General features: G+C 36.3%; 3 protein-coding genes and 1 pseudogene across 4 annotated transcripts; 2 read left to right on the forward strand and 2 right to left on the reverse strand.

Annotated features, from left to right (window-relative positions):
- The first annotated feature begins 9,353 nt into the window (after positions 1–9,353).
- Positions 9,354–12,925, forward strand: LOC143564193 (trifunctional UDP-glucose 4,6-dehydratase/UDP-4-keto-6-deoxy-D-glucose 3,5-epimerase/UDP-4-keto-L-rhamnose-reductase RHM1). The gene is made up of 3 exons (XM_077051545.1): positions 9,354–9,372; positions 10,334–11,915; positions 12,286–12,925. Exons 2-3 carry the CDS (start codon positions 10,341–10,343, stop codon positions 12,727–12,729), a joined length of 2,019 nt encoding a protein of 672 aa, XP_076907660.1. The 5' UTR covers positions 9,354–9,372; positions 10,334–10,340; the 3' UTR covers positions 12,730–12,925.
- Positions 12,926–23,753: 10,828 nt separating this feature from the next.
- Positions 23,754–34,288, reverse strand: LOC143564195 (alpha,alpha-trehalose-phosphate synthase [UDP-forming] 1-like). 2 transcript variants are annotated; one of them, XM_077051547.1, is made up of 18 exons: positions 34,220–34,288; positions 29,774–30,150; positions 29,596–29,693; positions 28,867–29,255; positions 28,671–28,785; positions 28,486–28,587; positions 28,264–28,414; positions 28,089–28,177; positions 27,943–27,991; positions 27,752–27,852; positions 26,807–26,994; positions 26,604–26,721; positions 26,321–26,500; positions 26,098–26,220; positions 25,527–25,614; positions 25,287–25,417; positions 24,298–24,396; positions 23,754–24,222 (listed from the first exon to the last, which is right to left on the reverse strand). In XM_077051547.1, the coding sequence occupies exons 2-18, from the start codon at positions 30,114–30,116 to the stop codon at positions 23,860–23,862; spliced, it is 2,727 nt and encodes a 908-aa protein (XP_076907662.1). In that variant the 5' UTR covers positions 30,117–30,150; positions 34,220–34,288; the 3' UTR covers positions 23,754–23,859. The 2 variants fall into 2 exon arrangements, with proteins under 2 accessions (XP_076907662.1, XP_076907661.1); XM_077051546.1 differs by lacking the exon at positions 34,220–34,288 and adding an exon at positions 30,565–30,787.
- A 7,743-nt stretch (positions 34,289–42,031) lies between these two features.
- Positions 42,032–42,409, reverse strand: LOC143564197 (uncharacterized). Its single transcript, XM_077051548.1, has one exon. It carries the CDS (start codon positions 42,407–42,409, stop codon positions 42,032–42,034), a length of 378 nt encoding a protein of 125 aa, XP_076907663.1.
- Positions 42,410–51,615: 9,206 nt separating this feature from the next.
- LOC143564190 (NADH kinase-like) lies at positions 51,616–55,492 on the forward strand (annotated as a pseudogene).
- Positions 55,493–67,980: the final 12,488 nt, after the last annotated feature.

Consider the following 67,980-nt stretch of genomic DNA (forward strand, 5'->3'; position numbering starts at 1 on the left):
TTTTTTCTCATTCCCTCTATGTTTTTTCGTTTTGCGTCTAGGCCTAGGCGAGGTTTATGTGCCCTTGATAACTATGGCCCTAAACCTATTGCTAGTTATCATCCTAATTAAATAGGCGACATAAAAAGAGTGTACCTTGTTAAAAAAGGCTTGTCAACCACGAGGCCATGACTTTAAATGGACAAAATATTCTAGCGGTTAGAGACGTTTTAATGTAAAATAATTTGCTAAATATGATTGGCTAGAGCACGGACGCTAACAAGAAAAAGCATATTGCTTATGTTGTTAATTGTTTAATGAAAGTATTGGTAATCAAGTTAGAAGAGTGGTTTTTATAAGTGGAGGCTTTTGTAATTGGAGTAAATTGGGTGCTTTAAAAGATTATGTTGGATCACTTAACCGTTTTCACAATAGAGTTGGGTATAAATGTGACAATTGAACAAAAAAAACTTTCGAAAACCAAAGATAAATCTATTAGCCTATTAGGTATGTGTTTAAATTTATTTATTATCGTGTTTCTATTTTTTTTCGTTTACATTGCATAAATTTTTTTCGTTTACGGCAAAAAAAAAATTAACGTTTCCCTAAAATTTTGGTCTAGATCCGCCACTGGTTGTAACTGTTAACCATAGTAGGAGAAATGATAAAATAGATGAAAAAAAATGCAGAAATTTATGACAAATCTTATTTTCCATTATATTATATCAAATTGTGAAGTAGACGAGCCTCACATTTGATATTTATAGTCACTCTAAATTGTATGGTCAATTCCAAACTTTATATATTATATATTAAAAACACTAAAAAATAAAATAGAAAGTTGAGGTTCAAAGTTCAAACTTATTAGGGTTTTGTTGACTCCATGGTCAAAGATGGTTAAATTAGTTTTCGGGTAGAAAAGGAATGGTTCGGTTTAAAGCCAGTTTTAATCGGTTGGTTTTTTACTTGTTCCTGGTTCAACAAAGAAGTTTCCAAGCCAATATCAAACTAGTGGTTCGATTTAGAACCTGCACCGGTTTGACCAGACATGTTTCATGATCGGTTGCAGTTCGGGTCAAAAGCCAGTTCTGATTCACAACAGTTTATACGTACGTTCACCTCTAGAATATTATTTATGAACATGGATTGTTTGATTATCTCCAAACTCCAAGTTTTCATACCTATTCATTACTGCCTTAAATACCTCTCTTTTACTGTTGACGAAACCCTTATTCTTGTTCACACGTTAGATTTTAGTCACAAGGCCAACGGTCTTCGGTTTCGCAAATCACAAACAGGCAGGAGAAGCTCTAGATGGAAACATCATAGCAGTCTTCTTCCCATAGCAACAGTTTTTGTTAAAATTGGTTATCCTTTGATGTTAATATTTGAACGTGCATAACCATTTTTCATTATGTTGCGTAGTAAATCAATTACTATATTTTTTTTGGAGCGAATTAGACTTAAATATGACAGCTAAGGGGCCAACAAATTGATTATCGCAATTTTCAAATTAGACTTGACTTGCAAGTCTTGGCAATTTGTACTTATTAGATTTTTCCTACTTTGTGACATTTTTGTCCTAAAATATATGATGGCGGTCTAAAGAATCCACTCCATTTATTTGAATAATAATTGGCTATTACTTGATATAGACAACCTATATGATAAATATAATTCTGAAAATGATATTAAATATATCTATCTATTAACTCAATTATAAGAACATAAACATGAAATATAACTGTGAGCCAAAATTAAGCAACTGATTTAAAATAAAATGCAAATTTAAACGTACGTAATCTGTAATATAATAATTAAAATCTCTTGACTTTAAGAAATCAGTTTGAGGTGCACAAATTGATCTCTGTGCGCAGATCAATTTGGGTTGAAACCGGTTTGGGTTTAGTAAAGATGGTTAAAACTGGTTTTTGATCTAGTGAAAAAGGATGCGTTTGGGTTGAAGCTGTTTTTAACTGATTATGTTAAGTTTTAACATGTGTCAAGCCGGTTTCAATGAGAAGTTCTCAAACCAACATTAAAAAATGTTGCAAGGCCCATGGATAAAATGTAAGATTTTGACTATGAGAACATGGAACCATTAAATAGGAAACAAACTAAGAAGAGTTGAATCCTAGCTAAGTCACAAACAATTGAAAATAAACAAATAAGGAATATCTAAATCTTTATTAGATAACCATATACTTTCTTGCAACAATTTTAATCCAAATCTGATATTGTGTGTGGGTCTTTCAAACGGGCGCATTGCGGTTCAGCTCATTTGATGATTGATTAGTATCAATACCGGATCGTATACGTTTCCATGTTATAGCGTAAATATTATTGTCAAAAAGTTTAACTACTATCAAAGCATTTTCGGTCTACTGGTATCAAAGTGTGTAAAATATTGCTTTTCCACATAATGTTAAGGGTTAATGATATAGATTATATAGTTGGATTAGAGTGTTTGTTAGTCGTTAAAAAGATACACATAAAAACTCAATTCTAAGAAACTGGATACTATGTTCTATAGTAGGGCTAGGCTGCTGACGTTTGGGTCATATGGGTTGTTGATGATGCTGTTAGTTACCGTGTTGCTAATGGGCGGATACATAAGGCTCTGGAGTCTGGATGTTTAAACGTGGCCGCTAATAATTATGGGCTTCAAGAGAGTTCATAAAATCATAATGTATAAGAAAACGAGTTTTTTACCAAAATAGGGTAGAGGGGAAAAGTATTTACCAATATAGGTGATTTGAAAACTATTTACCAAAATAGGTTTTTCTTAATAAATTTATCTTTTCTCCCACTTATTAAATAAATTAATTTCTATTAAAAACTTTATATAAAAATCATAGATAAAAAAATGATTTAAGTAAAATACAACTTTTTTTTTCATTTCGTTTAAAACAAAACTACTCAAAACAAAATGTTTCTGGAATTTTCCAGCATTTACGTTATTTGTATTAAAAACGATTTAGAAGAAAAAAGTATTTTTTTTTTTATTCTCTTTGCTTTTAATTTCTTTATTATTGTTATTTTTATGATTTTCTTTAAGTTATTTTATATAGGAGTCTTTAATAACTAGTTTGAACATACTATCGATATTGGTAATGATATTTACTCGGAATCGGTTTGGTTCGATTTTTTATCGTACAGATAAATTACTGACAATCGTGTAGCGTATGATACAAAAAATGCTCTAGTTCGAATACATTTTTCATTCAACAAAATTTAAATGGAGATGTAAGTTATTTTTTCATGTATGTTATTTATAGAAAAAGATGAAAATGAAATTTCAAAAGAAAAAAATAAAACATAAAATATTGAAACATCGGTCTAGACCACAAAACAACTCCAAACTCATTTTTTTTAAACTCATTTGATAACAAATAAACAAACATGTGAATACAAAAAAAAGTTTACAAGAACATCTTTTCAACAAAATGAAAAAAAAACTCATTTGATAATAAATAAGTGAAAATATGAAACATTTTATAAGAATATTTCTAAATCGAAATGAAAAACAACAATATAAAAGTTGAATTTTATTTTAACCCATGTTTTTTAACATTTTCCAAACTCATATATATATTTTTTATATATAAATTTTTAATAGAAATTAATTATTCAATAAGAATGAAAATGAGAAAAGATAAATTTATAAAGGAAAACCTATTTTGGTAAATAGTTTTCAAATCACCCATATTGGTAAATACTTTTCCCCTCTCCCCCATTTTGGTAAAAAACTCTAAGAAAATGAAGGTATCTTAGTAACATCGTATAAAAGTCCAAAATCTCTACCTTTCTGTTAGAGGTGCATAAAAAACCCGAATCCGGAATCGATTTTTTTTACCCAGGTTTTTACTACCCGAATCTACCCATAGGGTACGAATTAGGTATGCATGTAAGTACCAAAACCTGTACCTAGAGTCGGACCTGATTTGAACCTTGTAATACGCGAAAACCGGAACCGGTTCCATACCCAGAACCGGGTTCTTCAATACCTGAAATCGGGTTTTTCAAATACCCGATCTATACCTAAAATGACCCAAAAATACCCCTAAAGTGCAACCCCTTAAAAAACTCAATCAATGCCCGAAAAATACCTAGAATAAAGCTTAAAAACCCGAAAATGGGTGTTTGCTATACCCGGAAATAAGGTATTCAAATACCCGATTTTAGAATAGATGGTTTTAGAGGGTTTGGTTTCTTAGAGGCAATACCCGGACCTGAATCTGATTTCATACCAGAACCGCGTATTAGAAAAACTCAATTTATGCACCTCTATTCTCTATTATAGATAAGATCTCTTTGAATAATTCTAGATTGAAAGACTTAGGAGTCGGTTGAAACAAATGGTGTAATTTGATATTGTAAACTTATAAGTATGGTTGCTCTATGTAATACTCGATTACTCAGGGTCTAGTGAATTGCTAGTCTCGGTTGTGAATATAATATTGCCTTTCAAAAAAAAAACAAGAACTCTTTGAATCATTAGGGTACGTAATTTGTTAGGATTAAAATCTTAAATTTAATCTTAATGTATTTGGCTGGCAAATATATATATTAGGATAAATAAAGTAAGTTCGATTTGTAATTTTGCTTCTATTATTGGGTTTTGTTGTTGTTTTGTCGTGCCTCCCTCGCTAGCTTCATGTTAGCGGGTTAGTGGCTTTTTTAGTTAATGAGATTTGTCGTTTGAAAAAATATATATATAAAAAAAGCCTCATCCAAGTTCTATAATTTATCAAAAGAACAACTTTGTAGATTTCAATATGAATAAATAGATCGATATACTGTATGTTTGTCCTATTGTTTCAATCAGTTCACGCGTCCAGCCCACTAAAGTGATCAATAGTGACCCCCTTGGCCCTCACTAGCATTTATGTGGCTTCTGCAAATTTCCAGGAGGACTAACTAATTTTCTTTTAAAACGGCCAGAATTCTATTAAAAAGGGAGAATAGCAAGTAAACATACCCCAACAAACACCAAACACCACTTACAAGCACACCAAACTATATTGTCTCACAACAAGAACGAGCACCATGTGTCCCATTTTACCCCTGTTTTTACCCATAAAAGAACGAGAGCCGTTTTATATCTTCCTTTATCATATTCACTTATACTTTTTAAGGCTAGTTTATTAACTTTGAGTGTTCACTATCAGTGTCACACATGATGTTTTTTTTTTTTTTTGAAAGGCAAACAGAAAGCAAATATATAAAACAACAAAGAAACCAAAACACCACAACACTTGGACTAGCCTAGCAAGCTGCTAAACCAGCACAGGAAACACCAAAAAAATACAATACAACACCCAACCATTACAAAACAAACTGACTCCAACTTGCCCACGACATCTTTTAATCTATGTATTTGTAAGACTTGAATACAAGACATCATTCTCTCAAATTCAATTTTTATTAGTTTGTTTCATTTTAGATATTTTACTACTTTCAACATATATATATATATATATAACATAAAAACTTTGTTTCGATGGTGTGTTGCAACAATTTGGGAGGTGTTTATCGCAATGGTTTTGGATGTAAACAAAGGGATTAAGTAATTATATGCTTGAAACACGTAGAGAGGCTAATAAAATGTAAGATTCTAGGGTTTGGTTTATAAGATAATTTATAATTAGAAAAGTCTATTTTTCCTGCTATACATCGTACTTTATAAACACCTTTCTATTTCCTCCACAACCCATCTTTTAATTCTTCTGCCCCGACATCCTTTAGCACGAACGCGCAAACCACAGATGAGCCACAAAAGGTGCTGCATAGCCAAGGCATCGAGAACGGATCGTACTTGGCCGGTTCTCACCTTCTCATAGGGCGTCATTTAGATACGCACTAACATGTTTAGTTTATCAATTATATTGGAAGGGATGAGACCGTCGACGAATCTGAGAGATTTGTTGTAGTGCCTAGATATTGAAAATGATTGAAGTCTGGTGGTTGAGCATCATAATTCAAATATTTTATATTTATCTTATATAACTTTTTTTAAAAAACTCAGCAAAACTTTAATTTAACATCCAAATCTTTTTATATTTATCTTCTTTATTTATGTTTTTCTTTCATAATCTTCATCAGTCTCCATCATAGCCTCTTCTTTTATTCTTTATTCTCTTCAACTTCTATTCATCATCAACTTACGCATCTTTATCATGTTCAACATCAATCTATTCGGTGTAACTAGTTCTTTAGTGTTAACTAAGTTTTCTAGATAAATGTACTTTCCCCCTTTTGTTTTCTTTAGCAACATCACGTTCAAATTTTTGAAAGTAAAAAAAAAAGTGAATATAATGTAAAATTAGTGGGTGTATACAATATTAAATTTAGCAAAATTAACTGCATAGTTTTAAATAACTAGTATAAAACCCGCGCAGTGTTGCGGCGACAAGAATTTGCAATTTGATATTTGTTTATGTTAGTATATCAATCCTCTTATGATATAATGTATAGTATTTATCCATACATGTTCAAGTTATTCTACAAAAAGGTGATAGCATTAAGAAAGATGTAAATGATTTGTGCTAAAAAAAACCCTCAAAACGGTAATAAAAATTAGAGAAAGAAAGAAAAAGAATAAAGAATATAATAAAAAATAAGTCATCACTCAAAATTTAATTAAAAGCAAAAAAAAGTAAACAAAAAAACAAAAATGCTCCTCCCGTTTTCCTCATTCTCAAAAAAAATGTTAAAAAAAATATCATTGTGTTTTTTTGTTTATTTTCGTCATTGATTGTGTCTTATTTATTGATAGTGTCTTTTTTCTTAATATTGTTATGTTAAGCAACATTAAGTTATATTTTTCTTGGCATTATGTTATATTAGGTTTTTTTTTGTTTTTTATTTATATTTTGAGTTATTATTTTTTTAATATTTTTCTTGAAATTTTTTAGGAGTTTCTTTCGAGGTCACAAATACTTTTCACACTATTATTTTTTGCCTCCCTTGATAGATTAACAGTTTTCCTATACTTATGATAGTTTTCTTAATTGTTTAATGTTTTACAAAAGTTTATTACGTTAATTGTTGAATTGGTTCGGTTGATACATGTATGTTGGGTTGTCAATAAGCCGAGTTGAGCGAAGCTCGACTCGAATACATGTCGAGCTAGCTCAGCTCGAGCTCGAAACTTTTAGCGAACTGAACATGGAAGCTTAAGTTTGGCTCATTCATAAATTAAGCCAGCTTGGGTCAACTCGAAATGGCTCGAACCCTTTTTTATTGAGCTATTTTTGGTTTTTCATTAGTTTGAACCTAGCCATAATATCTTACATTGAATTAGTTGTTATGACCATTATTTTTAGAGACCATTCAAGAATGCAAAGTTTTAGAGTATATCTGAGAGCCAGCTGATGTGGGATGCAATCATGCAAAGAAAATGTGAAAAATAATTTGGGAGAAACATGTTTTGAACTCGGGAGGGAAGCGAATTGCGTGTACCAGTGTTGAGAAGTAGCAAGCTAAATTAGCTTGAACACTTTTGATATTAAAAGGTTGAATATATAAACAAAATACTCTACATATGCATATTAATCTATCTACCGAGCCGAGCCACCTGGACTCGATTACAAAACGAGCCGGCTCGACTCAATTTCTAATCAACTTTTTTCGAGTGATTTTTTTCGAGCGTTGGGCGAGTCGCGGGGTTTTTGGACACCCATAAATGTATATGCCACCAAAAGAATTACAACTCATATCCAAAATAATATTAATTGGAGTTGATTTATTTATTTTTATTTTGTAATTTGAGTTATATAAATGGGAAGACTGGGTTTTTGTAAATGCTAATTTGATAAAGTCAAACAGAGGGCATCTTTATGCGTTTAAACATTTTATAGGTTCATAATGCATATCTAAGTTGTACTTTAATGTTTCATTGACTTGTAAATTATAATCTACACACTGGTGTTGAATTTTTTTTATATCTAAACGTCAACAAAAACATGCACGCCGTAATATAGGTTTTGGTTCTTTTATAAACATAATATATTTAAAGATATTGAGGAAAAAAAATAAATATATAAATTTGCCAAATTATTAAAGATGATGGGTAAATGCAACAATTCCTAAATATTACAAAAGCCATATAAAGTTTAAGGGTAGTTATTGTAAATATAGTTAGAGAATGTAAATTTATTTATAGGTTTATAGTTGCATATCTAACTTGTACATTAATGTTTTATTAACTTGTACAGTATAATATACATATTGGTTTGGATGAGTTTTTTATATCTAAACGTCGACAAAAACTAGCACGTCGTAATGGTATGTTCAGTTTTTTGTAAAACATAATATATTTAAAGATATAGACGGAAACAAAAACATAAACAAATTTGTCAGGTTTTTGGATAAAGATGAGGGTTAGATGTGTAACTATTCTTATAAATTACAAATGTTATCTAAAGTTCAAGGGTAATTATTGTAATTATAGAAAGGTAATTATTGTAATTATTGAATTAAAATGAAAAGCTACGGTTATTGAATGTTGGTTAAATACATAAATACCCTCAAAATTTAAAAAATATAAGCATTTACAATTATACATGTTGCATACTTGATTGTACCTCTTAAAATTTAAGAGGTCATTCACTCTCTCTTTATATATAGTAGAGATAATTATTGTAATTATTAAATTAAAATGAAAAGCTACGGTTATTGAATGTTGGTTAAATATATAAATACCCTCAAATTTTTAAAAATATAAGCATTTACAATTGTACATGTTGCATACTTGATTGTACCTCTTAAAATTTAAAAGGTTCTTCACTCTCTCTTAATATATAGTAGAGATTAACCATCTAATATAAACACCAAAAACTAATTAGTTTAGGAAATAAGGAATTGATAAATTTATAAATATTAAGATTATGTTATTAATAGTAGAGAATTAAAAGGATGAAGTATTTAAAGATTGAAAATAAATACTATTAATAAGTTACCATATTTAATCAAATGAATTAAAAGTCAAATAATTTGTTATAATTAGTATTAGAATTAAAAGTGACATACATGTAGGTTTATATAAGCTTCATATCTCATATAATATGTAGAAAAAAAGTTATACGACCCTTAAAAGTTAAAACTTTGTATAAGTATGAAATATTGTCGCGGTTATCAACATATATATTATTGGTTAGGAAATAAAAAAAGAAATAATTTGTACAATCATGAACCAATGACACGTACATGTATATGTATGTATATATATATATATACCTGTGTGAATGTATCGATGAGGGCGTCGGTTACCGTTCCGTGAGTCTTGCGTGATCTCATTCTTCTTCTTCATCAACTTTCTGGTCGAGATCTGCTTCTTGCTGTTCACACCAATCAATCAATCAATCATTAAACATTTATTATTATCATCATGTAAGCTCACATTCACAATATTATTATTATTATATATTAGTATTTGTAAATATAGCGAAACTTCTTCTTCTATAGTGAACGATTTGGTTAGATCTGGTTTAGTGTGTTCATCTGCTGAATCCAACTCACTCGTTTAAACCTCAATTCGATACGAGTTAATGCGTAATTTGATCTAGATCTGGTTCCTATTTAGGTTTAATGTGTATTAGTTCATCGTCATTTTGGATCTGATTAGTGTTTGGTTAGTTCAACATTTGATGCTGATGTTGATCATGATCTTGTTAGATTATTAGTTGATTATGATTTATAAACCCTATCTGATTTTAGGATGTTATTTTCTAGGGTTAATGAGATTGGTGATCAATTAGATTTGCATTTTTCCTAGTTTGTTAGTCATCCTGCATTTAGGAGTGTAAACGAGCCGACCCCGAGATCATCTCGTTTTGGCCCGTTTTAGCTCTTTTTCTAAAGTTGAGCTCAGCTCGTGAATTATGCATTAATTATTTATATATGTTTTTTTTATTATTTTTATATATTTTGAGAAAAAACCTTAAAATGAGCCTAAGCTCGGATCGAGCTCGTGTGGTATACCTACCTTAAACGAGCCAAAGCTCGGCCGTGTAGTGTGAAATTAATACATAGAAGTCCAAAACAAGTCAGACTTAGAAAAATGTAAGGCTTGATGAGCCTAAACGAGCTTCCCATACAAAGCTCGAGCTCGGGCTCGATAACTAAATGAGCATTATTTGAGGCTCAGGTTCGGGTGGAAATATAAAAAGGATCGGCTCATTTTGAGCCTTTTGTTGATCTGATCTCGAGTAGCTTGCGAGCGGCTTGGGTCGTTTGCACCTTACCTGTATATTTCTTTAAAATGATGTCTAGATTTGGCAATTATGCTTTCATAAAGGTTTTACATCATGTGAGGTTTTACTTAAATTTTGATTTGTTTACGTATGGACAGATCCGGTATGGCTAGTTACACACCAAAGAACATCCTGATCACAGGGGCTGCCGGCTTCATTGCCTCTCATGTTGCTAACCGGTTAATCAGAAACTATCCTGATTACAAGGTTGTTGTGCTTGACAAGCTTGATTACTGTTCAAATCTCAAGAACCTCAACCCTTCCAGATCATCTCCCAATTTCAAGTTTGTGAAGGGTGATATCGGTAGTGCTGATCTGGTCAACTACCTGCTGATCACCGAGTCTATTGATACCATAATGCATTTTGCTGCACAGACTCATGTTGACAACTCATTTGGCAACAGCTTTGAGTTCACAAAGAATAACATCTATGGCACTCATGTGCTTCTAGAAGCCTGCAAAGTCACAGGGCAGATCAGAAGGTTTATTCATGTGAGCACAGATGAGGTGTATGGTGAAACAGACGAGGATGCTGTTGTTGGTAACCATGAAGCTTCACAACTTCTTCCTACAAACCCGTATTCGGCAACAAAAGCCGGTGCAGAAATGCTTGTTATGGCTTATGCCAGGTCATACGGGTTGCCTGTAATCACCACAAGAGGAAACAACGTTTATGGCCCAAACCAGTTTCCAGAAAAACTTATCCCTAAGTTCATTCTGTTAGCTATGAGAGGTCAGCCGCTTCCGATTCATGGTGATGGTTCTAATGTAAGGAGTTATCTCTACTGTGAAGATGTTGCTGAAGCTTTTGAAGTGATTCTTCACAAAGGTGAAGTTGGTCATGTTTACAACATCGGGACCAAAAGAGAAAGAAGAGTTATCGATGTTGCAAAAGATATGTGCAAGCTGTTTAATATGGATCCTGATTCAAGCATCAAGTTTGTTGAAAACCGACCGTTTAATGATCAAAGATACTTTTTAGATGATGAGAAATTGAAAAGCTTGGGTTGGTCTGAAAGGACAATTTGGGAAGAGGGTTTGAAAAAGACTATTGAATGGTACACGAGTAACCCTAATTGGTGGGGCGATGTGTCGGGTGCACTTTTACCTCATCCAAGAATGTTAATGATGCCAGGTGGCGTTGATCGGGTCGTTGACGGGCCTGAAAATGCTGAGTTTGATTCGGCTAATTTGGCGATCAATACTTCTCAGATCGGTGTTCAGGTCCCAAGTTCAAAAACTAGCTTAATTTCCAAGAAACCAACTTTGAAATTCTTGATTTATGGGAAAACGGGTTGGATCGGTGGGTTACTCGGGAAATTATGCGAAAAGCAACAAATTCAATACGAGTATGGAAAAGGTCGGCTGGAGGACCGTTCACAGCTTTTGGCTGATATTCAAGCAATTAAACCGACTCATGTTTTCAATGCTGCTGGTGTTACTGGTAGACCGAATGTTGACTGGTGTGAATCACATAAAACCGAGACCATTCGGACCAACGTTTCAGGCACGCTTACTTTAGCAGATGTTTGTAGGGAACATGGGCTGTTGATGATCAATTTTGCTACTGGATGCATTTTTGAGTATGATGCTAAACATCCAGAAGGTTCTGGAATCGGGTTTAAGGAAGAAGACAAACCCAATTTTATCGGGTCATTTTATTCAAAGACCAAAGCCATGGTAATTAGTGTTTAATGTTTACTTATTAGTTATTTGTCGTAGTATTTAATTCATATGTTACAATTAAGGGTGCGAATGAGCCGAGCGGAGCCTGAGCTCGTTTAGGCTCGAACTCGGTTCGTTTAACTTAACAGATCTCGGGCTCAGGTTTATGGAGCTTTATTTCTGAAGCTCGAGCTTGGCTCGTTTGTTTTTTTTTTATCATATTACGCTATTTTATAATTATTTACATGAGTATATGCTACTTATTATTTTTTGTTATAATGTATTAATTAATGTTATAAATAAGAAGTTCATTTAGGCTCGTGAGTAGGCTCGACCCGTTTATGTAATATGATATATATATAACCATCTATTCATTTGTTCACAGGTTGAGGAGCTTTTGAAAGAATATGATAATGTTTGCACGCTTCGGGTCCGAATGCCGATATCATCCGACCTTAACAACCCACGCAATTTTATCACTAAAATAGCCCGTTATGATAAGGTCGTGAACATACCAAACAGCATGTCTGTTTTGGATGAACTTCTACCGATTTCAATCGAGATGGCTAAACGGAATCTAAGGGGAATCTGGAACTTTACGAATCCCGGGGTTGTGAGTCACAATGAGATTCTTGAAATGTACAAGAAGTACATAAACCCGGGATTCAAGTGGGTGAATTTCACATTGGAAGAGCAGGCGAAAGTGATAGTGGCCCCACGAAGCAATAACGAGTTGGATGCATCAAAGTTGAAGAAGGAGTTCCCGGAGTTGTTGTCGATCAAGGAGTCGTTGATCAAGTACGTGTTCGAACCGAACAAGAAATATTAATAATAGTATTTGATTCTTTCTTAGAGACTGAAGGTTCACTTGTGTTTGGTTACTTACTACTACTACTGCTACTGTATGATTCGGATTATACATTTGTAATGTTTACTACTGAGGTTATATTTTAGATTCATCATCGTTTGTGTCAACTACATTGATTAGTTGAGTATTTCCTTCTTTACTATTTGTTCAAAACCGCACGCAGGCTTGTACGATTGAATTTTCTATAAATTTTATTATTTCTTGGTATAAGTTTCTATGTTGTGTGTGAAATCTTGATATTTTCATGTCATGTAGAGAACTAGTAGCTTCCTCATGTGGTCCTTTAACAGACAATTAAATCTCCTTTAAAGGCTATATGTGTCATGGTTAATGATATGTGGTTGAATGACCAGACCAGGGCTTGGTCCCCAATGGTCTCAAAATTGGTTAGGACCGGTTGGACATTTAGGGGTAGGTACACAAAAGTAAGTATTTGGTTGTACTGTTTTGAGATTTAATGCTGTGCTAGTTTAGATAATAATGATAATGACAATGACAATAAAAGGTTATTAAAACACTAGAAATTGATGACTGCAACATCAAGTCATAATAACTAGATAGTGACTTTGAAAACGCTTATCCGGGGGGCGATTAGTTAAAAAATTGTTTTTATTTATTTTTTGGTTTATCAATCATTGATAAAAGCTGGTTGCTATATTGAATTTTGAGAGATTATTGATTATATGGAAGTATGGAATGTGTTTAATTTTTTTTGGTTTACTTAGTTTTATCCATTTAGTGATGGTTAAAATACTAAATTATAATAAAGATTTAAATAGATTTGCAGACCAATTTGTGTTGCCTAACTTGTGAATAACTTCAACTTGCAAATTTCATAAATACAATTGCTTTCAAAATTAGTCATAGACAAGCTTTGTTGTTAATCAAACATTAAATTACCAAAACAATAAAACCAATTAATAGAATATTTATGCTGATGGACTTATAATTCTTTGTGTCTCTGGAGGTGTAATGACAAACCGAGAGGCTTGACTAGAAAGAATAGGTGAAGAAATTTGCTAAATGGATGATCAATGTCCATAAATGCTAAATCATAGATCGAACCACCAAATTGGAAAAACTCGATGCTAAGATATATGTTAATCCATAATCTTTTATTTATTGCAGTAGCATAAATATAATGTTTAGTAACGTCTATAAAACTTAACTGTAGATTAAACTACAACATACTTTCAAAACCATTTTTTATAAGAACCATATAAACTTTGTATGGTTAAATTATAAAAAAAAAAAAAGAAAGAAAAAAAAGAAGATTATATAGTTTATACAACTTCCTAGCCCCTTTTAAGGGGGGCGGCCACCCACCTTAAAAAAATAATTCTATTGTTATATGTACATAAAATTCCCGATAGCCCCCCTTAAAAATCCAGATCGCCCCTCACAAAAAAAAAATTCTTTGGTCCGCTGCATCTTGCCACATCTAATACAACCAGTTCATGTTAACTTCATAACCATCTTTAAAACATGTTATGCCATTATTCTAAGGAAAAAAAACTAATCTAAAGTAGCTTTTAGCACTAAAGAACATGTACTATGATTCCCTAACGTGGGATGAAATTTGGTCACTAAATCTAATATCGACACGAAGCCAAAAACAGATCACATTAATCATACACACCTACCACCACCACCATGAGTCTTTCACATTCATTTTCTTTCTTTTCAAAACATAGCTGGCATTACTGAAGAAACACTAACCGTACCCCGGGCAGATTACGGGTAACCTGGGGGTTAGATAGATGTTTCCCACGAGGGGTTAGACCCGGTAAAGATGGTTCTTCTGATAACCTGCAAAACAGACACCGTGAGCTTGTCACTGAGAAGGGGGGGGTTCCTCCTTGTGACCATCCTCCGGCGTGAGAATCAGACTAGATTGCTCTTTAAATATAAATGTATATTAAGAGATTGCTAGAGCAGATATCAGGTATAATATGATAAGATATGTTGAGATGAGATGGTCATACCATTTGTGGTATTTATAGCCGAATGTAGGTTTCCAAGGAGGTGTGGCCGGCTGCAATAGTATTCCTGTTCAACCAACAGTGGCCTACGCACGTGCCCTGCTGGTAGTTGGTGGGTAGGCAGCGGCTGATAGTGACCAGGCCTGCTGTGTACTATTCATTTTCCACCAACTGCCGGCTATGCACGTGGTATGACAGGAGTTGGTGAGTAGGCAGCGGCTAATAGTGACATACAGTACAGGAGCATGCTGCTCGCCATACTGTTGTCAATAAGCTGTCGTATCTTTAGTCAGATCTTTTGCCCATACCTCGTCAGGTACGGTACATAAGATCTTCCCGTATCGTACAGACTGGCTTATGGGCGGGAGTATTCCCCCTCCCGCCTTTGTGCGGGATTGTCCCCGGCTTTGCTCATTCCTTCAGGTGACACTGAGTGATTGAGAGCTAAGTGCCTTGTGCGTATAGCCATGCTGGGCGGGTGGCCTTCCCTGATGGCTTGTATCCGAAGCTGCGGGAACAGGCGGAGTCCTTCACCATTGGGAGGCATTTCCTGCGGGAACAGCTTGCGTACTGCGCGTAAGGACGTCACGTCTCTGAGCATGGTGGGTCCTGCGGATTCAGTTGTTTTCTGCGCAGACGTCCCTCTTCAAGGTGAGTCTTGCGGGTCCAACTGGGCTCTGTTGGGACCTACCTCTTCAAGTCCCCCCAGTCCAATGTTCTTCTCATGAGTGTTTAATAAAGTGAGGTGAACTTTTGGACTTAAGCAAAGGGTTTTGAAAAGGGGTTTTTAAGGTTTTCCATGGGGATTCTTCCCGCGGAGGTCCTTGTCACTTGCAGAAATTCCCGAGTTTCCTGCTTGATCTTTGGGTATGATGCGGGTAGGTCTGTAACCTCCTCGCAAGTCAGGAGCGTTGAGTCCCACTTGTGTGGATTCTCCATGGGGTTTTGGTAGTTTTGAACATAGTGATCAATTATGTTAAAACCACCAATTCCATCCTGGAGCTTCAAACAATGTAGTTCTCGACGTTCCCGCTATGCGGGGATGTTATTTCCGTTTCCGCAAGCATTGCCCAGAAGATCCTTCTTGGTTTCAATTCCCAGCGGAGCGCTAGGTATGTGAAGGGTTTTGCCTTGACACTCTACCCGCGCTCGTCTTACGGTTACTTTACTTCCAAGGTATTCCTGGCGTCAATTCCCTGTGGGTGCTAGGTATGTGAAGGGTTTTGCCTTAACACTGTACCCGCACCCGTCTTATAGTTACTTGGTTGCCGAGGTATTCTTGGCTTTAATTCCCTGCGGGTGCTAGGTATGTGAAGGGTTTTGCCTTAACACTGTACCCGCATCCGTCTTACGGTTACTTGGTTGCCAAGTTATTCTTGGCTTCAATTCCCTGCGGGTGCTAGGTATGTGAAGGGTTTTGCCTTTACACTGTACCCGCATCCGTCTTACGGTTACTTGTTTGCCAAGCTATTCTTGGCTTCAATTCCCCGCGGGTGCTAGGTATGTGAAGGGTTTTGCCTTAACACTGTACCCGCATCCGTCTTACGGTTACTTGGTTGCCAAGGTAAGGGGTATTTTCCCGCTTACTTTTGAATCTTTTTGAATTTTTTTGAAATTCGAAGAGTTGGTGAAAGGATAAGAACAGTCCAAACCTCTGAAACGTCGTGCGACGGTTTCTTCTGACTGTGTCAGGACGTGCAGGAAGTTATGGTGACGTGACAGTACATGGTCATTCCAGACGCTTTTTTAGGCGCGTGGGCACGATTTTTCGGGCGCGTGGCCGCGAAATTAATGGTATGCGTCCTGTCAACAGCTGTTGCCAGCTTGCTCTTTGCCACGTGTCATAGTTTCATTGCACCTTCGATTTCTCTCTCTTCCGCATTAAATGCATCGCATTAATTGCGATTAGTATATAAAGGGGGAGAGGGTTCTTTGTAATCCACACTTTCACTCTTCTCTTCATCTTAAGAACGATTTCCGGCGAATACTCATCTTTCAGTCGAGCATTCTCTTGAAATCGTTTTCTTTTCTTTTTGCAAGATGTCGTCTCGTGATCTCGAATCTACAGCCGATGACAAAAGTACTGCTGGCGAGTGCCAGTGTGCTCTGCCTGGCGATCTGTATCAGTACATCGTCAGGAAGTTCATGCTCGAGTCTCTCGAGCCTGAGTTTCCTGAACCCCACCAGACGCTGTATGATGCCCCCAGAGGCAAGATCGGGGTTTATGCTGCATTCTTTGTTTATGGGAATCTTAGGTTCCCATTGACAAAGTTTGTTTACCGTGTCCTTGAGAGGCACGGTGTGCACCTGACAGAGGTGCACCCGATGGCGATTGCCAAGATTCGGCACTTCGAGTGGGTGTGCCGGATTCTGGGCATTGAGCCCTATGTTGACCGCCTGATGACCTTCTACACTTGGAGGTGCATCCAGGGGTGGTACACGTTGATAACCCGGATTAAGGGTTTGAAGATTTGCGCAACCGAGCGCAGTCTTCGCTCGTGGAAGCGAGAGTTCTTCTACATCTCCGCTCGCGCCATCCCCCTTGCCATGAAATTTAAGAACGGGCAAGCACTTCCCAGCCTTCACGCCTCCAACTACGAGGAGGCGGAATGGTTTTCGAAGATATCCCGAGTCCAATCTCCGGTTTACCGGTTTGCGGAGTCCGGGATGGTGATGCTGGGGATGAGCCGGGTGTGGAAGGATGCGGATGCGCATAAGATCCCAATCGTCCTCGAATACGGTTCGAACTCTGTTCCTTACGGTATGCTTTGTTTCTTTTTGTTGATTTAGAATCTCTTCTAACTTTTTTCCTGTTTATTTCAGAGGGGAACAACTTGCAGTCGCTCCTGAACCCGTGGGAGCTGACGGTCCCGCTCGGATGGGTACTCGCGCTCTAGACGAGAACGAGTTGCCCATCCTAGAACAAACGGCGGATCGGTTCGTGGAGGTCTATCCGCTAGGCCACGAGATCTTTAGCGCCAGGCGGCCAGGTAAGGCGCTATTCGACTCTCAACCCCTCAATGTTGAAACCTCTGCTGGAATTCCTTTAATCGTATGTTCTGATGAGGAATCCGCAGATGGTCCTCCGTTGGTGCGGAAGAAGAAGGCTGCCGGCGGGAAGGGGAAGGAGAAGGTGGCCTCCACTGCCGATCCGGCGCCTCGGTCTGATTCGGAGACCGAGAGCGAAGAGGTGGCGGGGAATCCCGGTGGTGATAAGACCACCGCTCCGGAGGCTGCGGCTATCACCTCCGGAGAGCCCAAGAAGACGACGGTGAGCGGCGCAAAGAGGCCGGCTCCATCGGGTTCGTCCCCGCCTCTCCGTACCTTTAGGCTCAAGAAAACCCGTAAGTACAAACTTCCTTTATCTTTTAACTTCATAGTTTTCCATCATTAATACTTATCTTCTTTACGCAGGCGTGGATGTTGACGCATTCCAGGGTGGAGCGCAGAGGAGTACCTCTCCGCCAATGACGGTAGGCTTGGTCAGCCTACCTGAGGCGACGACCCAGGCGCCTGCGCCTGCTTCCGCTGGTTCAGTTGCTCACTCATTTGAGCCGACTGTTCCAGCTGTGATGACGTCACCGCCGGCTGTGAGTGCTATTTTTACCGCATCTTTCACCGAGCAGGCGGTTACATTTGCTGCGGATTCCGCGGCGGCGACCGCGGCGGCTTCTACCATGCCTCCGTCATCGGCAACGACGCCCGAACCTTAAGGTATGCATGGGGCTTCTCGCCAATCTCTGCATCCTTCCCATCTGCCTGACCTTTTGGATGGATTTCCCTTGGGTTCAGGTGATGGGTTTGGCGGCTATCGGCCTGTTATTGACCCTACAGGTGCGTAGGGTTCTTTTGGCCCATTTATATATATATTTTTTTATCATCTTTTCCTAACTGCTTTATGTTTTTTGCAGTGTCGGATTCCAATGAAGTGTATGTTCCACGATGGAACATTCGCCGAGGAACAACCCTTCGCACCCCTGTGGAGTGCGTGGAGTGGGCTCGTCACGCTGCTCCCAGTGGTGCGTTGGGGGAAGCCACGGCTAGCTACCATGAGGGTAGGCTAACCAATGAGCTTCGGGTTCTCCTGGCCCGGATGCAGCCGCGCGTCGAGCTGCTTTGTCGTGAAAACGACAAGTTAAAAGCAGCTCGCATTAAAGAAGTGGCTCAGGCGCGGGCTGTCCGGGAGGAGAACCAAAGGCTTTCCGCAGTAGCTGCGGAAAAGGAGAAGGCCTTCAAGGCCCTTGAGGTTGAAGTTCAGGCCCGGCTCGAGGCCCGTTCCAAGGCTGCCCAAGCTGTTAATGAACAGCTTCGGCTGGCTAAGGAAACTGCAAGGAACGCAACCGAGAGGGCCACCAAGGCTGAAGCTGTTGCTGAGCCTCTACGCGTGGAGAATAAAGAGCTTAAAGCCAAATTAGAGGCTCTCCAGCAGGCTCATGATGCCTTGGCGATGGAAGACGCCAAAAAGCTCCAGGAGATCTTGGACCAGAGGGGGGTGCTTGACCATACTGAGCGGAAGCTAAAGGGCGTCGAAGAGGCTGCGGCTAAAGAAGTGTTGCTTGCCAACCTCAACAAGAGTGAAGCCGAACGCGCCCGTAACGAAGCTCAAGCTGCCCTCCAAGAAGCTCTGGTTGCCAAGGAATGGCTTCTTCGATAAGCGTTGTCTCAGGTATGCTTTTCATGTCTTTACGCTTTTCTGTGTAAATAGAAAAGGTTCTGATACTTGTATATTTTCTTGTAGGTTGTGCATCGGGTCTTCTCAGAGACGTCTTATGATGATGCTATGAGCGCAGCCCTCAACGCTTCTCATGAGGATGGGGAAAAGGCCGGCTTCCTGCTTGGTCTAGGGTTCGTTGAGAAGGGCATCCCGCCTTCCAACTTCCCTTTGTACAATGTTGATACTGAAGCTGTTTACGACCAAGCAGTGAATCAGTACGCCGCCTTCCCGCATCCGGTGGTGGAGAAGGTGAATCAAGTTGCTGCTGCTGATGATGGGTTAGCTATCCTTAAAGCTTTCCTTGAACTGCCACGATCTACTGATGGTGCTGGTCCAAGTGGAAGTGGCCCTGAAGCCTGATCCCGAAGATCCCTTCCCACTGCTAGGATAGACTTAGCTTGTATAGATTTATTTTCTTGTAGGCGGGTAGTTACCCGGCCATTCTTGTAATGAATCATTGTGAAATATAAATCTTTTTGCGGGTAAGACCGCTACTTTCATTGGATTCCTTGCTTTGTAAACGTTATATGACTTGCATACTTTAGTTTAAATTAGCAATTTTCCAAGTGTTTAGAATAAGTTAACCTTTGAACGTGGTAGATAATAGGTTGAAGTTTTGCTTCCTCTTTCGTGATTGTGCGGGTAGGACCGTCACTTGCACTTAGTAGGATGGCTAAACTTTACCTACATCTGACCTGCGTGGAGGTTTTCCTCATCTTTTTTTGAAATTTCTAAGTATTTAGGATAAGTTAACCTTTGAACGTGGTAGATAATAGGTTGAAGTTTTGCTTCTTCTTTCGTGATTGTGCGGGTAGGACCGTCACTTGCACTTAGTAGGATGGCTAAACTTTAACCTACATCTGACCTGCGTGTAGGTTTTCCTCATCCTTTTGTTAGAAATTCTGTGTTTTGAATAACCGTTCGACGCGCGGTTGTTAATAGGTTAGTGTTCAGTTTCCTCTCATGATTCATGCGGATAGACCGGCACTTTCATTTAACGGGATAACTGAACTTTTCCCCTTCAACTGACCTGCGTGAAGGTTTGCCGTTTTTTGGGTTTATGCGGGTTTTGCCGCCTTCCCCACGCAACGACTTTCCACGTATTTATGCGGTGAAAACCGGCATATCCGTGTTGAATAAATAAACCGTTCGACGCTCGGTTGTTAATGGGTTAGTGTTCAGTTTCCTCTCATGATTCATGCGGATAGACCGGCACTTTCATTTAGTAGAATCTGAACTTTTCCCCTTCAACTGACCTGCGTGAAGGTTTGCCGTTTTTTGGGTTTATGCGGGTTTTGCCGCCTTCCCCATGCAACGACTCACACTTATGTATGCGGTGAAAACCGGCATCAGTGTTGATAGTTCATAAAGTATATAAATGTAAAATCATCAGCGTCGATGTTCTAAGGAGAATCATTTCCATTAGAAGTGGCTCTTGGCCTTTTCTTTACAAATTTGGAATTGATCTACATGCAAACTGTGTAATTGAGCTCCCTTCCATGTTGTTGGGATGGGAGTGCCATCGAGCCGATACGCACCTGGTTCGGGATCTCGTTCTTTACGCAGCATGTAGTCTCCACATTGAAGCTGGAATTTTATTCGTGTTTTCCCCAGCTGGGGTTCTACACGCATCAGCCTGCTCAGCGTTCATTGCGCCACGAGGTGTGCGAGCGTCCCATTTCTGACAAATGCTTCGACCATGTCTTTTACGTCTATGCATTCTTCAGTGTTGTGGCCTTTTGTCCTGTGAAAGTCACAGTATTTGCTCCGATCGGCATTGTGACGATGTCGGATTATTGGAGGCTTTGGCCATGGGAGCTCCTCAGTGGCGAATATCTCGGTGACGCTTTTGGTGAGCGGCGTCCGTCTGGAGTTCTGGTTTGACTGTACATTATCCCTTCCGCCTAACCGATGTTGTAAGCCGGATGAGGTGTCAAAGTTTATCCTTGACTGCCAAATGCCTAGCTTCCGCTTTTTGTTTAATCGGGCGGTAAGGACGTTGTCTTCTCTTGTTTTCTGGGTGTAGAGGTTTGTGCTCTGTGGGAGATCTCTACCCAGTTGCTTCTCCGTTTCCGCAAAGCGTTTAGCTGCTGTCATGATGGCATCCCATGTGGATGGCATGCCATCTTTACCCGTTAAGGTGCGGATGAGCTCTGGGTCGTTCGCGCCCTGGATAAAGGCAGCGCGAACAAGATCTTCGCTAATGTTACCCAGACTTAGCTTCTTCGAGTTGAAGCGAGTGATTAAGTCTAGCAAAGATTCATCTTCCTCTCGAATGCATTTGAGGATTGTCCATTGCTCCTCGGTATACTTTCTTTGCTGGCTGAAGTGTTGGCTAAACTTCTGTTGGAAGTCTGCCCAGTCGTAGATGTGGTTGACCGGTAGACGATCGAACCACGCTCTAGCAGCCCCAACAAGCGTCATTTGGAACATGTAACACCACGTAGGTTCCGTCCAACTACTGACGGTTGCCCCCGCTATGAATCTGTTCAAATGATCATCTGGGTCAGATATACCATCATACGTGCCTATGCTGGACATTTGTTTGGCACTTTTTGGGGCAATTGCTTCCGCAATGTCCCTTGCAAATTTGGACGTTCCCGCATTTGCAACGTTTGGTCTGAATGTTTTGGAGAAGTCACGTGGACTTCCACCTGTGTTTTTTGGTTTGAAGGCTTCTCCAAAATGCCTTCTCGGTTGGGAGTCCGTCTCCTTACGCTTCCCTTTTGCCCTATGGCGAGGGTTCGCGTCGGAGTCGGATTCTTCCGAGTCACCGTCCAAGTATTCTTCGAATTCGTCAGCCTGTTAGACGGAACGCAAGCGTTCGTCCAACTCAGCTTGGAATTCCTTCTGACGTGCCTCCGCCCATGCCTTAACTTCATCGAGTGTTTGGCGGGGGAGTCTGGTTCGTTTCTCTAACTGGGTATCGGTGAATCCCAGTGAGCGATTATTTACTGCACTTGCCCCAGCTGGGGTAGTGTTCGTAAAATTTACTTCACTTGCCCCGGCTTGGGTAACCGGGGTAGTGTTTGTAAAGACTGTGTAGCCGGTATTCCCCCCAGTAGCTGGGGTTGTGGTTACCGGAATTTCTTTTACCATCTTTCCAGTAGTTTGAAAAAACTGGAGAAAAATGAAGTTCTAGCTTTATGCACGGATGGCGCCAATGAAGAAACACTAACCGTACCCCGGGCAGATTACGGGTAACCTGGGGGTTAGATAGATGTTTCCCACGAGGGGTTAGACCCGGTAAAGATGGTTCTTCTGATAACCTGCAAAACAGACACCGTGAGCTTGTCACTGAGAAGGGGGGGGGGGGTTCCTCCTTGTGACCACCCTCCGGCGTGAGAATCAGACTAGATTGCTCTTTAAATATAAATGTATATTAAGAGATTGCTAGAGCAGATATCAGGTATAATATGATAAGATATGTTGAGATGAGATGGTCATACCATTTGTGGTATTTATAGCCGAAGGTAGGTTTCCAAGGAGGTGTGGCCGGCTGCAATAGTATTCCTGTTCAACCAACAGTGGCCTACGCACGTGCCCTGCTGGTAGTTGGTGGGTAGGCAGCGGCTGATAGTGACCAGGCCTGCTGTGTACTATTCCTTTTCCACCAACTGCCGGCTATGCACGTGGTATGACAGGAGTTGGTGAGTAGGCAACGGCTAATAGTGACATACAGTACAGGAGCATGCTGCTCGCCATACTGTTGTCAATAAGCTGTCGTATCTTTAGTCAGATCTTTTGCCCATACCTCGTCAGGTACGGTACATAAGATCTTCCCGTATCGTACGGACTGGCTTATGGGCGGGAGTATTCCCCATCCCGCCTTTGTGCGGGATTGTCCCCGGCTTTGCTCATTCCTTCAGGTGACACTGAGTGATTGAGAGCTAAGTGCCTTGTGCGTGTAGGCCATGCTGGGCGGGTGGCCTTCCCTGATGGCTTGTATCCGAAGCTGCGGGAACAGGCGGAGTCCTTCACCATTGGGAGGCATTTCCTGCGGGAACAGCTTGCGTACTGCGCGTAAGGACGTCACGTCTCTGAGCATGGTGGGTCCTGCGGATCCAGTTGGTTTCTGCGCAGACGTCCCTCTTCAAGGTGAGTCTTGCTGGTCACTAAATCTAATATCGACACGAAGCCAAAAACAGATCACATTAATCATACACACCTACCACCACCACCACCACCACCATGAGTCTTTCATATTCATTTTCTTTCTTTTCAAAACATAGCTGGCATTACACATGAATCTTAATTCTTAGTAACGTGACAATTTATACCATTGAAGCTAACAAAAAGCTTTATGACATTATAAAAATAAAAATGTTGTAAAAGTACTAATCCCCACATTAATTAAACCACTTCATACCAAAACTATATTCCTACAACATGTATTCAAGTAGCTTGAGTAAGATCTCGCAAAAACGAAACGACGTCATCCGACGACTGTAAAAGGTACCTCGCGTGTGTACGCGTGCGTCCGACAGCACACGAAAAATAATTATCCGCTTTCAAATCTAGAACATTCCACGACACCTTGTCTGCTGACACGGATGACCGTTTTCCACCATTCTCAAAACCGTTACTTCTGTTAAAATTAGTTGTCCGCTTGTTATCGGGCTTTTGAGATGATTTTGGCCCGCTTTTACCGGGCCTTTTGTCTCCCGGGCCCTTTGCAGCATCATTTAGTTTGGGTCGTGGAATACCCATGCTGTTATAAGGAAGCTCAGGCTCAAAAAAGGTGTAAATATCTTCGTCCTGAAAAAATATAAAATTTAAATCAAATGAAACATTTTGTTATAAATATTAATATTAAATATTTAGAGTACATACCTTTCCTAGAAAATGGCCGACACATAGGACGTAATCGATTGGAGATGAAATGGATTTGCTATGAACTATTTCCCCTAATATACGAACGATTGTGATACCCTGTAAAACATTGTGCAAATATATTATATTTCGTCCAGTTTACCTTTCGATAGGTCAGCTTGAGTTATGTTCTATCTTTCACGGATCAAATAGATAAAATCAAAGAACTAACTTCGTCAAAAGGTTTCCGTCATATGATTAATGCAAAAACCTTCTAAATCATTTTATTGAAAATCTTTTTTTGTTATTATTGAAATGGTATAAGTTTTGTGAGCATATGTGATATACTAATTGATTATAAAAATGGTCAATATCATACAAAACCAACATATTTTGTCATTCTTATATGAAAAGGTTACTTCACATAGATTTTGGTGTATAAAAGTTCTAGCACACGTCAAGCAAACACGAAAAAGACCCTCAACACTCGTCTAAAGTTCATGTACTTGTGAAAAAATATATTTAAAATAATGGCTCATTACCACAAAAAAAATTTAATTTGAGGAAGTGATATCCAACTATTTTGTAGAAAAAAAATTATATAATCTTATTTTTACGAACTTAAGCGGAAACGAGCTATTATTCTAAATATTTGTTTCACAAGCACATGCATTCTAGACAAGTGTAGAAACTGGGTTAGGATATTGTTTCATGTTTTGTTATATTTGCATGAATAGTAAGCCAAATTATGTTGAGACATTTTTGTGAAAAACGAGAAAGTATGACATTAACCCTTACAAAAATTAAATCTTTTTGGACAAATGTGTTGTGGGTAGCAAAAAATTGTCTTTATTAACCCGTTATCCAACCCACCAGACCCAGCAACTTAGCCATCGTGACCAAAACTATATTTTGGTCGTGGTTTTCTTATATTACTAACTAATAACTACTATCATTATAAGCTATATAAAATCATAATCATAAGGTATTTAACAAAGTGAGGCATTAACCTTAGTTACACCAGCCGCTCGAACCTCAACAGACCGGCTACCTTGTACAACATCAACAGATGCATTAGATATTGGGCCTGTCCACAAATGTTGCAGCATGTCTCTGGCTTGAAGCCTCCCAAATTCAACATCTGCATTTGAGTTTTAGACTTTAATGACCCAACAAAAAGCCCAAAAAAACAACATAATAAATTAATAACAAAGGATCATAAAACTCAAATAAAGAAAGTTGAAAATTACCCGCATATTTGTAATTCCAAACAAGTGATGTCTCACGAAGCTCAAAATGTGATCGAGGTGTTCGTTCAGTAAAGTACTCAAAGACATGCTGTTGTGAAAATTACAAAATTAATATTATAAAATAGGGTTCACATGTTTCGTCCTTTATTTTTGGGGTAACTTGCAGATCGTGTCGTTTAACTTTAATAAGTACAAAAAACGTCCCTAGAGTTCATGGGTTGTCACATCATTCGTGAACATTTTCTGCTAGTCATTTTAAAAATGACTATTTTACCCCGCCCTGTGTAATATTCACAAATTTAAAAAATGATTTATTAAATAATTAAAAAAATTTATAAAATATAACATGATTAAAAGAATATAACAAAAGGTAAGAAAAGAATAAATTAAAAGGGCAAAATGGTTATTTAAAAAAAACTAACTATAAAGGCTAACCCCAGTTAGTAGAAAGGATAAAAAGTGCGAGAATATATGAACTTCAGGGATGTTTTTCACTTTTTTGTACTTAGTTGAAGTTAAAAGACGATCTGCAAGTTAATACATAATATAAATTACTGAATAAGAATACAACCTTAACGCTATCAACCCATTCCATATTTTGATGTTCAGGCATAGTTGTCATCCATGTTCCTTTAGTGGACCGCAGAAACATTCCATTTTCAGCCGCCAACCACATGTTAAACTCGCCAAAGTTCTGGGAAATTAATGAAAATATACCTTAACATTCTCAAAACAAATTCAACAAAATATTAAAAGTTAAATAGAAGTAGATTAAGATTTAAGATAATAAATACATCATCCAATACAGTTCGGTCACTTCCACTGAGGACTACAACGGTTGTATGTGGATCATTGCAAAGATTATGCAGTGATTCTTTTAGTTCTGGGTGCAATTTAAGATCCATTTCTCGAATCTGATCACCACCACGCCTATCGGGAGTATCAACTGGTTCAGTTAATGTAGCACTGAATCCCTGCAGTTTTTCAATAGTTTGAAACATCAGAAAATAATCAAAACAAGATAATGAAAGGATTTAATTAGTTTTACTTATGGATGGTTGGATACGGATGTATTACCAGTATGATTAACCGATTACTTGACTGCAAATAACGCTCGATAGCCTCTTCAACTGGCAGTGGTGGTGGAACTTGCCGTATCCTTTGTTGTGCTTCAACTACAGTATCGTTCAGTTCACTACAACAGCCAACATAATAATAGTTCATAAAAAGTCAACTCTTACATAAAGAATGCTGGCGAGTCAGACAGATTCAACATGTACCTTACAAAAGTTTCAGCCCACTCTTGAGCAGTATGGGTTGTGACATGTAAGAAGTTGTGGCGATGGCGTTTTTCTCTCTCTTCGGCACTCATATTTAAAGCTTGGCCTATTGAAGCTGCAACTTCGGTGATGTTCCATGGGTTAACAAGAATAGCCCCTGCACCAAGGGATTGTGCAGCACCCGCAAACTGCACGTACACAAAAACGTAGGTAAGAACTGTAAGTACCATTATGGACACATGTTTTAACTTTTAAATGCATGGGTGGCACTTAAATGCATTTGAATTCAGATTAGTTCTTACAATTCCTATTTATATGTAAGTTCTTTTGATTCCATTTTTTATATCTACATATATGTAGTAAATGTGTGAAGGTATATATTAGAGGTGAAAATCATAACCCATTCTGCAAAATGTGGGTTGATATGGGAAAATTTTTTACATGTGTTCATTTGGGTTAAAATTTAAATCAAACCAGACAACGGGTCAACATGGACCAACTTAAACTATACAGCGTGTCAAAACGGGTACTCTTATAAATCATGTTAATTTGAAACAGTCTTGAATGGGTTAACACCACCCACAACTATTGTTTGTCTCCATCGACCAGTCCTCATCGTCTGTTGGGAGGTCTCCACCGACGCATAAACCATGGAATCCAGATGTATATATAAATGTTCCTTAACATCACAAAAAGTAAATTTAAAGAACTCCAGACGAATATTTTTTATAGCATCAAATCAAAATTCAAATGTTTTAAAAAATATTTAAACCAAAATATTTCATAACAGCAAATCAAAATTACAATTTCAACAAGAGTCCAGTTGGGTTAGAGCCTGTTTGACCCAACGAACATTTGAATTGTGATGTTAAACCCTAAGTTTGCACTATATGACACATACAAATAATATAAGCTAATACAAAGTTTATGATACCAATTAGTTACCTCACTTAAAATCAGCACCCCTCTTTTAGCATCTTGGCATGCCACAAACTCATAACTGACAAGATTCATTCCATCCCTCAAAGATGTGACAATTGCTATATCTGCCAATCACACATTTATGTAATCCAGATTCACAAACTTGGTTATATGAATTATAAAAAAATACAAACAAGAGAGCTATGGGTTAGTACCAGTGACAGCATATAGTGCACATAAAGCAGAAAAATCCAATGATCGGTCCTGCATACATAACAGAGTGATGGTAAAATTTGATATTAAGTATAGTGTGTGTAAATACACACACCAAAAACTGAATAACAAAAGGCAAAAGGCTAACCAGATGATGAATTGGAACAGTTGTAAGTGTCCCGAATCTTCCATTTATTCGGCCCACGATTTCATGGACTTGACTTGTGAGTTTCTGATCTGCAATATTACATTATTGTAAACCATAAGTAAAACAACAAAATAAAAAACTGAAAAGTTGACTATCTTGTAACTTATAAGCTTACATTCAGGAACATCTGTTCTTGTTGGTACTGCAATCTGTAACAAAACCACTTTATCGCGCCAATATGGATTCTCTTCTAAGAATTTCTCAAATGCAAGTATCTTTTGAGGAATCCCTTTGATCATATCTAATCGATCAACACCTAACATTACCTGTAACACGAACAATCTTGTAACAAATTTACATGTTATAAAAAAGCACATTTTAATAAAAGTGATGTCACCTTTCTCCCAGAAAATCTCTCTCTCAATTCTTTCATATGTTCTTGAACTTGTGGGTTCTCAAGTGCACGAATGAAGCGATCCGAATCTATACCAATTGGAAACTATACACAAATAAAAAAACTTACATTAGAAAAAATGATAATAATTAACACTAAAGTATGTAACAAATTTAATTTAAAATTACCGCAGCAACACGAGTGAGTCTCCCTTGATCCTCTACACCTTCAGGAGTACCTTCAAGTCCAAGTATACGAGTACAAGCACTAACAAAGTGTCTCGCATAATCATACGTGTGAAAACTGAAAAATACTCAACAAATTAGCATATGCCATCATGCATGAAAAACAGTTAACATATGTTATAGCATATCATAAACATACCCAACCAAATCAGCAGCAAGAACCGCACGTAAAATCTCAGAACGAGAAGGTAAAGTCCTATGAATTTCAGAAGATGGAAACGGTGTATGAAGAAACCAACCGACTTTCATGTTACTGTTGTGATCTTTAAGACATTTTGGCAAAAACATAAGATGGTAATCATGGCACCAAACAACATCACCTTCCTCATAATGTTCGTTTACCACATCAGCAAACATTTGATTCGCTTTCTTGTATGCTGCAAATTGTGATTGGAAGCTTCTAGTTGTTGCCAATCGGTCTTCTTGTGGAAGACCAAGGTAATGAAAAAGTGGCCACAGTATGTTGTTACAATAACCGTTATAATATTGATGCACGACTTCTTCATCAAGAAACACCGGTATACACCTCTACAACAACAACAACAATAATAATTATAATAATAACTATAACCAATGCCCTTTATAACAGTAACCAAGTTTCTCAGTGTCCCACTAAAGTCGGTCAAAGTTTTTTTTGTTTTTCTAAAGTCACTCAATTTCAGTAGGTGTTCCAATTCTATATTTCTAAAAATCTTAAAGAAAATTAAGATTAAGAGGCGAATGAAACGTATATGAGTCTTTGGTTACCATTTAGTGATTTTTCTTTTCCAGTTTAACTTCAGTTTTAACAATTATGAAACCTGTTGTCTTCACTATTACCTCCTACTTCAAGTTAGCTGGACAAAAATTGTCACTCAGAAAGTAGTACCTTTTCAGCCAATGCTTTGGTCAGTGCCCGCTGCCCGGGCTCATCGGGCACATTTACACCTGCCCATCCAATCCATTTTGCTTCAACCTCCTTAACACCTATAACACAATGAAATGAAACACATTGTATTGGTTTTTAGATTAACTTTTATAAGAACAAAGTAGATTTGAAAACTAACCGAGGAGAGCGCTGACTAGACCGCCAGCACTAACTTCAAGGGACCAACTTTCTTCACCTCTTCTAACAGCAGAAACCGGGAGTCTGTTAGCAACAACCAACAACCGTTGAGTAAAAAGTCCACCATCCGGTTTTTCCCAACCGTCACGTGCAGCAGATGCGCCCTCTAGATATTGTTCCAACAAATTATCACTAAACTCAGTCCCATCATTACTGTTTAAGTCATTGGAATATGAAGCCCTGCTGTTCTTTCTTAGCTCTCTTTCTCTTAATAGTCTCTCTATTCGACTTGATGGAACCGACGAGGAGTTGCCATTGTTGTTATTGTACTTATTTCCCGGCATAACTGTTTTCTAACCAACCTCAAAGCAGTTGTATCTACATTATGGTTAAAACAAAGAAACATAAAAATATTTAATTCATTAACCCCTAAGTTGAGGCATGGAATGAATATTAATTAGATAAACAAAAGGGCATAAAATGAGATAATAAGGAGAATAAATGGGATCCACATAACAAGAATAATAATAGCAATCAGAGTACTACAAATGGGTCCATATTATTTCAGTCCAAGATTCCAGAACCCCACATTTAAAATTCATCCTAATTTAATAATACTATGAATCCATAACAAGAAACTTACAAAAAAGTTTCGAGATTAATGAAAAATAAAGACATTGCATGTAAAGAAACCCTATAAAGTGAATAAAGATGCAAACTTTAACAAAATCAAGAAGGACCCAGTTGGCATATGGATTCAAGAAAGATGAAATCAAACACAGCTAGACTCACCAAAGTTGACTCATTTTGATGGTGGGATGGAAGATTTGGATCAATTGAATTGAGGGTTTGATATTGAGATTGAGAGAGATGAATAATAATAAGAAGAAGAATTAAAGATGGAGAAGGAGCGTTGGGGTGACATAGTGGGAGAAAGAAAAGAAGAGGGAACAGTTGGATCCTCGTGTACGCTTTACAAGGTCTATGTCTCTCACACAGCCATGCAGGCTAACACATCAATGATTGGTGATAGATATCATCAACCTTATAATTATTATAATTCATCTGTTGTAGTTAGGGTGTGTGACTGTGTACATCATCACACGTCATCATGTGGGTCCGTGAGAAACAAGTCGAGCTATCTGTCACTCTAACACATCATACATGGCGTATAATTTGATCAAACAGAGTCTTATATGCTCGTATAAACATTACATCCAATAATATGCACACGACCCCTGTAGACTAGACGTTGTGGCTTCACGTCCCTAACCACATACGTTGTTAACAAGGCACAACACCGCATCATGCTTGTCAAATTGGGGCGCCAAAAGTGGGGAGCGCTACCTCGTTAATGGTTGATTGAGAGAAAAAGAGACGGGGCCGACCCAAACCAACCACTCACACTTTTCTTAATTCACTTTTTTAGTTAAACCGCAACGAGCTTGTTACATGATAGGTTAGTTAAAGCTCACTACATACCTTTTAGTTAAACCACAACGCATAACCTTAGATTGGCTCAATTGTTGCTTGGCTAAGTAACAGACCCAACCCGAGAGTTAGGGGGTTATAATGACCAACTAATGGTTTATTAAAATTTAATTGTTAGCTAAGAAAAAGTGTGTGTTTAGTTATGACCCTTATTTTGAAATTAAACAATAAACATAAGTATTTAAAGAAAAATCAAAAGAAATGTATTTTATGAATGCTTACATAAGTAGAAGTACACATCACCAAAAGAGGGGACACGTAGATACTTTTGCTAAAAGATGATAACAACCCCTCCTAATTTTTCCGGTTAACCGCCGGCGTTGCTGAACGAACGATTTTCATTTTTCAATCAAAGTGGAAAGTGGTGTGCTCTGGTGTCAAATATTAAGATCTTGACCTATTTTTTTTGTTCAAAATATTTTTTTGTTGTTTTGCGGATGAAAGACAAGCAATACTTTTTAAAGGGTCATGATTAGATCCCTAAAGAAGGAAAAATAATCAGTCCATGTTATATAACTTTTTGGGTATCAAAATATCTAATTAATTATGTCAACAATAAAACAAACCAGCTGTTGTTATTTTAAGAAAAATGTTTAATCACGTGCTTTAAAGAAAAGTGACTTTGCTAAAAATATATGTTTTCCTGTTTCATTCAACAAAGATGGAACTTACGTACATAAATGGAATTGGCAACCTTTTCTACTATATATTGAGCCCTTATCAAGAGAGTGGATAATGTTTAGAAAAGAGTGAGGATGGATGTTTTTATGTAAAAAATATTAAAAATGGGCTATATGTGAGAATGAGAAGGAAAAGAGAGGGGATGTCTTTTCAAAACGGGTCGGTTTTGATTGTAAAAGAAGCGAAGTTTTGACATAAATGATCTAAATCTGTTTTATAAAGCCTATGATAACTTTCTTTTATTTTGTATGATAAAAAGTTATTTGTTTTTGCATATGTTATCTTTGGTATTTAGGGTATGCGTTATCAGAGGTGTGAGTTGGGCTATGTAAAAAACAACATTTTACGACACATAATCACTGACTTAGCAAAAAGGCTATCACATTTCACACCCACTAGGGCCACCTTCCTCACGTAGGCCCGTTACATGCCGTGTGTGCTACTTCTTCATGCCACCGTTGTAGCAATGTTCTACGCACATTTACATCCACCACACGGCCACACCCCCTCGTGCCCCTCTCTTATATAACACATACCCCTTAAAAGTCACTTTCAATTCTGTAAAATCATAACTTACAATGGTATGTATATGAAGTTATATTTGGTTTAATAAGTATACGAATTTACAAGTAATAATGTAATATGTCTTTAAAACCTAAATAACATCTAAGGTTGTAAGCAGACCGAACTGAACCGGACGATACCTTGTTCGTATTCGTCCATTAAGCTTTTGTCGGACAAACGGGCGGTTCACAGACACCTTACCGAACAAATATTTGTGTCCGTCCGTTCATTAAGGAATTGAGTTTGCCCGTGCTCGTTTGTGTGCTTTCAATAGTATTGTAAACGGACGCTAACAGTCACTAATGGACAAACAAACACCAATTGACACTAATAAACGTTAATGGACAAACAAACATAAACATATAAAAGTATTTAACATACATACTAATGAACATTACACCACATGATATCTAAAACACTTAATACTTAACATAGTAATCAAATACATAATCATATCAAAATAATTTTTTGGTTTGAAAATCCGCAAACTTTAGTGTTTCAAGGGAAACAAGCTTCAACTTCATCTTTCTTCAAGGAATTTCAACATACACAACACTATTAAACAGACGTTACTGGACGCAATCGGACGTACGTTCACAAACACTATTGAATGAACGCGGCCTTTGTCCGTGTTCGTCCGTTAAGCTTACCGAACAAAATACTTTTGTTCTTGTCCGGTTAGCTAACTAAACGGACGAACATAAACGAACTTCATATCGAATGGAAGCCAGAAGTTCGGTTCGCTTAATGCTATCATATTCATTCAACTAAAAGAATTAAAATAAAAGATATTCAAACATTTGGAAGTTCAGATTTACACATTTTCATAATTACATTAAGTTCGGTTGGATTCAAATAATTCTAATTATTAACTACCGTCACCTGTTCTAACTAACAAAATATTTGTTGGTGGTTTCATCTTTTAACATATTTTCTATCAAAGGATCTTGATCAACAGAATCCTAACATTATTAAGAGCCTCTTCATAACTTTAGATTGGACATTTAAGAGCCTTTTTTTAGTAAAAACGCTAGTTATTGAGGTCGCCGGACCCTAGAACCACAGTCGGAGTTAGTTGGTGGTGTTCAAGTGGTGGGTGTCATCGGTGGTGGTGGTCAGCAGTGTTGTTCAAGTGGTGGTGGTTGGTTGGTGGTTTGGTAGTATAAGCCTATACGAGTCATATAGGCTGCTAAAAGCCGAAAATCTAGTTTCTCCATGCATATGATAGGCACACAATATTTATACGGGTGGTATAAGCCTATAAAAACAAATTGTATTTGTATATATCACCCCTTTTTAAGTTGGTTTAATCACTTTATACAGTTTATGAAAACAAGAAAGCGAATATGTCCAAGCTCTATGACATCATTATATCAAAATAGCATAATTATTGTTTATGACAAATAACTTTTTGATATTCTTTTTTAAAAAGTAGATCACCTTCGAAAACTACAAAAGCAAGCACAAATATTATTGCGAGAAAATACTCAAAAAAAATATAATATTAACAGCTTATTATATATCTTCCTAATATTTATCGATTTAAGCCCTAATTCCTACATAAAATCACTCTAGGTAGCTAATAACCGTGGTAACTATATATGAACACATAGTCGGTAATCGTTAACGAAATCCAATTCTTGGAGCAATTAGAACCAAACGAATAATCTTAGATCTGATGAATACAGAATAGAGTTAATAGAAAGCAAACCTGTACGTCTAAGTATTGATTAGGACCTTGTAGAAGTTTGGTAGCTTCTGGTGGTGGATGCAGAATGAATCTGAGACTGAGAGAGAAATGAATGAAAGGACGATTACAGCTTATAGCATGTGTGAATGGAAGGTGTTCATAATATATATATAATAATATTATAGGAATAGGAATAGGAATAGGAGGAATCGTGAAAGCATATATGATTCGATTGAAATGAGAGTAGGTTCGGTCGAGTGGTGTTTGAATTCATTCCATTCCATTTGATACGTAAGTTTTTGGTGGAAGAGCAAAGCGAAGGATCGGCTTTTCGAGAAAAAAGCTGATTTTGGTGGCTCTGGTGGATTATCATTTGGAGGGAATTTGTTCTTCCGCCTTTTGTTTTTCGGATTTTTAAATTGTTTTTAAATTGGGATACAGTTATGCTCTAATTTACAGTGATTGCAGGGGTGGTTAAAAGTTGTAACTTGATTTTTAAGTGGTTTAGAGTAGAAACCATTGATATGAATAAACATGAGGCACGGATGAGATCATCATCGTACTAAAATTATCGTTAGCGAAAACATGCGAGTCCTGGTGTTTGGGTGGGCATGGGCGAAACACGCCTGTGTGGATCTTATATGAGTGTCCCTTCTTGTTGGGTTATAGATAATGGGTTTGCTGCAGGCAAGCAGTGTACGTTAACAGACAAAGTTTTTAAACACGAGAAAGCTTGTTTAGAGAATTCACATGTGTTTATCCCTTTCGCTTTTGATACATACGGGTTCCAGGGGCGTCTCCGAAAATTTAAATACCTCGGCCGAACCGAAATAAAAAGGCCCATAGGCCTTAACGAATAACGAAATATATAAGCAAATTTTTATAAATGGCGATTAGTGTTATAACAATAAACATATGCTGGATTAGTAGGTGTACGGATGTGTTAGTAATGGAAACTAGGTATTCTGCCATCTCAGATGACAGAATATGACAATTAATCACGTTTTAATGTTTTCAAACTAATTAAGTTAGTAAAACATTATATATGAATCAACATCATCTCTTAATTTGTGAAGACACAATAACTAGTTATGCGTAACCAGTTTCAAATGTCATCCATTTTAGCTTGGATTTATATGTATATATATATTTTTTTTTTTGAAACTTAACTTTCATTGGATTTATATGTATATACACACCATAAATCTATACTATTAGTTCCTTATAAAGCAAGTATAAGGATTAGTTATATTAGTTTGTAAAACTTAAAGGTTAAGAGTGTTTTTGTTTAAATTAATATTGAAATAATTAAGGGACCATTCTTGCCATAAGTTAAAACTTAGATTTGAAAATCAGCACCTGCGTGAGCTGCGTTTCCTTCCGACTCCAACTTTATTCCGGCTGATGAACTTATTTTTCCGGCAGGTGTAAAACACCAAAATTAAAGACCAAATCGACCAATTGATGGTGTCGTTTGACTCAGGATCTTTTACCGATAAATATATATACATAAAAAAGTTTTGGCCCTCGAAAATTACGTGACCCGGCCGAAGGTGCGGCTCGCACACCCCTCGGGCCGGCCCTGACGGGTTCCTACCCCCGGAGTTGTAATATTTTAACCAGGTCCGGCAGGTCATGGCTTCTTTGGTCCCTAAGACCTAAAACTTTGTTTTTAGTATAATCGGATTTGTTATCCAGAAGGGAGTCAAAACGCAGCTTGTTGTCCGTTACCCGCAACTTTATTGTAATCAGTTTGATTTTATTTACTTTTTACTTTAATACAAAAATAAAAAAGAATTCTGTACCGGCTTTTTCGGTTTGGTACCGAAACCAAAAAATTAAAAATGAATACTGGTAAATGATGACGTTAGATCAGTATCAATTTGGTATAATATTGAAATAGTATCGGTGCTTGGCAAAAGCATGTCAGTCCCTAAACGACTGAAACAGGTTGCTAGGTTGTGAACGAATTAACAGTAGAAAAAAGGTAACGTTACTATAATTTATGACCAGCCATATGAATATTAAAATCAAAGTCACAAACTACGAAATGCAAATTAAACTCAAACCCAACAAATCAGTAACAGTTTTCCAAATCATAAGATTAAATACTAAAATTACTAAGAAAAAGTAATTAAATTCTTCAATTTTTCCTTTCACGTGCCTTTATATTTTCACCTATCTAAAGTCTATTCAAATTGCAATCTTTGATATCTTTCTCCATGTTCAAAGCTATCATTATGTCTTGTGTTACCTCTAGGTCATCATGTGACGTTACTGCATAAGAATAGAGAAATAAAATTGAAGATGAATATGAACTTGAAAATGAGTTCAATAAATAAGTAAACAAAAACCTATAAAGACTACCTTTACGACAAATAAATCCCCGATATGATACGTATCAAAGCTTTGGATTTTAAACATTGAGAATAGTCTTACTAGTGTTTTCACCTTTATCGATAACTTGTCGAGCGAGGGTTTATCTCAGTACTAACATCACATGAAGTCGAGCTGATTATTTGTTTGAAGATTGAAGTTTGGTGACCAGAATCGATAAACACAAAAACCGAATTTAGATCATAAGTTCAATCATTGTAATTCTCATTAGCTCGAAAATTACAATACCTAAACTCTCAATGATATAACCCACAAGCTCGGGTATATATACTAGTTTAAACATGAAAACTTAATTAGACTAAAATACAAACTCCTTATCATACTCAGATACTAATTAGTAAAAACATATTTAAACAATAATTAATAAATAAATTCCTTGTTGTCCAAGTCATTGGTTTGACTTGTTCACCAAGTAATTTATTCCATGTAAACCAAGTCACCTGCTCAACTTGATTAACAAGACACCAATCCATCATAGGCTCGATTAGAGCTGGCAATTTATACACGAGACACGAATACACGACACGTACCTACACGACTTTAACAGGTAACATGTAAGGCCTTAACAGGTTTCGTGTACTAAACATGTAGGCACGAAATTACCTGTTAATTTTCAAGTCTAAACAGGTATAATACCTATTTACATGTTAGGTACCTGTTAATACCTGGTTATTTTTAAAATTATATATATATATATATATATATATAGGATTAAGATCATGAGAGAACTTTTTTGAAATTGAGAACTATGAGAACCATTTTGAACCACAAAAAACCCAAAAATAAAAAAAAAATCATAAAATTAAAAAAAAACACAAAAATCAAAAAAGTAAAAAAACCAAAATTCTTATTTTACCATCCTGGTTTCATAAAAAAACTCGGTTTAGCTAAATTATATACACATATGTATAATATATGCATATATGTACATTTACATGTTTTTTTGTACACATGTGTATAATTTAAGATAAATGATATTGTACATATGTGTATATTACATAACTAAAGATTATATAAAATTATACATATGTGTATAATACGGCGTTTTTTTTTTATTTTTTTTATTATGTTAATGAAACCGGAATGAAATATAAGAATTTTGGTTTATTACTTTTTTAAAATTTTTATTATTTTTTGTTTTATGTTTTTTTAAATATTTTTTTAAAGGTGTTTTTAGTGGCCCAAAATGGGTTTTCAAAGTTCTCAATTTGCAAAAGGTTCTCTTAGGATCCTTACCCTAGGTAGTAACAGGTTCGTGTTCGTGTTTGGGTTACAGATACACGATAAGTTTTCATGTCGTGTACAGGTATACACATTTCGTGTTCGTGTCTTATCGTGTATGGGTATACACGATATGCCAACCCTAGGCTCGATAGGTCAATCCAACCCGCCTCATTGACTCGAGGACGGAAATTAAGTCCAACAATCACCCCCCCAATTTCATACTCGAAAATTGGTGGATTTTTACTCCGAGCATCTTTCTTTTGCTCGATTCTCCCATTCTTTTACTCCGGATGTCTCGACATAACTCGCCAGTTCACCATCTTGAGTTAAAAGTAATTTCGGGTCATTAATGTCGTTTTCGCTTCCTCGCTCGGAACGAACCTTTCTATCCAACATAAAATCATTAATTTTCTTTGGAAAAGTGGTGGTTTGAGTCAACCGTCTCAGAGTGGATGGACTCAGTTTAGCCCGTGAAACATTATGTGGACCAAAAGAAACAGTTTCGGGGCAATAGAATGAGATAAACCATGCTGATGACTTGAACAAGCATGCTGATTTTCTACAGTTGGGCTCATACAGTCTTGTTGATTAGTTGCTAATGAGCAGTGTTGTTGAGATCGCACCGGATCGACCGGTCGGACCGGGATTCGGACCACCCACCGATCCGATTATGTACAGTTCGCTTGGCTCCCAATGAACCGGCTGGTCCGAACCGATTCAATGGTCCGACCAGAAAGTCGGACGGTTGAACCGGTTTTCTATAGAAAAAAATATTTTTTTTCCTAAAAACATTTTCTCGGCCTTTCCCGTCATTTTTCCCCGAAATTATTCGACCGGTTCGACTGGTTGAACCGGTGACCCGGTAGCCTGTCCGGTTCGAAGTCCAATCCGGTTATGAAAACATTGCTAATGAGCCATCCTTTTGGTCAACATTCTGGCCAATAGCGGTGGAACCAAAATTGTTTACATGTTCACAGTGGACATTTTGGTCACACACATTTATAACTTGATCAACTTGCTCAAAGTTTATTATCAAATTTTCAGCTAGGATTTCAACATTTTTAGACCAACTCCAACTATGTTCCCATTAAAAATTACATCCCGGGAAACATGAATTTGGTGTCGAACCGGGTCGTTCATCTGGTACGCCTTCGTCCCGAATTCGGTACCGAGATAAATCATAGATGTGCTTCGGTCATCAAGCTTTTTAACCGAATTAATTGATAACGAACACATCGGTGTTTCAACTCGGATCGGTGTTTCAACCCGAATCAGTGTTTCAACCCAAAGCCTAACCTTGTACAACCGATTTCTTGATCTAACCGACTTCATAATCACCTTTCTCGTTTTATCAAGAACTAAAAGTTGGTCATCCTCCATAATCACCTTACACCTGTCACACCCCGATCAAATGGGGCGAAACATGCCGGGGTGCAATGTGATTGGACAAATACACAAGACACTATTAAAATGACAATATTTAATCAACTCATTTTATTTCATAAAATCAATAAACAACACATCTCGTTCATACAAACAAATTGAATACAAGTAAACAATTATGTTGTTCGTTTTACTAATATCCTAATAGTCTTGGTAACGTTTTTTGTCAAGTCCTCGAGTCAACAAAAGTCAAACCTGTAACATTGCATAAAATAAAGTTTGTCAACATAAAGGTTGGTGAGCAATTTCATGGTTTTTGAACAATATGTATATAATAAAAAATGCCACAATCTTGTATACAAAACAATAAATAAAAGCAACAATTTGGATAATAATGAGATCGCTAACACATTAGCGACAACTGCCATAAGAGAATACCAGATGGTTCAGGATTTTTATATGAGGTCGTTAATAAGAATACATTAACGGCACCGTCTATAAGAGAATACCAAATAGATTCAGATTTCATAAGGTCGTTAATAAGAATACATTAACGGCACCGTGCTATAAGAGAAAACCATATAGTTCACGGATTTATGAATCAACCAACCAAAAGCGGTAAACACATAAGCATATAAGCATGTAAGCATAGAACACCAAATCGAGCATTTATTTAAGTAAAGTATACAATAAAGTTTGTGGTTTACGACTCAAGTATAAAACATTTAGATTGAAATAAGTATGCAATATCACCCCCAAAACGAAATATGGAAAATGGGGAAATGAAAGTACTCACATTCAAGTATAAAACTTGGTCGGTAAAAGACGGGAAAACGGAAGGATGAGTCTAATGAGCAAAGCCTAAATAAAGGTAAAAGCCTTGAATTAGTAAGGTTGTTTTAGTAAACTTTTAAATAAAATAATTGTTGCGAAAAGGTAAATAATTAAAGTTCAAGGTTTAAAATGTAACTATTTAAGAATTTATAATAATAACCCTTTTAAATATGTAAGTTTGCTCGAAAACGGGTTAAAGTATCTAACCTTAATATTTACTTAACCTATGTTAAGTAAAAAGGTGGAAAAAATGCAAAGATGCAAGTTCCTTTGGGATAAAGATACTAAAACGGGTCTTTACGAGCGTTCGTGTTGTTGGTTCGGGTCTTGATAATTGGTCAAACCCAAAGTCAATTTTTCAAAATAATGAATGTTATGAGATAACTCAATAAAACTTATTAAAACTTAACCAAGTATGTAGTTCTATTGTTTTAGAACTAACACGCACGTTAAGCGAGTGTTCGGTTTTGTCGGTCCAAACTTTGTTATGAGATCAACTTGGATCCAACATTTCCAAGTACTTAAGAAAATAATTAAAATCAGTTTGTAAACTATTTTTTAAAGAAATATGCAAGTCTTGATAGCTAAAAACACACTTGTGTGTCTTAAGTGAGGGAAAATCGATTTAGTTCGGTTTGGTTCGGTTTCCATCTCACAATAAGTTCCTGGATGGTTTCCACATGCCCAAATATCAAAGAACTTGTATAATAATTTATAAATGATGATACTTAAGTTTTACAACCAAAAAGTTAACAACAAAGTCTTTAAACGAAAGTTTGGTTTGGTTCGGTTTCCATCTCACAATAAGTTCCACATGATTTTAGAAACTTGTAAAATGATTTTAGAAACTTAAATTTAACATAAAGCATGTTTAAAACAAGTATTTAACAAAAACTAGTAAACAAAGTTTGGTTTACGGTCTAGAGCTATTTACGTTTAAACCAAGGCTAGACTCTTAGAACCCATAACCATGAGAACTTGTAAAATGGCAAACAAACTAAAATGAGTAGAATTTAAGCAAGATTAATATGTATAATCAAGTTATATATATATAAAGGACACGAAGTCCTCCATGAAGCCTTGCCTTACAAGGTCCGAAACCTCACCGACCAGAATCGGAGAAGTAACTACCAAAGGTAACAAGGGGTATTATATTATATATATGTTGTACCACCATAATCAAGTGTTAGTAATACTATATGAACAAGTAGAATGAAAGATTAAGGTTAGTTTGACTTGAGAAGTCAACTACTTAGAATATGAAGAACAACCTTTGAATCTTAAAAATTGAGAGAGAATTTGGAGTAAAGATGAAGTGAGAGCAAGGATGAATGAAGGAAAGGGTCTTGATAATAGGGGATAAGGTTGAGAGGATAAGTAAGAGGTATAATGGGTAGAAAATTCGGATTGGGTAAAGTGATATAAATCACACACAACAACAAACAAATATACTTGCAGTCCTGAGGCCGCCACGCGCGACCCCTGCCCCTTGGTGGCCACGCGGCGTGGCGCCCCCTAGGGGTGGGGTTGGTCAGCTCGTCTTGCGTGGTTCGTTACGCGTCCCGGAAGTTCGTTTTTGATGCAATTTGCTCGTTTTAAAAGCGTTTTCGAATCCGTAAAAAGGGTTTTTCATATTGAACATGTGGGAATGATTTAGTGACATGAAATCCAAGATTTTATATATTTGAAATGTTCAGAATATAAATCGGGTCGGTTTACGTGATAAACGAATACACAAACGAATACAAATAGAACCCGAAATTGACGAATGTCACAGCACCCATATTCGGGTGCTTGTCCCAAACTTAAAATATTGCTCGTTAAGTTCGGGATAAAATAAACATTTGAGATAATTCTTTCGACATCATCAACACAAATAATTGTAATGAAACATTTTCCCTTGATTTTGACACACGAACTATCACCAAAACGAACTTGCCCAACAACAGTTTCACCAAAACGAAAGCATTGAACCCCTGAGTAATCCCTTTTCTTTCACGAATTACCTTCTTTGTTTCGGTCACCTTTTGAGTCATCATGCGATTTTTCAGATTCTCCTTTGCCCTTCCCTTTAAACTTTCCGTCCTTAGCCCTATTGAACAATAAATATCCATGGCTATCGGGTTCATCTTCAACACTATTCACACGATCTTCAAAAGCTTTAAGACGTCCAACTATTTCTTCAAACTTGAGTGTATTGAGATCTACCATCTGCTCGATAGAAGCTATAATATTTATGAATCTTTTTGGCATACCATTTAAAAACTTTCTTACCAATCTTGTTTCATCTATGGAGGAACCAAGTGTTGCAAATTTAGTCGCTAAACCGGATAATCTCCTGGAATAATCATCTATAGACTCGGAATCCTTCATCTTCGTTCCTTCGAATTCAACTATAAGGGTATGTAGACGTTTTCTATAACCCTCTTTGCTTGTCAAACCCCAGACCACGGCCTAGGCGTGTGACGCATATGTTGGTATCACATTTGTAAATAAATCAGAGTTACGGTATTAAAAGCGGAAGTCTTATATTTATGTGGATTAAAATATTATATTTACATTACAAAAGACGGGGTTATAAAATACCCGTTTTAACTTTACAAAATATTACTTGTTTAATTACAAACCACCATTTATATTTTTAATATTTAACAAAATGATCCGAGCCATCAGATATCTTAAGCACTTCGTCATCGCAAGCTCCTACTCTTGATTACCTGCAAAATGTTTAGAAAATATGTCAGCAACACATGCTGGTGAATTTGCTGACGCGAAAATATTTTCTTTTACTTGATTACCCCTCGAGACATAACTTAGGTCCGGCCCATCGTGGCTTAGGAATAATCAAGCTTTAAAAACAAACACAATTATAAACTAAGTCTCACACAAGACACCCCAGCAAACACCGCAGCGTTCGACATTACTTAGGTACCATACGTATACACATGGTCAGTCTCACACGGACATAACTTAGGTCCGACCCATCGTGGCGGAGGTCATGACCAAGTGTGGTGCGATGTGCCCACCGACTTTTTACCACATATGTAAGGATCCAAACAAACCTACACGACAGTCTGAAGGCTAGCGATTACTTTTGTTTATAATGTTTTAGAGACACATAGTCCCATGCAATTCTTTTTCAATAATTTGACTCGATTAAACAAGTTTGTAAAGTTGGGGTGTATTCATCCTTTTCTTTTGGATCAGCTTCAATACACTGTCCGAGGTTCTTTCCCTTTTTCTTTGCTATCTCGCACCTATAGTACGAGTATAACTTTTTGTTAGTCGGATATTCAATCCGGCTTAAGACCTCTAGTCTCTTTTTATAATCTTTACCTCGATTATATTTTCTTTATGAACCTTTAGTTCAAATCATTCTTTCTTTACTTTAAACCTTTAGTTTAAAAATATTATTTCTTTTATAAGTTAAAACTCTTTCTTTTAACTTATTTACTTTTCATTTTCTTTTATAAGATAAACCTTTCGTTAATCTTATTTTACTTTTCTTTAAAACCCTACGTTTCTTCTTCTCTAATACACGTATACTAGTCTTTTCTTTATTATTTAAGAATAATCATAATAACTTAAATAATATTTTATAACAAAGAATTATATAATAATCACATTGATATCATATTCATATTCATTTCTTTTCTTTTCTTTATTATGTTTTCTTTTATTTATCGAGGTATCGAGTATATCCTTGACTTAGGGTATTAAGCCTTTTTAATATATTATTATTATTTTATTCGGGCATTATGCCTACATTGGTTGGCTTATAGAAACCCTACACAATCGAGTAGCACTTCGACGCCGCTTCGTTTTCTTTATCTTCTTGATCAACACCTTTCATTGCACGCAAAACGAGACACACCAATACTTCTCCACACGTTGGCACGCTTTACGAGGTGAGTCGTCGGGATGTCTCTTAGCAGTACCTTCTTTGAGATAACGTTGTTGGAACGTCGGGATGTCGTTGGTTTAGTGGCACGAATTACGAGGAATGTCGGATTTTGGGCACGTTTTACAAGGCAATCGATGGTACATTTCACAAGGTTTTGAGAGATGTTAGAGAGAGAAAGTATTGTGAATTTTGGTGTGAGAGATGCAATGGCCGAGCTTGCTATTTATAGGCAAATCAGGGGACCCATCGCGATACGCAATGGTCACTTGATTGACCTGTCGCGCATCGTGACGTAGGTCTGCTTGGTCACCATTAGGCTTGCCACGTGGTGACACATGGCGATACATCATGCCACCGTTTGACACGTGGCAACACGTGTCACACATGTCAGACCACGTCATCGCGATATGCGATGACGTTGGTTCTTTGGTGATCGCGTATCGCTATGTTGCTATTTCTTGGATTCTGAAATAAGCCCTTCGTGATACGCGATGGGCTTTGTCCCTTGTCCCGTCGCGTATCGCTATGGGACAATAAGACAGATTTTCATTTTAAACCTTGAAGTTTAGAATTTGACATTTCTGGTCCTTTATCTTTTGAAACTTGGTATTTTAAACCCGAAACTTTCACGATGTTACACCGCCCCAACATACCGGGATTTTATGGCATTCCAAATCTCTTTAGCCAACTCGTGTTGGGCTACTTGCATGATTTGATCTTCCAGTATGGATTGAAAGAAAAGAGCGATGGCGGCACCATTCTTTTTCTCGTCCGTACTTCCGGCTCAATAACATCCTATATTCCATGGTACCGGAACACCGCTTTGATCCGGACAACCCACATGGTGTAATTCGTTTTGGTTAGCATCGAACATTGTAGAGAAATAGTGGTCTGATTACTTGGCTGACGTGTCATGGTTCGTCTCCAGCTGTAGGTTTGCAGGAACCTTGAATCGATCTTAAAACGAATTATGCAAAGATGACTCGCCTCGTCTTCTGATTAAAACCCAAAAACACCGATTGACCGCCGTAAACAATTGAATGAATAAAATTAGATGAGTGGTAGAATAAAACTTAATTCCACTTAGAAATTAAATCGTAAAGTAGAAAAATAATTCCCAAAAGTTGTTGAATTGGTTTGCGCCGATCTTGAAAGCAAAACAACCCCACTGTCCAGATGAATTGGGGGGTGTTTGGGATTGCTTATTGATGTATATAAAAATATACATCTTTTTAGCATCAAATAATCTCTAAAAACTGCAACTTCTTTCGTATAATATAGTTAAAATAACTACTTATCATGTTAAAATGTATTTTCAGGTGAATCCAAGCCTAAAACGAAGAAACGAATGAAAAGCCAAAGAAAACAACAAAACATGGGGTTGTGCTTCAGGAAACATGGGGCTGTGCTTCAGGAAACATGGGGCTGTACTTTCAGGAAACATGGGGCTGTGCTTTTGGAAACACGGGGTTGTGCTTTTGGAAGCACGGGGCCATGCTTCTCACTCCAGATTGCCTATAAATAGTGGCTCATGTTGCACTCATTTGGTGTGCCTTGAAAAGATTTCTATCCGATTCTCTCTTATAAAAACACACACTAACACTCACATAGAAGGTTTAGTGAAGAGTTTGAAGGCTTGGAGGTCATCACTATCAACCATCATCAACATCATTAAGAAGGAAGATTCATCTACATTTTGTTAGATCATTCCAAGTTTAATCATGTATTTGTTATCATCATTCATCTTAATGTTTATCATCATGCTCAATATGAGCTAAACTCCTTTTACCATCTAAAATCTATGAAGAAGCTTTGTTTTACTTGATAATTATATAAAACATGTGGTGTAGTCTAATAAAGTACATGGTTATATTACAATTATCTTTTGATGAGAAATGTTTCACCATCTTAAATTACTAATTCAAAGTTGGTGGTTGTCAATTTTATTGGCAATCGTTCATGATCGATTCATGTTCTTGAAAGATAGAAATACTTTGATACATTATCGAAACACGGATCCTTATATTGTACTTAGAAATGATGAGATATAAGTTATGATGTATTTCTCTAAGTCTTGGTAATCCAAAAATGGCTTTGCCTAGGATATCATGCTAGTTAAAGAAATCATATGTTAATGGAATGTGTAATTATAACCTACATAAATCAACCAAGGGGAGGTTGTGTGAGTTAACTACAACCACCCGAAGTTGTTAGAATTGGTATTTGAGAAATCGAAGTCAATCATAATCTTTCTACTTTACGAAACTACTTGCCAACTTAAATTGACATCATTGAGATGGCATGACATTAGGAAATGATGGACTTTAAAATGCGCATGTTATCTCCTTAGTGCCAAAGATGCTCACTTAATGTTTAAGGAGCTATTTATCATATATTGCTACGACAAGTTTACCACATGTTTAAATATTAATTATCAATGCTAAAATGGAGTGGATTCTTGATCTTAGATGGTAACCTTCGCATAATTGAACAACTTTTTTTAGAATTTCTTATCTTGGTCACCTATATATTATATATAAGTTTTTACATTTTATAAAAAGTTCAAAAATTAACCCTAAAATGATTAAAACCTCTGATTAAAGTAAAACAACGATTTATTATTAGAAACCTTTGTGTCCACGGATCGATACTTGGTTCTTACCAATACTATTCTACATATACGATAGGTACACTTGCCTATTCTGTGTGTGTTTAGTCTTTGTAGAAATCACTTTATAAATTTAAAACACGATCTTGTGTAAAAGCAAATCATTCCATCCTTTTATATTTTACTACTACACGCGCACACGCATCACTTATTTTTACCAACTTATAACTTATAAACTTTTTGAAAAGTAATAAGGTGTTTGGAATTGTTTATATTGTGAGAGGAAAAGTTCCATAAGTTACACATTTATAAGGAGATAAAATAAGGAATCCCAAACACCCCCTTAATTATTGTTGTAAACAATATTATAACAATTATATTGTTTACAAATAGCCGACATGGTGAAAAACAATTCACACAATAAATGGTATTTTATCAAAAGAGGCCTCCCACCACATTACTCTTTATCGAACGAAAATAAAAACTCTCTCGGAAATCTCACGATGACTTAAAGAACAGAAAGAACTCGTGTTTTGTAAATTGAGCTCTGATACCAATTGAAGTTTGGTGACCAAGATCGATAAACACAAAAACCGAATTTAGATCATAAGCTCGATCCTTGTAATTCTCTTTAGCTCGAAAATTACAATACCTAAACTCTCAATGATATAACCCACAAGCTCGGGTATATATACTAGTTTAAACATGAAAACCTAATTAGACTAGAATATAAACTCCTTGTCATACTCATATACTAATTACTAAAAACATATTTAAACAATAACTAATAAATAAATTCCTTGTTGTCCAAGTCATTGGCTCGACTTGTTCATAAAGTAATTTATTTCATGTAAACCAAGTCACGTGCTCAATTTGATTAACAAGACACCAATTCATCATAGGCTCGATGGGTCGATCCAACCCGCCTCATTGACTCGAGGACGAAAATTAAGTCCAACAAAGATGTCATATATTCATCAGAAAGATCAAAAAGTATGTACTTAACCATTTGAAGTTGAGGTTAATTTTTACCATGAAGCTTTTCGTAGCTAAACTCAACATATGAAAACTTATATTGAGGATCAAACACCACAACTGTAGCTAATAAGAGATTAAACTCAAAACAATAACTTAACCAACATTTGAGTAAATCGTCATATAATCATCTCGACTTTGCAACTTTTAACCAACTTAAAGCGAATATCAAATGTGTTGAGGAAAAGTAAATTTAAAGTAGGAGAAAAAGATCTTGAGAGTCTAGATCAGTGGCTTCACAAAAACCTAAAGAAAATCCGAAAGAACTTTCAAAGAGAAATATAGGCATAATAATTCATGTAATAAACTAAACATCCAATTTACATATATAAGTTACTTTTATAGTTATTAATCGATGTTTGACATAATAATGTTAATACCTATAAATTGTCACGTCAATTATTAAATTTAATGGTTCAAGATTGCACAACTAGCACAACAAAATAACGTGTTATTGTCAATTCTTAATAAAAGAAAAAAAAGATTCCTAGTATAAACCTTTAACATCAATTGTTTCAATAAACTTATTAATATAATTATTTTATTTATAAAAATGTATAAGACTTATGAATAGTATGAATAAGTTGATGAGTGAACAATATAACATGTGGCATGATTATAAAAAGTTAATAATTGTTGATTTTATAGTAAAATACTAAACTAAAAGAATCAATTTCCAAAAAGGAACACATCATCGGCTAGCCTTTTATAAAGAGAATCTTAAGTGCGAAGGAAAAATAAAATTATTGGGTGCATGTTGTGACACCAACGTAGTGCTCGCCATTGCCTCTTGTTTCTATGTTACTTTTATGAAAGCGGCGTACGGAGGATCTTTATTCTTTCAAGTCGACCTCTCTTTTTTTAATGTTAATGGAGGTAGCCCCATAAATTTACAAAGGGTGTCAAGGGCACATTTAGGTACGTACAAATTATTTGAAAACGAAAAGTAAATTAAAAAAAAAAAAACTCAAAATCACTACTACTTTAAAATTGTAGGATGGAGTATTGATGCCTTATTTTTTAAAAGTTTTTGAAACTATCCTTAATAATTAATATCTGAGTGAGTTATCAACCATTTATACTAATTTAACGTTTTAGGTCGGATTCATATACACTATCAAGAAGAAATGTTACTAATGTGAGAAAACTCTCGAGTCAGGTTTCGACTATAAAATCCAAAGTCTTAATGGCATCTAATTTTCAAGCCTATATACTATATTATAAAGCATTTAAATATGTATTTTAATAGTTTATTTATTTATTTTAAGAGTCTTACAAGTTTTGATGTATATATAATACAACATTTGATGCATTCTCTTTAAGTAACAAAAACGTTTTAAGTCGTAAAGTTGTCTTTTGTACACTCTAGTCTCCTAACTAATGGTTTTTAATTACTACTTACATTTTTGTCTCTTTATCTTTACTCAACCTTTACACTGTGTTCCTGAGTTTATTTAAGAAAAGAAAGGCAAGGAAAGAAAATTTTCTCTTCTTATCTTTTTTTTGATATCTCCTCTTTTGCTTCAACTTATTTTCCTTCATAATCTTTCCAATTTGGAAAGATACAAATTCTTTTATTTTACTCATCATTTTCTCTTCCATCCCCTCCTTTTCTTTTTTAAATGAAACTCGGGAACACCTTTTTTAAATTTTCCTTCATTTTCCTTTCTTAAATGAAACTCGGGAACACAACATATTTTTTTCATCCCTCCTTTTCCTTCTCTTCCTCAGTTAAATGAAACTCGGGAACACAACGTTAATATTATAAAGAATTCTTATACATTTATCCCCTCATTTTTAGCCATATAAATCCTTTAATTTCTTTTATAAACCAATTTCCCCATTATAACTTTTAAATGGTCATAACCTTTTCTTATGCTAAATTTTTTAAAAAACTACATGATAAAAGCGAGCCTTTTTCTCTCTTTTTATTTTAAGTATATGATAATACTACAGTTTTCTTTATTTAAAAAATACATGTTAAATGATCATCTGTGTCACTATATCTTACAAGTTACTAATGTTATACATGAAACGAAACAAAGAAAACAAATTTGTTTTGAGCCCTGAAAATTTAAGGCCCATGTGTGTGTGACGGTCAGCGTCTCTGGGCTGGCCCTCTTCATAGCCTTGTTGAGCGACCAATTTAGAAAATCTTTGAACCTTTTTCAATGCAATATGATGAAACAAAAGAATTTATAAAGTACTCCTAAAGTAGGGTTATCTTAAAAATAAGTAGTTTTTTAGAAAGACTAAAAATAAATCATAGTCATCGGATCATGTTGATCAATGGTTGAGATTTAAAGCTAACAAAATCCGACATAGTTTCCTAGAATTACTCTTTCACCATTATAACCGACATAGTTTCGTAGATTTATTCTTTCACTATAGTTTGTAATGTCAAATGTCAAAAATTTGTTGGTTCTTATCATTATTAGGAAACTCCTTATTCTTATTTGAACCATTTTCAGTACTCCTAATACACATTTGGTACTTACATTTTTATTACCATCAACTTTTGCAATTATGTGATTTACCGTTTAAAAAAAACTCTAGTTAATAGACAATGGGTTTGTTGTGGGTCAGACTGCGTTGAAGGCATAATTAGACAAATGGCTAAACACGAGAAAACTTATTTAGAGAATCAACACATGTTTCATTCATTTGCTTTTGGTACATTTGGTTTCATGGCCCCGGATGTTGTGGCATTTTTGACCAGGGTTCAGCAGGTCATGAATAATAATTTTTGGGTGCTAAAATCCAAAATTTTGTTTTTAGTATTATCAGATTTGCTATTCAAAATGAGGTTTTGTCGCAGTTTGTTACCCCCTACCTGCCACTTTATTATAATTTTGTTGAGTTCATCTATTTCAAGACCAATCGGTTAATACATGAAAGTTCCACCTTCCCATTATCCCATACTAACCCAATTTCTATCCCCCATGGTATCATAAAACATTTTATCCCATAGACCAAAATTTAAAATGGAAAGCTTGAAGTTGAATTGGCTTTCGGTGGTTCATTTGGTTGGAATGTGCCGAATAATAAGTTTTTCTATCGCATGTTGTCAATTAACGAAATGGTGATTAATGTTAATGATGTTCTTGTCTCAAATTTCCTAATGTTGCACAAGTTTGATGCATGTATTGGATCCCTTTCAACTTTACAACAATGGCCCTGCTCGTGTAGCTTAAACACCCTTCTGGAATCTACTGTTTCATCAGCATCATAATTGCATGTTGTTTATGAAGATGATAGTCAATCTGGTCGAGTAACGACTAACAACTCAACTTCGGTGTCATTGCATTGAGTTTCTACTAATGTAAGAGATCAATACGTAGTTTGCATATTTACTAGGTATCTAAAATAATGCCTAACTAACCTGCGCATGGCTGCTCAGTTTTGCTCATCGAAATGTAAATAAAAAACACGTTTGGAAATCCCGATAAAGGTTACGTTTAAATTTTGAATCGTAATTTTAAACCGTGACCTATCCAAATTTATTATAACTAACTATAATCTTTGGAAATATCTTTAATTTTATTTTTTTATTATATTACATTAACTTTTTCTAATTATCTAACTAAAAGAAGTTTTAACTGGGTCGTGTTGGTATCTAGTCTTGGTCTCTTGGACCCATGCCAACTTGTTAGACAACGTGTGCGCCGACCTCCCGAATAAGCGCCCATTTGTGAACAAGTCAATATGTATATATAGTAAAGTTGTGTTGATGTTACGGTTCATAGCACCCGGCTACCAATGAGTGTAAAAACACAAAAACAAAAAACTAGATAAACGAATACGAATACACATCCAAAAGTTGTAAAACTAAAAAGTTTACTCACAATATTTGATTACACAAATATTGTCTTGTATAATCTCGAAAAAATAAAGTTATGATATGCTAAAAAGAATCACGGACACATCTTTATGTTTATTAACATAAAGGTGAAATTGGGCTAAACCCAACCACCGTTTGATACATACGTACGTATAAACAGTTGGATCTTGCCTACAATACACTTGTCACTCATTGCCGTTGGTCGTTTGTTCCCGCCAATAGAGGACCTAATTAGCCATGGCAAGAAGGCGTCTATTGCTGCTTCTAAAGCCCTTGGATACCTACTCGTTTCACCAATTAAACGGTGTATCTCGTTCTAGAAACCCTAAGGTACCCACCATTGTTTTTCTTGATTCTTTGATCTTCACTGCAAGTATGTTTAACCTCACAATCTTAGCCCACGTTTCAGTTTTGTCTCCTTTGTGATTTGGGTAATATTATTCATATGGGTGTAATGCAGATAAGGTGTTTGATGAAATGCCCATGTGAAAATCAGCCAGTTTTCTTTTGTTGTTTTGATCGTTTTGTTCGTTTACTAGGTTAGAAACCCGTGTATTACATGACTGAAGTATTTATTGTGCTTTAGGGATATTTTTTAAATATTCAGCTGGTAGCCTGGTATTACTTGAAATCTTTTACTATGTCAAAAGTCAAAACCACTGGATTTTGCAATGAAGGGTGCATCATGTTAACTGTTTTCTCTGTTTTTGTCTCTTCGAAAAATTCAATATTTCCATAAATTTTTTAAAGGGAAAATACCTTAAAAAACCAACATGCTTTCTGTAATTCTGTTTTTCCCGTAAAAGTGCTTTGACGTTATTTTTCACGTTAAAGTCCCTCCACATGTTAAATTTGAACAAAATTTCGATTTTTTTAAACTTATTATACATGTGTAAACGAGCCGAACCCCATCTCGTATCGACTTGCGAGAGGTTGAGCTCATCTAATTTTCAAGTTATTTTTCCTTAAAAAGTTATAAACACATGATTTTTATCCTTATTATAGTGTAATTTGTAGAATAATGTTTACATTATTTTATCAAATCATAATTAAGAGTTTTTTTTCTTTCTTTTTATTCTTAATTTAACATGCTATGGAACTTTTTGATAAAAACAGAAAGTTTGTTGATTTTTTATGTGCAAAATAATGTTAAGGACTTTTACGGGAAAAAGCACAGAAAGTATGTTGGTTTTTTTATGTTCAAAGGATTGTTGAAGGACTTTTACGAGAAAAAACAGAAAATATGTTGGGTTTTGTGGTATTTACCTTATCCTAAAATATATAACATTTTTCTTTTTTTTTAACACTGTAGGTATTACAGTATCTGGATAACAGGCGCAAAGTTCATAAAGATGCCATTGAATTTTGTACAAGTATTTTACAAAGAAAGTCCATCGACTGGAATGCTACTTTTTATAATAATCTGTCTCGACCTGTTCAAAATGTGGATCTTGTTGTTACTGTTGGCGGTGACGGGACTCTTTTGCGTGCGAGTCATTTTTTGGACGATTCAATACCATTACTGGGAGTAAATTCTGACCCCACTCAACCACAAGAGGTTGTTAACTTGTTCTTGAAGCATTAGGATTTCGATTCAACAGTTTATGTTGATACTCTTGATTTATCCTTTCATATAGTCTAGTTCTGTTGATTATGTTGTGAAGTTTGTGGCCCGTGTGATTTTTTTAGGTGCAAGAGGCGAGTAATGAGTTTGATGCTACTAGAAGCACCGGTTATCTTTGTGCAGCAACTGTTAAAAACTTTGAACAGGTAAATATGATTACAAAAGTAATATATTATTTCAGTATTTTTCTGTTTTTGATCAAATGTAGGCCCGTAAACGAACCAAACATCCAGTGAACTGTTGGATGGGAAGTTCATTTATGTTTGTTATTTAATAAACGGACAAACATGAAATTTTTTTGTTCTTTCAGTTAAACAAACAAACATGAACACATGCCTTGTTCGTTCTTTTATGTATGTGAACGTCCATCCATTTAAACTTGTTTATGTCCGTTCGTTTACATTCATTTTTGTTCTTAGTTTAAGTTTGTTAGTTTACGTTTGTTAGTATATTCATTTAGATTTTTTGGCCCATTACAACTGACTTTAGTTTCAATAACTTTTTAGGCTCAACACATTGTTCTTCACATCTTCACATTACTTTAAAGTTTTAACTAGTTTTATCTCAGCTATGTTCATTCGTTTATATTCGTGAAGTTCGTTTATACTATTAACGAATGAGCATAAATGAACACGAACATGTTCATTTTCTTAACAAACTAACATGAACAAGAAAGCCCACGTTCGTTTAATTATTCATGTTGACGTGTTCACTCATTTGTTTGGTTAGAGTTAAACGAACGAACACGTACATGCTCTGTTTGTGTTTGTTTGGTTTGTTTAAAAGCCTAATAAAATGGTGAATGAGCTTTATGAATTATACATACACTTTGGACCACTTTCTTGTTTTGACCCATTGAAGATAAACCCTAATCTGAATCGGCCCTTTAATAAGTACAGCAACAATCGTACCCAGTAATCCCACAAATAGCAAATATCCTGTTAAGAAGTAAATCGTTATATTAGACTGATTAAACACAAAGTATTACGAGTATTATTGGATCTTGCAGATACTAAATAACATACTGGAGGGTCAAACAACTGCTTCTGAACTGTCAAGAATGTCAATTCATGTCAATTCGATGCCAGTGTCAACATATGCTCTTAATGACATTTTAATTGCAGACCCGTGTCCCGCTTCTGCTTCTAGGTTCTCTTTCAGGTATTAGAGATCTCTTTATGCTTTTTTGTGTTGCGAAGATGGGTGGGTTGGGTAACGTGTGAAAATGGGCTGGGCCAGGTTATGTTGACCCATAAGCACCTTTTCTTCTCTTCAATTATAACAAATAAGTAAGGGCCTAATCATAGTTAAAAAATAATATCAGAATATCATAAAATGACTGTATCCAACCCATTCTTTTAATATAAAATATAAAAAATGACTCTCGGCTCATTTGCATGCATCTAAGTCTGTGAACGAGCCGAACGTTCAGTAAACCGTTCATGATCTGTTTGGCAGGAAGTTTGTTTCCCTAATAAACGAACAAACATGAACTAATTTTTTGTTCATTTAGTTAAACAAACGAACACGAGCACATGTCTCATTTATTCATTTATGTTCGTGAACACTTGCTTATGCCCTCGTTTACATTAAGTTATGTTCGTTAGTTTACATTTGTTTTAAGTTTGTTTATATAAACTTTTTAGACCCACTACAATCAAATCTAGTTTTAATAATTTTTTTTGGCCAGCAGATTGATTTTCACGTTTATTTTTAATTAGTGTTCGCTTGGTTATGTTTGTTCGTTGTTTTCGTTTATGTCGTGAACGATTTGTTTATACTATTAACAAACGGACACAAACACACTCATTTTCTTAACAAACTAACACGAGCAAGAAAACCTTGTTCGTAATCAATCCTTTGTTTGGTTAAAGTCAAACATGTTCTTCCTTGTCGTTTACAAGCCTAAAATCTATTAGTTTTGGAAGCTGTATATTCTTATGCATATGTTTTGACTTTGTAAAGAATTAGGAAATATGGTCAAACAAGTCCGCCTCTGGTCAACTGCAGATCCAGTGGTCTGAGAATCTCAACTGCAACTGGATCAACCGCAGCAACGCTGTCGGCTGGTGGATTCCCAATGCCCATATTATCTAAAGATCTGCAGTACATGGTGAGAGAGCCCATATCACCCGAACCAGCCCGTGTGAGGTTAATGCATGGGTTAATAAAACGTAACGAGTCAATGGATATTGATTGGTACACAAAAGAGGGAGTGATCTACATTGATGGTTCTAATATTGTTCATCCTGTTCAGTACGGTGATACATAAGCGTATCTTCACACGGGCCGGTTTTGAAAATCTTTTTACCTAACCATTTGTTACCAAGCAAAATTTGAGGGGTTTTGTAGTAAAGTGCATGTAACAAGTTAGAATTTAAGTTTGATAAGTGAGCAGATTTTATACACAAGATGTAAAGTGCTTGCACTTGTTTTGATGATAAGTGGAGGCTAAAATAGTAAATTGACCAAATCTTGTATTGCATGCGGTTTTTACCAGATGAAGGGCTCGACTTGGGTTGTTAAGTCGATCTGTTTTATGTTATAAGTTTTATAACGGACCTGTTGTCTAATTTGGACAGAGCTAAATTGACCTGTTGTTTGATTTAAGTTGACCAATTGAACCTATTTATTAACGTAAGTGTCAATAGGTATCGGGGATTGGGTAACAAGTTTAAACGGGTTGGAAGCTTAACTACGGTCTTGTCTGATTGTTGACTCGTCAGCTTTTTAACTTTGTAAAATTACTTAATGTATTGAACATGTTTAAGAAAACTTAATTATCATCACAATTTATAGTTTTCTTAAATAAATTGAATTAAGAAGCCATAAACAACTAAATACACTTAGATTTGTGTTTTTGTTTTTTTTTTTCTCTTTAGCCATCTCATTAAACACAAGGACCAGACCCAGCAAGAAGCTGGAACTAACCCGACAAAACAGGAAAAAAAAAACGTCATCTCATCCTCACCTCTTTAAAGAATTCTTTTGATTTATTTTGACACGTCATCATAGGACCTAGTATCAAGCCTATCATAGTACTTTGAACCTTCATAATTCCTTTATGTCAATTGTAAAAATTTTACTCAAACAAACTAAATAAATACGCTTCAACCCGAATCACACCTTGTATACTTTTATCGCTTGAACTCTTTGTATATGGGAACATTTGTTAACACAGTCAAATTCATATAAATAATAACTGTGAGTAACGTATATACATTTATAATTATTGACTTATTGTTTAGACGTATATATACAATGCCCATGTAATCACATATTGGTCTCTTTTTTTCTTTCCAACTATAATTGCAAAGCATTACAAGTCTACATGCAAGATGCATTACATACAGACTTACATTACATGTACCAAGGGTGAGGTAACACGTACAACAAAAAACGTAAAAATTGTGACAACGATATAACATAGGACGAACGCTCCTGTATAGGTGGTCACTAAAGTTAGAAATCCATTCAGCTTTTAACAATTTAATTAACACACAACAACCTCCTTTTTGTCTGTTGTTACAAACAAATCTTGCATCCATACAAAAGCCTTATTCCTAAAAGTAATTATTAGGCATTTATGAGATATTAAACAAGAAAACTCTTATATTCTTCACTTTATATTTATTTATCCTTTTCTATCTAGCATAAGAAACTCATTGTTAATATGCCCAGATGTAATCTATTCAATAAGTAAAAAGTTTACTGATGTTCGGTTAGGTTGTAAATATTTAAGTTTATTTATTTACTAGTTTTAGTCGTTTATTGTACGGACTTTGGTGTTTCATACGCGTGTATTATATTTCAGGTCACATGTACTTAAAGCAGCTATTTTGGACATGCATGAGCACAGAATGAAGACCCGAGATGTCCAGCACGCAAAACAATGCAAGAAACTTTGGTTGCTGATGAAGACTCCCATCGCTGTACGCGATGGGAGAGGTTGAGGACCCATCGCGTATCGCGATGGGATTAAAATATAAATTCAGTTCACCACCGCGATAGACCCCGGAAGACCTCATCGCGTACCGCGATGGACCCCGGAAGACCTCATCACGTACTGCGATGGGTGGGAAAAACAGGGAAGTTAGGGTTTTAGTTAAAATACGTTTTTGACGACCCTATTCGGATCTATCACTTTCCAGAGCAGTTTTGAAGGCAAGAGAGACCAATTCCATCCTACCGATTCGTCCAGAGATCATCTATATGTTCTATTCCATCAGAATTGAAGATCTTACAATGTCGAGGTGCGACTAATCTCTTCGAATCATACCCGAGGATGTAAAGTTTGCAACTTTCAGTATTTCTCATGTATTTAGAACGAATGATTTGTAACTATCTTTGATTAATCTATGAGTATTAATGTTTAGTATTGTTGTGCATTCAGTCAGTCGTTTTAGGCTTATGTCAATCAGAACGATTAGTTTACGGGTTGCTATAATAATTGCTTATAGGATTGTTCGACTAGTTAGATACAACGAAGCATACAATTGCCCTTAGTTGAGTCACACTGACGGGGATTGTTTGATAACCAGTGTCGTGTGTTAGCGATTGTTGATGCCTAAGGTTTAGCTCGTTAGTCAGTCTGTAGTGATCTATGATAGTTAGTCTGTTAATTGCATGAGATTGTTGTTCTTGAATCCCGAGTGTGATTTGTCTTTGTTAATTGTTGAAAGTTGTTATTTGCTTCATCAATATTAAAACCACCAAAACTTGTTTGCTTGTGTGATCAACACTACAATCTGTTACTTATAAGTTTAAAAATCTATTGCACGTTACATTGACCACATACTTCTCATGGTTCGACACCCTACTTACCCTAGCTTGCTTTGGTGATTAGGAATTGATTTTAATTGTTTTTTTACTAGATAGCGACACTCTAGCATCATTTACTCTAGCTTTCTAAGGAATCTTCTTGGAACTTTTTAAAACGAATCCCACTGGGTAAGAAGAAGAAAGGTTTCATGGTATTATATTGATGGCTTGTTGGTGCATTTGAAAGACAATAAATGAGGCTATTTTTGAAAACACTATTACTTCAAAGACTAAAATTAGGGAGGATATCAAGCCTTTGGAGTTTCTTTGGATTAAAAATAGGTCTTTGTTTAAATCTCTACGTTGGAACGATTTGTGTAATTTCAACTTTTATTATTATTTTTTTGGTTTGTGGCTCTAGCATCTTGCTAGTTTGCTGTTTTAATGAAAGTTGTCGTTCCAAAAAATAATAATTAATGTGATGATACCTTTTAATTTTTTTCTCTTATAATTGCCAGCCAATTTGTTAATGTTGCCTAATGCATATTTGCATGTCTCTCTCTACAGGCTGGCTTAGACATAGATGAGAGGTTCAGTCATATAATTTGTCAACCATGCAACCATTCCCAGTGTTCTAAGCACAGCAGTGTCTCCTTGACCCATACATCAGTTTGATGTAAGAAAACATATTCTTAAACAGTGATTTGCATAAGATTGTTTATATGAAACAAAACAACCTCCTGAATATGTCCATCCTTATTTTTCAATTTGTATATTGTCTTAAAAGGCTATTTATGGTCAACAAGCCTCTTGTAGTCTTGTATGCGGTTATAACGATTAGTCATCAACATTAGCTCTTTGATTTCTCCAATTGTAAATTCGAATACTCGAAACTTGTGTCCAATGGCGTGTAGGATTTTTCTTTATTGGGGTCGGTTTTTTGGTGCTCGGATATATGTTAACGGGTGTGCTCGGAAACATGCAACTTTCAAAAGCTCAAGGTCGATATTAAATTTTGGCCCAAACCACATTTACTATTCGTATACTTTAATTACTCCAAGTACAATCTATAAAACGAGTGAGCTATACAGATTTGTTTATAGACTAACAAAGTATTAAATCAGGCCCGTCTCCGAGAATGAAGAAAATAATTTAGGCCCCGTGCGAGATAAAATTCGGGCCTCCTTCTTAAGTTAATACCCGTCCCAATCGGGTATGGACGTGTTTGGGATTACCTTTGATTTTTTTCATGAATTTGAGATAGGCATGTGATTTGTAATATATCCGATTACGTAGCCCCAGTTACCTGATAAAATACCCGATTGTAACATGCCATAATATATTTTTTTAATCTATTTTATATATATATGATAATATACATAAATTATAATATACATTATTATATTCAATATATACTATAAAGATTAAAAATATTAAAATTCATTCAGTTATATCTTGATCTAATATTTTAAATTCGGGTTATATAAGTTGGTTGCATCATCTCATTATTGAATAATAATACAACTGTTCTTGTTATTTTACTAAATGAATTTAATAGAATTTAATTTGCCATCATCTCATTATCATCGATTCTTTTGGATTTGGGATTGGGCCTAGTATATAAGTTAAAAAAATTTACGTTGGGCCCTTTTGATCTTTTGGGCCCTGTGCCCTTGCACATGTTGCACTGCCTCAAAACCGGGACTGTATTAAATAAATATTAAAACAATAATACATACAAGAATAATAATAACAACATACTACATCAAATGTCATCTTCACAACTTTGTAAAAACTACTACTCAATAAGGGTCATTATCAAGATATTTGCAGACAAATATTGAAGACTTGCCAACTAGACATTACATTTGTACTTCTGACACGTTTTATGGGGCCTATATATGTGGAAACAATATAGAAGCTAGGGTTATCGCGAGCAAATTCTTGAAATGTCCTATTAATTGAGAAATGTTCCATTATTTCCATATAGATAAAAGTTTCCAGAAAAGTCTCTTATTAACACGTTTTTATAAGACATGCTTAGTCTCAATGCGTCTTTCACGAAATGTTTGGCCTCAACACATCTTTCATGACCTATTAGCCTCCAGCGTGTTTTTCACAACATGTTTGGTCTTGACGGGTGCATTAGAGGATGACCCGTAATTGAGCTTAAACGAGTTAAATATCTATGTTTTGAATGTTAAATTGTTAGAAATGGATAACTACGGCCACACGACTTATTTGCAGGTTACAAGGAGCTTTTGGGAGCTAATAAGGAAGTTTGGAAGTTACTGGACGAGTCAGGAAAGATCAAGGGACCAAAATTGACAAATAAAGGATGTTGAAATTGAAGACTACCGTTGTAACACCCCGACCAAAGGCGGATTATACATCGGGGCGCCACATATTGTTTCATTACTCGTGACACTATTGGGTGTCAATATTTAATAAATATATTCATTCACGCACGCGCAACGTAAACACAAGATAACATAAATCAACATAAATCAATATATTATAAGGCAAATATTCGAACAACAATAACTTGTCTTGATACATTTTAATCTAGGTCCAAAAGTAAAAACGTCCTACGTGTCCACAAGCTCCAATGTAGCTACAGCAAACCTGAACATGTGTTAAAATAAAACGTCAAACACTTGCGTGTTGGTGAGAAATCAAGTTTAATACAATACATAGATAACAATAAATCTGCGCGCAACACGTGTATGTTTGGTGTTTAACAAGGGTGTAATCAGATTGTGATCAAGCCTAAATAGATCGTAGTTCATAGTTCAATCCGTGCTCCCAATTGAGCACAAAAACAAGAAAACATCTGTGCAAGTGTAAACAAAGAAAACCGTAAACGATAGGTCTCCCGTGTTCATCTAATGGATCCATGAAAACTTCGGATAGGCCGAACAAAGCGGTTAATGATACACATACAAATAAACAGCCAAGTAAACGTCCTCAACACATGGGATACTGCGCGACTAAAGTTCATAAACAAGTTTAAGACTAAGTTTGTACGAACACATGAACATCCCAAAACATTAAAAATAAAAAGGGATTAGGTACGAGATTACTCACTTGATAAACGATGCGGTGTAAGATAAAGCAAGAACCAACTTTAAACAAGCACAAGTTAACCTATAAATAGATTATTGTTTTAACGATTGGTTTTAAGTCTTGATTATAAGTTAGCATAATTAATAAGTAAATTATTATATATATATATTACCGGAAAAGCAGGGCAGAACAGGATAGAAGACGAAGGCAAAGAGAGAGGAGACGGCAGAGGAAGAACAACGGCAAGGAGTAAGAAAGAACAGGAGAGTTTAAGTGCTTTGTGTGTGTAGTGTTAGGAAATTAACATTATTATTTATAGGGAAACCCTAGGGAACACAATCCCTAGAAAAGGGGAAAAGATCTTCAACAGGATCAAGCAAAAGATAACAAAAGCAAAAAGGTTCCAAAAGCAAAAGAAAGATATCAAAAGATATGGCAGCTGCAGGGGACAAAGGAAAAGCTGACAGGTAACAGTAAACAGGCATGGGAGGGTCAGATAAAGGTACTGGTCAAGCATGGAAAAGCAGATCTCAAAAGATAATGTCAGTCACTTTTTCTGTCAACCAATGGGGTTGGTGCGCATGCTGCGCCAAAAGTGGCTTTTCAGACATAAGATAGGTCAGGTCAAAAGCTCAGAAGATAAGACATCACAAAAGCAAATAGGCTGGATTAAACAGAAGAAAAGACTCAAGACATAGCGCGAGAAGGCTTGAGCGCACGCGCTGAGGGCGAAGGCAGACACAGAAGGTCAAGATGTGCGCGAGCGCGAAGGCAGACAGAACCAACCTTAACGCGTCGCGGGAAGAACTACATTTCTAAGCGCGTCGCGAGAAGAACTATATTCCTTAGCGCGTCGCGGGAAGAACGGTATCCATAGCGCGCTGCGGGGACAGTTCGTCTCGCGTATCGCAGGAACAACTGGTCTTCGCGCAGGCTTCCTTGTAAGGAGTCTGGCGCGTGGAGCTGCGCAGACATCCTTAGACGGGAAGAAACAAAGGACACAAAAATAAGAGAAGGGGGGTTCAAGGCTTAAGGGCGGAACAACGACAAGAGAGAGAAAGAGGCGGGACGGCAACAAGAGGGAAAAGAAGGCGGAGAGAAGAAGAAGAGGGACGGGACGGCGGGAAGGAAAAGAGAGGAAGAGGCGGGAAGGAAAATATATTATTATTATTAAAAGTAAAGTATAAGTATAAATAAATATTAAATCATAAAAGAGATCGGATCGGAGAAACGGGTACCTGGGTCGGGTCGGATCGGGCAGATGTCACAACCGTGGCCTACGGTGTTGACCTTAGGCCACGATCAACCTGAAGCCAAAGTTACAGAACATACCGTGTCGTGGCTGCACAAGGTACCATAGGCTGGATCGTGGCCCACAGTCTGGACCGTAGGCTACGGTTCGGCCGTAACTGCCGATTTTATTCTTCGTTTTAGACAGTTTTTGGGGTGTCTTTTACATATCTTTCAATTGGGACGACTCTAGGGAGATTTGGGAGTGTAAAACAATATTTTTGTGTTTTTAATCATTGGTTTGATGCTTTGATTCATACATACAATACAATTGATGTGATGATTCACCACACCATGAATGGCTAATTCCATTGGTGATCATCTTGGATGTAAGGTTTATTTGAAACACTATGTTATGCTTGAAATTCTAGAATAATGAATTTGCAATGTTTGTTTAGTTGTTATGGTGTTTGAATATTTGTTTGTAAATTGTTGCTTGTATTTGATCGTAATCTAAACCATACGTTCTTGGTGCCATTGGCAATCGAGATATCATGGGAGGAATTAGGGTTGAATATTAGTTAATTGGTCATTAGGTAACAACCTTGCATTACCATAATCCAAGTACTTAGTTCTCTTTTATCACAAACAAGTAATCAAACATGAACTATGTCTATGTGGTTCTTTCTAGTAAGTATGAACATTAGTGTTGATTAAAACCTGAAATCTAGGATAATCGCTTTCTCTTAATCGGTTTATAAATCTTAATCATTGTTTTGCAAGCTAGTTTATTACATTTTAGTTAATCAAAACCAATCACTCAAAATATGAATTTACTTTTTATGCAATTTGGTTTTATTTATTTAGTTGATAAAGCTACTAGTGAACACGCATTCCACAAACTCCCTGAGTTCGATACCCACTTACTGTTATCTAATTAGTTGTATTTGGTTTATTTTTTAGTGAGACTTCGACCTCATGTCAAATTTTGGCGCCGTTGCCGGGGAGTAGTGCGCAACGTGTGTTAACTTTTGTAGATTTTTGTGTGTTATTTTCGGGTTTACGTTAGTTGTGTTAGTGTGCACGTACTTACAGGCGTATGCATACTAGAGGCTCTAACAGGTCATCACCACTAGTTTTTGATCTCGAGATTGATCGAACGCTTAGAAGAAACCGAGTCTTACTTCGGGAGAACAAACTAATTGGTTCTCCGACTGTATCGAACAACACAATGGAATCACCGACTCCCACTATGGGTCAAACATTGCCAGCCACACCTCTACTAATCTTTACTACCATACCTACTTCATCAAGTGAAGTGAAACCAACCAACACAACCGTACCCATAAATACTCAATTCACCTACCCAACATCATCAACATTGCCACCTATTTTTAACATCTTCCCTAATTTTGGTCCATCATCATCTCAACAATACCAACCACCTCCATACCAACAAGAACCAACTATAGTGCATACCACTCTAATTTTTCAACAACCCCCCAATCAAGTTTCCAATATCAACCACCGCCTTTTATGCAATCTTCAAGAACACAAGGTGATGGTTATGGTGATGGGTTTGAAAGGTAGTTTGAGGGTTATAAAGTGGAAGGTTATTACACGGGAGGTGATGGAAATCAAAGGGTGAATCAAAGGAATTTTGCTTATGCTCAAAGGCAACAAACAGAACCGGTTCAAGAATTAATAGACAACCACCACCGGTGGTTCAACAAGTTTCTCCACAACGGCAACAAGAGCAACAATTTCAACAACAAATGCCCCAACCATAATTTCAACAATATGCACCTCCAAGGCCCATTTATAGGCAAATGGGCCAACCAAGAGTGCCATTGGGGGTACCAAGAAGGTATGCAAGAGAGATGGTAAGGGGAATTGAAGCTCATTTTCGACCGGTCATCACTAATAATCCGTCTCCGGTGGTTATTTCTCAAAATCAACAAGGAAGAACATTTGAGGTTAGAACCAATTCACTCCAAAGTCTACCAAAGTATAAGAGTTTAGCAACGAAAGAACTTTATTTTCATTTGGAGGCGTATGACTCCATTTGCAACACGATTGGGGTCAAGGTTTTTCATCGGATGAGGTCAATTTGCTTCGTTTTCAATTCTCTTTGGAAGATAAGGCGAAAAGATGGTTTTACACATTGCCTTCCGCATCAATTTATACTTGGGCCGAAATGCAACAAAGGTTTTTGGAAGAGTTTTACATGACTCAAAAGACTAATGATGCAAGAAGGAGTTTAAGAACTTTTCAACAACAGTCGGGTGAGATGTTTCATGAAACATTTGTACGGTTTAATATAATGATCAAGAATTGTCCACACCATGGTATTGCTCTTTGGGAGTTGTTGAATGCTTTTCATGTGGGGTTGAACACGGAAGATGAGCAAGATTTGATGTTGATTACAAATGGTACTAGTTATGAACAAGATTATCGGGCATTTTTGGAGCAAATGTCGGTCACATAAAAAAGAAATGCTCAAATCGCAAGAAGAGCAAGGCCGACAATTGGAAGACCGCAGGTACATGTTGTAGAAGATGGAGGAGTACAAACCACGAATCAAGTAATTTATGTTTGTACGAATTGTAATGAATTGAGTCATGCATCAGATGTTCGTATGGTGGGACAAGAAAAAGTGGGGGAGGTGAATGCAATTCAAGGTCAAGGGGTGTAGCATCATGAAACTATCAGACCAAAAATGCCAACTTTCCAAAGTTAAGGGACCAAAAATGTTAAAATCCAAACCTGAGGGTTAAAAATAAAAATTTTGATTTTCCTGACCCATCGCGATACGCGATGGGTTGTCTGACAGCGAGACGAGTAGCTTGCCACGTGGCCACACGTGGCGCGTCGTTAGCCACGTGTCCCGCCACATGGCACACCGCTCGCCACGTGTCAACACATGGCATAACGTCTGCCATGTGTGAACACGTGCAGACCTATGTGCTGACTCGACTAGCCTACATCGTGATACGCGATGGGCTTGCCAAGGGCCTTCGCGTATGGCGATGCCCTGCCTGATTTTGTCTATAAATAGCAAGGTCGGGATCTCACTTTTCACACACCAAATCAAGCATTCCTCTCTCTCTCTCTAACATCTCTCTAAAACTTGGGAAGCGTGCCCTCGACCCACCTCGAAAAACGTGCTATAAAGCCTCGATTTCCGTGGCATACCTCGATAATCGTGCCACAACGTCGATGAAATTCAAACGGCGTTCCAAGGCGTTATCATCCTGACGCTCGACAAATTGTCTCGTGAAGCATGCCGAAGTAGGAGAAGTATTGGTGCCTCGTGATACGTGCAAAGAAAAGATGGCGAGAGGAAGTTCTTGATCGAGAAGATAAAGAAGGTGAAGCGGCGACGAAGTGCTGCTTGATCGTATAGGGTTTGATAAGCCAAGAAAAAGGTAGGCATAATATCCAAATGAAATAACAATAAAATATTATAAAAGGCTTAATACTCTAAGTCGAGGTTATACTCGATACCTCGATAAAATAAACATATAACAAAGAAAAAGAAAAGAAAAGAAAAAGATAAGTATATATACATAAATATATATGCGTGCGATTTTATATATATAATTCTTTGTTATAAATATTATTTAAGTAATAATAAGTATTTTTAAATATTAAAGAAAAGAGAGAAATACGTTTCTTAGAGAAGAAGAAACGCAGGGTTTAAATAAAATAAGATTAACTTTAGGTTATCTTATAAAAGAAAGATATTTTAAACTAAAGGTTTAAAAAGAAAGAAAATACTTTTTAACTAAAGGTTTTCAAGTAAAAAAATATATAATCGAGGTAACGATTATAAAGACTAGAGGTCTTAAGCCGGATTGTATATCCGACTAACAAAAGGTTATACTCGTACTATAGGTGCGAGATAGCAACGGGAAAGACCCTCGGACGGTGTTTAAAGCCGATCCAAATAAAAAAGGTGAATACGCCCAAACTTTACAACTTGTTTTAAAAGGAGTCAAACGTGTTATATGAAAAAGGTTTACATGAGACTACGTGTCTCTAAAACATTTATAAACAAAAGTAAAATCCTATCCCTCAGGCTGTCGTGTACGTTTGTCTGGATCCTTACATATGTGGTATTACGCGGTGGACACATCACACCACACCTGGTCGTATTACGCTTTCCTGTAGGGAGCACGGCACGTGTATGCGAATGGTACTTAACTAAGTCGAACGCTGCGGTGTTTGCTGGGGTACTTAGGTAGATACTTGAGTTTGTAAATTGTATTATAAATTTGTTATTCCTAAGCCACGATGGGCCGAGAATTGCGTAAACCTCGAGGGTAACAAAGTAAAAGAAAATATTTTTAGCGTCAACATATTCACCAGCATTCATTGCTGACGTATTTTATTAACATTTTGTAGGTGATCAAAGTTAGTGTTTGAAAAACGAAGTGCTCAAGATATCCGATGGCTCAGATCTTTTTGTTAAACTTAATTATTAATGAATGGTGGTTCTATAAATGTAAACAAGTAAACTTAAACGGAAAATTTTGTTCCGTCTTTTATATAATGTAAATATTAACTTTTAAAACCACAAGTTTTCAAGACTTCCGCTTTAATACGTAACTCTGATTTATTTACAAATGTGGGTACCAACTGTTGGTCGCTACGCCCAGGGGGAGGTGGTAGAAACTATAACTTGAACTCAAACATTTACCACCCGGGTTGAGAAATCATCCAAACTTTCGTTATGGGAATCCGGCTACTCAATCCAATCCGAATTTTCAAGGGAATCAAGGAAATTATGTTCCACGCCAGCAATACAACAATCAAGGGAATTTTCGAGGCTGAGAACAATCAAGGTTTTTAAATTCAATTTCAACAAACGGGTAGTGGTCAAAGTGGGTCATCGGGTCAAAGTTCTTCAAGTGGGAATGAAGTAATAGAATATGCTTAGGATGATGCAACAAGACATGCAAAGGAGAAATCAACTTGATGAAGCTCGCATGAAAAAATGATGAAGTCCGTGACAAAGCCATTTAATCATTGACTACCCAAATGGGTCAACTTGCAACCCAAGTGTCGGACTTGAAGAAAAACAAACGTCAATTTCCAAGTGACACCAAGGTAAATCCTTCCCATAGCTCTTCTCGTAATGTTCCTATTAATCATGTTATTGTTTTGAGAAGTGTAAATAATATAAAACTAATTTATCACCGGGTTTGGTTGATGGGGGTGATTGAGGATATTACAGGGAATGAAAGGGATGATGATGATGTAGTTGAAACCAATAAACACACTAAACATGTCACTGTTGAAAAACCGTTACAAGCACCGGGTCAAGCCCCAAATTCAAAAGATAATAACAAGAAAAATATAATTTTTACTCATATTTGTTGTTTAATAATTTTTAATATATAAAACTTTATAAAGTTCAAAAAATATCTTGAGATGTGCTTATATTTATATATGTGTTGACATAAACTTTACTTAAAATCAAGGTTTGTCAAATTTTATTGAACTTTTCGATATATATATATATATATATATATATATATATATATATATATATATTACACATCTCAGTTTTAAGTAAAATTTAAGACAACATGTAGATAAAAATTAACACACCTCAACGACATATTTGAAATTATATATAACTTTATATATAAAAAATTATAAAAGAAAACCCAAATATGAGTAAACTTAGTTATAATAATGTAATGTTAAAAAAAACAAAAGAGGTCAAACGCATCGTGAAAGACACGTTGGAGGCTAACAGGTCGTGAAAGACGCGTTGAGGACAAACATGTCGTGAAAGACGCGTTGAGGACAAACATGTCGTCAAATACGCGTTTATAAGGGACATTTTTGAACACTTTTATTTATG

Source organism: Bidens hawaiensis, unplaced genomic scaffold (assembly GCF_021521415.1).
Source record: "Bidens hawaiensis isolate Kalapana, Puna unplaced genomic scaffold, B.hawaiensis_p1.1 tig00021833_1, whole genome shotgun sequence".
In the NCBI taxonomy this organism is placed as follows: domain Eukaryota; kingdom Viridiplantae; phylum Streptophyta; class Magnoliopsida; order Asterales; family Asteraceae; genus Bidens; species Bidens hawaiensis.

Bases quoted from the DNA above. Each gene is read 5' to 3' on its own strand.
- LOC143564193 (XM_077051545.1), top strand. From the start codon at position 10,341: ATGGCTAGTTACACACCAAAGAACATCCTGATCACAGGGGCTGCCGGC. The intron at 11,916-12,285 runs GTAATTAGTGTT...ATTTGTTCACAG, and splicing joins ATTCAAAGACCAAAGCCATG to GTTGAGGAGCTTTTGAAAGA.
- LOC143564197 (XM_077051548.1), bottom strand. From the start codon at position 42,409: ATGAAGGATTCCGAGTCTATAGATGATTATTCCAGGAGATTATCCGGT.
- LOC143564195 (XM_077051547.1), bottom strand. From the start codon at position 30,116: ATGCCGGGAAATAAGTACAATAACAACAATGGCAACTCCTCGTCGGTT. The intron at 28,415-28,485 runs GTGACATCACTT...TTCGTGTTACAG, and splicing joins AGAGATTTTCTGGGAGAAAG to GTAATGTTAGGTGTTGATCG. The intron at 25,615-26,097 runs GTTGTATTCTTA...TTTTCACAACAG, and splicing joins AATGGGTTGATAGCGTTAAG to CATGTCTTTGAGTACTTTAC.